Source organism: Oryctolagus cuniculus, chromosome 19 (genome assembly GCF_964237555.1).
Source record: "Oryctolagus cuniculus chromosome 19, mOryCun1.1, whole genome shotgun sequence".
Taxonomy (NCBI): domain Eukaryota; kingdom Metazoa; phylum Chordata; class Mammalia; order Lagomorpha; family Leporidae; genus Oryctolagus; species Oryctolagus cuniculus.
This window is the reverse complement of record NC_091450.1, coordinates 14,802,974-14,867,343: the sequence shown is the minus strand read 5'-3', so window position 1 is coordinate 14,867,343 and position 64,370 is coordinate 14,802,974. Positions and strand designations below refer to the sequence as shown.

Below are 64,370 nucleotides of genomic sequence, written 5' to 3'. Positions count from 1 at the left end.
TTGCGCCAGGTGCTTGACTTTAATCCTTTAAAGTCTCCTGCTACTTTCAGCAGAAAACTGCACCGCCTATGAAGAATCGCTCCAACTGGAGAAGTCACAACACATAAGAACACCTATTTTTGCTGGCCTGCCAAATTGTATTTCCGTATCTTTTACACTGGGCTATTTCATCTGAAATTTTCTTCCTTCTCTGCCTTTCCCGCAATTTCCTGCTCATTCAAGTGTTAAGTCACCTGTTTAGACTTACTTCCTCACAGGTCTGCCTGCCCACCCTGATGGTGGCATCTCTGAATATGCTGCCGCCCTGCTGCAGGTTGTTTGCTGTGGGCTGTGTTTGTCCCCTTCATTGGACTGAGCTTGAGCCTCAGAAGAGTGTCTGGCTTATATTCCAGAAGTCAAGCCATGTCTTCTACATGGTAATAAATTGAAATAAGCTTTTTTAACTTTAAGGTCATGTTTTACCGAGCAAATTAATCTTCATCTGCACAGCAGCTAAAATAAATACATGTAATGGCCAAAGGAGCAAACTTCACAGCCAGCCAGCAGTATGTCCGCTTCCTTTGTGAGTTTTTGAGTTATGTAGTTAGTTTTTGAGTTATGTAGATTTGAAGAATAGTCCCTTTCCATTAACTAGGTCCTTTAGTGTGCCAAGGATATTCCAAAGTGTTAAAAACAGGAGCTTAAAAATAACTAGTGTCAGCTGCCAAAGGAAGGGAGCTAAGCCTCCACAATACTTAAGGTGAGGATTTTCAGACAGGGGGAAAGCTACTAAGTTTATGCAAGTGTCCCTATGTCTGTTGTCCACGTTGCCTAGTCTATAGTTCCTTTCGGTGCATCCATTCAGTCTTTTTCTAATACACATTTTTGCATAAATTTTTGAAGCTCCTGCATGTATATGCATTTCAAAGTTTTTTTGGGGCAAATTAAACTTAGTCCAAAAGTTTTTGAAATTCATTCATTTTTCATAATGCATTTTTCATATACTTTTTGAAGATACTTAATGTCCTTAAAAACTAATAGATATGATGAAAATTGGGAAACTATTGTTGCTAGAAATGTGGGAATCAATGAGGCAGACATAGCAGAATATGAAATTTTTGCTATAGTACTACATCTTTTTAATTTTTTTTTAAGAAGGAGAGACACCCACCCAGTGACAACTCTTTTTCCTTATATAGCAGATAGCTCTTAAGCTTGAGTAGAACATCTTGGGAATTATGAACACTCCATAATTTGGAGGGACAGGGTAAACTGTGGAACAAATGAGGTATATTCCCAGTATTCCCTTTGAAGTTACTTCCTACACGACGAAAAGTTCACAATGGAAACCTGAGGACATAGGCTACATACAGTGTTGATGGGAAAGGAGGATGATTCTACCCAAAAACAGTTACAGCTGGTCTCAGTGCTGGGAAGGAGGCCAGGCCATCCAGATCTAGTTCCCACTGGCCGTTTAGGAGGGAGAGTGGCTTGCGGTTTTCAAAACAATGAGGTTGATGCTCAAATAGACAACTCAGTAGAACTGAGTAGAATGCCAGAAATTGTCTCATATAAAAGTACAGTAACACTTTTGAGCATAAGTAAATATGAAAAGGATAAATTTCTCATTAAGTAGCTTTAGAGAAGTAGATACTATGATAATTTATTTTTTTTAAATGGCATGACCCAAGAATTGAGTAACATTCTCAGGTCTTCTGGGATTACCGTCTCATCTTTAATCGCTTAGGTTTTCGAACTGACTGGTAGATTGGAAACAAGGGTCTACCCCGGTGTTTCTGAAGATTGTTGTGAGAGGTCTGGTTTTCTTCTTTTTTGATTTCTTGATGTCTTTTCCTGGTGAATCTCAATCTTGTAAGTTTTATGTCATTTCTCTCCTATTTCCCCAGAACACATCACACAATCACATTTTTCCAGGGCACTTCATCCTTCTCTGTCCTGTGTTACAGGCTCTTCACCTTTTAAACAAAAACTAATTGGTGAGCTATCTCTTTCTGAACCAAGAAACAATTCCCTTGAGATGAATTGTGCCATTAGAGGGCAGAAGAAGCTACTGTTCTTTAAAAGGCCAATTTTTTCTCTCTACGGTTTTTAAAAATTACAATCTCAATTATTAGAAATACAAATGGCCAATAAACACTTGGAAAAGTTAAATATCACTGCTGATAAAAATGCCAATAAACAAAGTTCCGTTGTCTTCAGCTATTTAGAGTGATGTCCATGTTCAAAACCAACCTAATTCCCCATCCTCCCACCACCTTGACACAAATCTATCCTCCCCCATTCTCCAGTTAAAAGTCTTGGCAAGGGAAGCCCGTTATTCAGGAATGCAAGAACCTCCACGTCATCCTTACTATAAACACCGCGCTCCACCTCTTCAAGCTCATCCACCTTATTCAGACCATCAGCCAGTGCCACGTGAAGCAAGATACAGAGGTAAACAAGCGAGTAGCAACTGCACAAGAAGGCCAAGGAGTGAGGGAACTTCTTAGAATTCTGCAGGTCATTTAAATATAGGAATACCAGATTATGTTGGATAATGGACCATTTTCTATTCTTAAATGTAGTCTGTTTTGGGGTATTTCAAAAATTGTTTTTATTAAAAATACTTGCTCATACATGTTTGGATTATTTAGGTAGACTATGTTCCTTTCTCCAATCAAGCCACAAATTATTTGAAGCAACTCCTACACAAAGTTGAAGCAATTCCTACACAGACAAGTATAACTGTTATGTCCTGGGTAGGTGGTACCTAAGATACTTTTCTTTCTGTTCTAGGATTTTAACAATAGTTAAATAATTAATACTGCAATCGGTATTTTTAAGCTTTTTGTATATTTAACTCAATTTTTACAGGATAAATGGTGTCTATTAAGTTAGTAAGTCTTCTAAACAGAGTACATTAACAGATTTTTCTAAACTCATTAATGTATTACTACCAAATTTTGTTGAAACTAGGAACCAAGAAAGTTGGTACCACCTGTCCTTTACCTCCTTTGGCTATGATAACACTAGCAAGTAACAAGCATACATTAAGAAATGGAAAAGAGGGGCTGGTGTTGTGGTGCAGTAGGTTAAACCTTTCCCTGGTTTAACCCTCATGGGCTCTGGTTCGAGTCCCGGCTGCTCCACTTCCAATCCAGCTCTCTGCTATGGCCTGGAAAAGCAGTAGAAGATGTCACAAGTGCCTGGGCCCCTGTACCCGTGTGGGAGGCCCAGAAGAAGCTCCTGGCTCCTGGCTTCAGATTGGAGCTCAGCTCTGGCCATTGTGGCCATTTGAGAAGTGAACCAGCAGATGAAAGATGGAAGACATTTCTCTCTCTCCTTCTCACTGTCTGTAACTCTACTTCTCAAATAAATAAATAAAAATCTTTTAAAAAAAGAAATGGAAAAGAATAAAAGTAATTGGTTCACATAAATTACTTGATTAATCTGAAAGCCTTTTTGAATCACTTCAAAATGGGATGTGTGAAAGATAGTAGCTAGTCTGAGATCTTTGATTTTTAGTTTATTAAATGCTGCCCAATTTTTTTCTGATAATACTTCTATTTTTTAAAAAAGTAAGACAAACAGATTTTGAGTACTTTTTTTGAGTTAAGAAAGAAATACACAGCCTGTGTATATCTGCACTGAAGAGTTGGGGTGTTTTAAAGCATGCCTTTTATAAATAATCAAGTGATTTTTAAAATAGGAAGTCTTTCTAAGATTCCTTTATTGAAGTGTATTTGTACTTTTAACAAGCTCTAGTTCATGGACTTGTACATAACAACTTTTTGGTTTGTATATGTATATGTATGTTTATGATCATTTATTCATTATTATGAAAGGTAGTATAGAATGGTATTTTTGAATTGTATGTTCTTTACATTTAAGCTGACAGTTTTGTTTTTTGTTTTTTTTTTTTTTCAAAAAAAAATTTATTTATTTGAGAGGCAGAGTTACAGACAGAGGTAGAGACAGAGACAGAGAGAGGTCGGTCTTCCATCCTCTGGGTCACTCCCCAAATGGCTCCAACGGCCGGAGCTGAGCTGATCCAAAGCCAGGAGCCAGGAGCTTCTTCCAGGAATACCACATGGGTACAGGGGCCAAGGTCTTGGGTACAAGGTCTTGGGCCATCTCCCACTGCTTTCCCAGGCCATAGCAGAGAGCTGGATCAGAAGTAGAGCAGCTGGGACTAGAACAACAATGCTGGCACTTTAACTCACTGCAGCACTGTGCTGGTCCCCTAAACTGACTTTTGAAAAGGGACCAAAATCAGTAAAAGCAAGCCGAGAGGTGAGATTGGAAACCTTAAACAGGAGTGGAGTCAAGCTACAGGTAGCCAGTTTACCCTCGTGCCTCATTTTAATGGCTGTCTTGCCCTTCACTGTTCTCTCTTCCCTTTTGTATGGTGTTAACTCTGAAACAGAAGTACGTATTCTCTTAAAATTCCATAAATTGTTAGTAACAGCTATTTAGTTTGAAAGAAAATTCAGAGTGTAAGACTTCCCAATTTCACCTTAAGAGGGCAGAATTTGTTCTGATGAGTACTTGTAGAATTCAAGGGGGGAAAAAATAAGGTTAGCCTGTTGTAGAAAAACATGGGCAGCATGTAGGCATAATACTTGATGCCTAAGATTAGGTGAGTATTTTGTCCACAATCTCGCCAATGCAATCACCTGACGTCATTAAAGCTGAATAGATTTGAGTAAGCGTTCTGTGAACCAGTTCGTTATTGCATTTCTCTAGATTCTTTCTCTCTACCAGTCATAATATAGGAACTTGCAGACTCTTTGGATTTCTGACATGCCTAACCCATTTCTTCCCTGTTCTAGCGTGATTATGATATAAGGGTGGATGAGTTCCTGCATCGCACACGAGCTGTTGTCAGTGGCTGGAGGAGCAGACCCCATGAAAGCAATCGGGAGTGAGAGTGAGATCACTCTAGAAATAACAGAGGAGACATAGAGACAGAGGCCGTGAAGGAGAAAGAGGGTGATTATGTGATCGGGACAGAGACCGAGGGGGAAGAGGTCAATATCAAAGATAATGTGCTTTTGAAAACAATGATTGAAGATAAAAAAAATTGTATTTTTGTGTATGTGTTTACAAGTAGTAAATTTATTTTCAGCTATCTACTTAAAAGTTCATTGTGTAGAAGGATTTATTATGACCCCTTTGCATACAGTATAATATTAATGGAGAAACTCACATTTGCCAAAAATGCACAGTTGACAGTTGAATTGATAGTTGAATTTTCTTGGGACAGAGGAACAGTCCAAGGATGTAGATATTGATTCATTCTTCCTGAATGTTCGTCTGTCTTACAGTGTGTTCATCCTAGAGTTATTGTTTTTGTTTGTTTTCTTTCTTTTGGTTCTTAATGGACAATTGCTATGATATTTTTGCTTTGCTGCTTTTCTACATGTAGTTAGTTGCACATCGTTCAGAAAAAATAATGCTACTATCAAGTATGCAAATATAGAAGGATGATGGTTTGGCCGGATGGCAGTATTGTAGCAGCCTCTTGATTTCTTTCTTTCCCTCGTCTTTTTTAAACTTATGAAGTCACTTCTTATTTTTCTTCAGGTTTGAATGATGAGAGCAATATTAAGAATATATTGCTATCTAATTTTTAACCTTTTTAAATAAAAAACATTTTTCCTATGTTCGGTAGCATGGTTGACGCTATTATTTAGCCTTCTGCTCTAAACTATATACATTGGCTTGGAATGCTCACAACTTGCCTGTGTGCCAATGAAAGATAATTTCCATATTCATTGCTACTGTTTTGTACAAAATAAAGTGGTAAATATTGACACCTAAAAAAAGTCAAAACAATGTTGTGCGTTACTAGATCTATGCACACTGTTCAGAATTGAGTCTTGCTGTAATAGGATTTCTTTCTCATAAAATTGTCTTCACTTTTCCTGGAATTAATAGCAACAATTGTTTCACCTGAAAAAACTTCCTTTCCCTATAATAAAGTGTTCCGTCGGGTTTTTTGGGGTGGCCCGTGAGGGGAAAGTAATCCTCCTAGAACCTTCCTCCTTCTACATAGCCAATGAAATTGGTCTCCCTGTAAGCCTGAAAGTCCCTGGGAACCCCCACGCACCTTTCCTCCAGCCTTGGCTCTTGACGTCTTCCATCCCGTGTTTTTCTCTCTCTAGGTTTGCCCCCTCATTCGGGGTGGACGACCCAGGCTCTAGTGAATTCCTGAGGAAGAGTACTTGCGAGGTAAAATATGTTAAAGCCATCTTGTCACAAATGTGACAATTTAGATTTGGCTAGCAGAGAATTCCAGGCTGGAGATGATTTTCGCTCCTATTTTAGGCACTTCTCTGTCATAATCCTGCTTCTGGTGTTGCTGATCAGGAGTTCAAAGCCATTCAGACTTCTCATTCCCCCCTACCCCAAAATCTTTTGTAAAATTCCTTTTATCCTGATACATTTTAAAAACCCCAATGGTGTATCTTGATATATGACTCTTAAAATGTGTTTCAGGCTGTGCTGTGGTGTAGGGGGTAAAGCAGCAACCTTGGGTGCTGGCATCCCAAGTGGACACCGGTTCAAGACCACTGATTCAAGACTCGACTGCTCCACTTCAGATCCAGCTCCCTGCTAATGCACCTGGGAAAGCAGCAAAAGATGGCCCACGTGCTTGGGCCCTTGCACCTGAGTGGGAGACCTGAGGAGGCTCTGGCCCCTGGCTTTGGATTGGCCTAATTCTGGACATTGCAGCCATCTGAGGAGTGAATCAGCAGGTGGAAGAACTCTGTCTTTTCCTCTCACTGTAACTCTGCTTTTCAAAAAAATAAATCTTTTTAAAAATTTAAAAAATAATAATAAAATATCCTTGGTTCTATTTTTTTCCTACATTCGTTTTCTGGGACTAATTATTTGGATGTTAAGATTTCCTGAATGGATCCTCAAAGGGCTAATTTTCTTATTCCTTTTCTCTTATTTCCCATTTAGGATTTTTTGCTGTGAATTCCTTCAACATTTTCCAGTTTTTAAATTTCTGCTGGCATAGTCACAGTTTCTTTTTAAAAAATATTTATTTATTATTTACTTGAAAGGCAGAGTTGCAGAGAGGAAGAAGCAGAGAGAGAGGTCTTTCATCTGCTGGTTCACTCTCCAAGTAACCACAGCACTAGACCTAGGCTGATCCAAAACCAGGACCCAGGAGCTTCTTCCAGGTCTCCCACATGAGTGCAGGGGCCCAAGGACTTGGACCATCCTCTGCTACTTTCCCAGTCCATAGCAGAGAGCTGGATCAGAAGTGGAGCAGCCGGGACTTGAACTGGAGTACATATGGAATGCTGGCCCTGCAGGTGGTGGCTTTACCCGCTACACCACAGCGCAGGCCCCGATATTTACAGTATCTGAGAGTTGTCTGTTTTTTTGATTGTTTGCTTTTCATAATATTCTGTTCTTTTGTGATACATGTCACAGGGCTTGTGGAGACAGGACAGGTTGTGTTGGGATTTTCTTATTCTCCTTGTATTATAAATTGGTGTGTGAAGCTATGCATTGGGATGCATTGAGATGATCTGGGTGGAGCATTTAATTGGAGATCTTTCAGGTACTTTTCCCAGGCTTGGTCTCCCCAGAGAGGAATCCGCCACTCTTCAGTATGAGGTGTGGAAGATGCGGTATAATTACAAACCTAGCTACCGTGGAGTTTTTGGAGCCAAGCAGGCTCGATTGAGCATATATAGTCTTAGATTGGATTCCCCTGTGTTCACAACAGCCCTTCTCCCCGTATTGCCTGATGGAAAGTCCAGAGCAGGCTTGTTCAGTAATTGTCAAAAGTGCTGCATATGGCCGGCGCCGCAGCTCACTAGGCTAGTCCTCCACCCACGGCGCCGGCACCCCAGGTTCTAGTCCCGGTCGGGGCGCCAGATTCTGTCCCGGTTGCTCCTCTTCCAGTCCAGCTCTCTGCTGTGGCCCGGGAGGGCAGTGGAGGATGGCCCAGGTGCTTGGGCCCTGCACCTGCATGGGAGACCTGGAAGAAGCTCCTGGCTCCAGACTTCAGATCGGAGCAGCTCTGGCTGTTGCAGCCAATTAGAGAGTGAATCAGTGGATGGAAGACCTCTCCCCGCCCCCCGCGCCTGCCGCCTCTCCTCTCTCTGTGTATCTATTTCAGGAGTGCAGTGGAGGATGGCCCAAGTCCTTGGGCCCTGCACCCGTATGGGAGACCAGGAGAAGCACCTGGCTCCTGGCTTCGGATCAGCGCAGTGCACTGGTCGCAGTGGCCATTGGGGGTGAACCAACGGAAAAGGAAAACCTTTCTGTCTCTCTCTCTCACTGTCCATCCTGCCTGTCAAAAAATAAATAAATAAAATTAAAAAAGAAACACAAATAAATAAATCTTTTTTTTTTTTTTTTTTTTTTTTTTGACAGGCAGAGTGGACAGTGAGAGAGAGAGACAGAGAGAAAGGTCTTCCTTTGCCGCTGGTTCACCCTCCAATGGCCGCCGCGGCCGGCGCGCTGCGGCCGGCGCACCGCGCTGATCCGATGGCAGGAGCCAGGAGCCAGGTGCTTTTCCTGGTCTCCCATGGGGTGCAGGGCCCAAGCACCTGGGCCATCCTCCACTGCACTCCCTGGCCACAGCAGAGGGCTGGCCTGGAAGAGGGGCAACCGGGACAGAATCCGGCGCCCCAACCGGGACTAGAACCCGGTGTGCCGGCGCCGCAAGGCGGAGGATTAGCCTAGTGAGCCGCGGCGCCGGCCCACAAATAAATAAATCTTAAAATAAAAGCTGGGCCCAGCGCTGTGGCTCACTTGGCTAATCCTCTGCCTGCAGTGCTGGCATCCCATATGGGCGCCAGGTTCTAGTGCCAGCTGCTCCTCTTCCTGTCCAGCTCTCTGCTGTGGCCTGGGAAGGCAGTGGAGGATGGCCCAGGTCATTTGTCCCTGCACCCGCATGGGAGACCAGGAGGAAGCACCTATCTCCTGGCTTTGGACTTGGGCCATCTTCTGCTTTCCCCGGCCACAGCAGAGAGCTGGATCGGAAGTGGACCAGCCAGGACTCAAACCGGTGCCCAGATGGGATGCTGATGCCACAATGCAAGCCCCAGGGCTATTCTGGTTTTGTGACTCTGGCTCCTCGGTCAGTTATATCAAAACAAATTGTTTCTTTAGATCAAGAACATTTTCATCCACTATTTCATTCTCCTTCCCTCCCCCCCACCACACACCTTCTTTTCTCTCTTTGGTAGCTCTGATAGCTTGTAGGGTGTAGCTAAGAGATTTGTCTTCCACATGTATTTTTTTCCACAAACTTTAAAGACACAACAATTTTTTATCTTTTTTCTTTCTGCCGGGAGCAAGCATAGTTTATCTTCTTAATTCAATAGTCGCCGTGTACAATCTGCCATTCGTGTTCTCTGTAATTTTTAAATTCAAAATCACATTTCTCATCTACCTTCAGTCCTCCTTTGCTGCTCCTTTTCCGTGAAACTTGGTCATTAGATGTAGAAGCCACTTCATTCTCCTACAACATGAAATAGGTTCTAAGTTTTGTTGTTTCTGAGGAATAACTTTCTGAAAGACAAAACAACTCAGTATCCTCACATACTTGTGCTTCAGTTTTGAATTACTGAACTGTTCCTCTTTTTTTTTTAAGATTTATGTAGTTTAAAAGTCAGAGTTAGGGAGGGGGATAGTGATAGATGGTCCATCCACTGGTTTATCCCACAAATGACTGCAATGGGCCAACACTGGACCAGGCCAGAACCAGGAGCTTCATCTTGGTCTCCCATGTGGGTAGCAGGGGCCCAAATGCTTGAACCATTTTCCACTGCTTTCCCAGGCCCTTAGCAGGGAGCTGGACCAGAAGTGGAGCTGCCAGAATGTGAACCGGGGCCCACGTGAGACACCAGCATCCCAGGTGGCCCATATTTTAATTGAGCTATCTGTCTTTTTAATGTTGAGTTGTAGGGGCTGGCGCTGTGGCACAGCGGATTAACACCCTGGCCTGAAGTGCTGGCATCCCATATGGGCGCTGGTTTGAGACCCAGCTGCTCCACTTCCCATCCAGCTCTCTGCTATGGCATGGGAAAGCAGTCCCAAGTCCTTGGGCCCCTGTGCTAGCATGGGAGACCTGGAAGAAGCCCCTGGCTTCGGATCGACGCAGCTCTGGCCATTGCGGCCAATTGGGGAGTGAACCAACGGATGGAAGACCTCTCTCTCTCTGCACCTCTCCTCTCTCTGTGTAACTTTGAGTTTCAAATAAATAAATAAATCTTTCTAAAAAAAATGTTGAGTTGTAGGTGTTTTTATGTAATCTGAATATAAGAGCCTCATCAGATATATGATTTGCAAATATTTGCTGCCATTTTGTGGATTGTCTTTTTACTTTTCACTTTTTATTTCTGTAGTGTCCTTTTTAACAGTTTTTTTTTTTAATTTTTTCAAAGATTTATTTGTTTACTTGAAAAATGGAGTTACAGAGAGAGAGAGAGAGACAGGGAGAGGCAAAGATAATCTTCGATGCACTGTTTCACTCCCCAAAGGCCACAATGGCGGGGGCTGGGCCAGACACAGCCAGGAGCTTCATCTGGGTCTCCCAGATGGGTACAAGGACCAAATATTTGGACCATCTTTCACTGCTTTCCCAAGAGGGGTAACTGGGGTTTGGAGCAGCTGGGACTCAAACCAGCATTCATATGGGATGCCAGCACTGCAGGTGGTGGCTTAATCTGTTGCACCACAACTCTAACCCCAAAACAGAAATTTTTAATTTTAATGATGTCCAACTTATCTTTTTTTCACTTCTGCTTTTGATGTCACATATAAAATACCATTATCTAATCCAAGGTCATAAATATCTCCTTAATTTTCTCCCTAAAATTTTATAGCTTTTAATCTCTTAGATCTATGAAGCATTTTGAGTTAATTTCTGCATATAGTGTGAAATAGAAGTCCAACTGCATTCTTTTTTTTATCACAGATTATTTGTTGAAAGACTGCAATTTGAACCATGGCACCTTCTCTAAAATCAATTCTGGATTCTTAGTTCTATTTTACTGATTTTTTTCTTATGCCAGTATCATGCTATATCTTTATAGTAAGTTTTAAAATCAGGAAGTATGATTCTTTCAACACTATACATTTTTAGAATAGTTTTGACTATTCTGGACCCCTTGTATTTCCATATGAGGTTTAAGATTAGCTTGTCCATTTCTAGAAAAAAAGGCAACTAGGGCTTTGGATAGGTTTTACACTGAATTTGTGGATTGCTTTTGGTAGTATTGTCACTTTAATATTGTCTTTTGTTTTGTTTTGACACGCAGAGTGGACAGTGAGAGAGAGACACAGAAAGAAAGGTCTTCCTTTTCTGTTGGTTCACCCTCCAAATGGCTGCCATGGCCGGCACGCTGTGCCAATCCGAAGCCAGGAGTCAGGTGCTTCTCCTGGTCTCCCATGCAGGTGCAGGGCCCAAGCACTTGGGCCATCCTCCACTGCCTTCCTGGGCCACAGCAGAGAGCTGGACAGGAAGAGGAGCGACCGGGACAGAATCTGGCACCCTGACCGGGACTAGAACCTGCTGTGCCGGCACCGCAGGTGGAGAATTAGCCTAGTGAGCCGCAGCACAGGCCAATATTGTCTTCTAATCCATGAATACACAATGTATTTTCATTTAGTTAAACCTTTTAAAATTTCTTTCAGCAATGTTTTATAGTTTTCAGTGTATACATTTTATGGATCCTTGGATAAATTAATTCCTAAGTATTTTACTTATTATTTATTTTATTATGAATTGAATGACTTCTTAATTATAATTTTGGTTGTTCATTAGTAAGGTATAGAAATAGAGCAAATATTCACATATTGATCTTGTGTTCTGCAGCTTTGTTGAATTTGTTAGTTATGTCTGACAGTTTTGTGTGTGACTGGGATTTTTTTTTTTAAACAATTTCTTTGTTTATTTGAAAGACAAAGTTACAAAGACAGAGAAAGAGAGAGGGGGTGTGTCCATTTGATGGTTCACTCCCCAAATGGCCGCAATGGCCAGAGCCAGGCTGATCTGAAGCCAGGAGCCAGGAGCTTCTTCGAGGTCTTCATACAGGGGCAGGGGATGAAGGACTTGGACCATCTTCTTCTGCTTTTTGATGCCATAGCAGAGAGCTAGATTGGAGGTAGAGCAGCCGGGACTCGAACCAGCACCCACATGAGATGCCTGCACCGCAGGCGGCAGCTTTCCCCGCTATGCCACAGCCATGGCCCTGTGCGTGAGACTTCCATGGGTACAGTCGGGTCATCTGGAAATAGCGGCAGTTGTAATTCTTCCTTTCCAATTAGATGCTTTTTTCCCTTGACCAAATCTTCTGGTCAGAACCCCTAATAAAATGTCGCATAGTGGCAGCAAGAACAGGAGTTCTTGTCTTGCTCCCGGCTCTAGGGGGAAAACAGCCTTTCACAGCCAAGCAGGATGCAGTTTTTCACAAATGACTTTCGTCAGTTTTCCTTCTGTTCTAGTTTGCTGAGTGTTTTTGTCCTGAAAGTGCTCAAATGCTTTTTGTGCATCCAGTGAGATGACCATGAGAATTTTATTCTTTATTTAAAAAGTGTACTATGTTGACTCGTTTTCCTAATATTAAGCCAAATTTACACTTCTGGAATAAATCTCACTTGGTTATTGTGTAAAATTCTTCTTATATACTACTGGATTCAGTTTGCTAGTATTTTATTTAGGATTTTTTCATCTACAGGGGATGTTGGTCTGTAGTGTCATTTTCTTGTAATGTCTTTGTCTAGTTTTAGTATAGAGTAATGTACTTTCATAAGATGAGTTGGGAAGTGTTCCTCTGATCCATTTTGTACTGTTTTGTATATAACACATGGTATGAATTGCACTTCTTTTATTTTTATTTTTTGGCTATGAATGGTCTTCAAAAAGTTCATGAAAAAGCTAGATTGTGAAAAACTATATATGAATTTCAAAAACCTTATTTAATTCTATTTTCCATGAACTTTTTTGAAGTATTCTCACATATATTGTGACTATTTTGGCACCACTTGTTGAAAAGACTGTAACTTCTCCCCTGATGCCTTTGAAATCTTGTTGGAAATCAATTACTGTATTTGTGTGGGTGTGTTGCTGCACTATTTTCTATTCCATTATTTTTGCATCCATCTTTATATCATACCATAATCTCATGATTACTGTAACTTTACCCTCCAATATTGGTCTTATTCAGAAAAATTTTCCCCACTGTTGTACATCTTCTGTATTTCCAGGAATCTTAACTTCTAAAATTTTTTGTTTGGTAAAATACACATAGTATTTAGCATTTCAACCAATTTTTTTAAAAAGATTTGTTTATTTATTTGAAAGAGTGAAAGAGTTATATAGAGAAGGAAAGGTAGAGAGAGAGAGAGAGGTCTTCCATCCGTTGGTTCACTGCACAGATGGCCACAATGGCCAGAACTGTGCCAGTCAGAAGCCAGGAGCTTCTTCCAGGTCTCCCATGTAGGTGCAGGGGCCCAAGAACTTGGGCCATCTTCTACTGCTTTCCTAGGCCATAGCAGAGAGCTGGATTGGAAGTGGAGCAGCTGGGACTTGAACTGGTGCCCATATAGGATGGCTTTACCCGCTATACCACAGCGCCAGCCCCATTCAACCAATTTTAGAAGAGCCATTCAGTGACACTAAGTTCATACACACTGACATACTACCATCACCACCATCCTTGAAAGAACATTTTCATCCTCCATTAAAGAACAACTTCCCTTCTTCCTCATCTCCCAACCCTTAGCCACCACCATCTTGTTTTTTGTCTCTGAATTTGACTATACTTGGCACCTCATGTAAGTGGAATCATGCAAAATTTTCCTTTTGTAACTGACTTCTTTCAGAGGTTCATCAGGCTGAAGCATGTACCAAATTTTCTTTCCTTTTTTTTTAAAAAAATAAATTATTTATTCATTTGAAAGGCAGAGTTACAGGGAAGGAGGAAGAGAAAGAGAGATCTTCCATCTGTTGGTTCCCTCCTCAAATGGCTGCAACGGCTGGGGCTGGGCCTGGTCAAAGCTTCTTTCAGGTCTCCTCCATGGGTACAGGGGCCCAAATACTTGCTCCATCTTTACTGCTTTCCCAGGTGCATCAGCAGGGAGCTGGATTAGAAGTGGAGCCTCCAGAATTTAAACCAGCACCCATCCAGGATTCTGGCATCCCAGGTGGTCACTTAACTTGCTGCACCACCACACTGGCCCCATTTTCTTTCCCTTTTTTTTTTTTTTTTTTTTTTTTTTTTTTGACAGGCAGAGTGGACAGTGAGAGAGAGAGACAGAGAGAAAGGTCTTCCTTTGCCGTTGGGTCACCCTCTAATGGCCGCCGCGGCTGGCGCGCTGCAGCCGGCGCACTGCGCTGATCCAAAGGCAGGAGCCAGGTGCTTCTCCTGGTCTCCCATGGGGTGCAGGGCCCAAGCACTTGGGCCATCCTCCACTGCACTCCCGGGCCACAGCAGAGAGCTGGCCTGGAAGAGGGGCAACCGGGACAGAATCTGGCGCCCCGACCGGGACTAGAACCCAGTGTGCCAGCACCGCAAAGCAAAGGATTAGCCTAGTGAGCCGCGGCGCTGGCCCATTGATTTCTTTTTGTAAAGATTTATTTATTTGAAAGGCAGAGTTATGGGGAGAGGGAGAGACAGATCTTTCATGTGCCAGTCACTCCCCAAATGGATGTAATAGCCGGGACTGGTCCAGGCTGAAGCTTGGAGCCTAGAACTCTACCTGTGTGATCTGGCTCTGGAGTGTTTTTATTTATTTAAAAGATTTAGCTATAATTTATATATATATATATATATATATATATATATATATATATATATATATAAACTATCCAGGTGACCTGTTTATTCTCAAGTGAGATAGAGTAGTTTATGTCTTTCCAGAAATTTGAGTTTTTCATCTAAGTAGTCAAATTTAGTGGAATAAAGTTATTCATAGCATTCTCTTGAGTATCCTGTTCAATATCTATGGAATCTGGAATAACGTCATCTCTGTCAGTTCCGATACTGGTAATATGTCTTCTCTTTTTTCCTGATCAGTACAGGTAGAGGTTTATCAATTTTATTGATCTGAAAATATCAGCCTTTGGTTTCTTTGATTTTACTGTGTTGTGTGTCCATTTTCTATTTCATTGGTTTCTGTTCCAATTTTTTTTAAGATTTATTTATTTATTTGAAAGGCAGGGGCTGGTGCTGTGGCACAGTGGGTTAAAGCCCAGGCCTGAAGTGCCAGCATCCAATATGGGCACCAGTTCTAGTCCTGGATGCTCCTCTTCCGATCCAGCTCTCTGCTATGGCCTGGGAAAGCAGTAGAAGATGGCCCAAGTCCTTGGGCCCCTGCACCCACGAGAGAAACCCAGAAGAAGCTCCTGGCTCCTGGCTTCGGATTGGCCCAGCTCCAGCCGTTGCAGCCATCTGGGGAGTGAACCAACAGATGGAAGACCTCTCTCTCTGTCTCTATGTCTCTGTAACTCTTTCAAATAAATAAAATAAATCTTTAAAAAAAAATAAAGGCAGAGTTGCAGAGAGAGAGGGAAAGACCAGAGGTCTTCCATCCACTGGTTCACACTCCAAAGGGCTGCAGCAACCACGCACGTAGGATGCCAGCATTGCAGGCCTCTCTGATTTTTATTGTTTGCTTTCTTCTGCTTGTCTTGTGTGTTTTGCTCTTCTTTTTCTAGCCATACCGCAATGCTGGCCCCTAGTATAAAATTTTAACTTTCCACAGTTTACTTTCAAAAGATATTCTACTTCAAATGTAGTGGTTTAATAGTCTCCAACCAATGTTTCATTATATGAAGTTCATCAGAGTCTAATGCTGCTCCTTTTGTCCACTAGTGCTTTATAACATGTTTGTAACTTTGGCTTATGAACTCATCTGTGATGGAAATGGAATCTGTGGGAATTCGGAGAGGCCTTGGTTTAGTAAACTTAACACTAGTGAGACTTCCCAGGGCTCCTGTCTTTCTTTGTTATTTCTTATTTTTTGTATTCCTGGGGACATAAAAGTACTATATGTTCAAACAAAAGCCACTTCAGAATAGGCCTTGGTTATTATGGGATACTTTTTTTCTTGACTCAGATGTGAGGTCAAGCCACACAAGCTTCTGTGTTTCTTTGCGATTAAAGGTGGACTTTTTCTGTTCCACCAGGTACTAGTCATTGTTCCCCAGTAGCACCGAATTTGTGAGACGGATGAATGGACGGATGGAGAATGCAGTGTGAGCTCACACCGTTACAAAGCTTGAAAAGTCAGATCAGAGGATCTGCCTACCATCTGCAAGCTGAAGACTCAACTAAGCCAGCGGTGGACACCTCAGTCTAAACACCAGAGATGAAATGGCCCCACTCAGGTGAGCAGGCAGGAAGCAAAAGGGAGAACCCATGTCCTCCTTCCACCTTTTGTTTTACTCAGGCAATCAGTGGGTTACATGATGCCACACTGGGGAGAGCAATGTACTGCACTCAAGTCTACCAATTGAATGTTTTTTTTTTTTTAATATTTTTTATTTGAAAGAGTTACATAGACAGAGGAGATGCAGAGAGAGCAGATGCAGAGAGAGAGAGAGAGAGAGAGAGAGAGAGTGAGTCTTCCATCTGATGGTTTTCACTCCCCAGTTGGCCACAACAGCCGGAGCTGCACCGATCCGAAGCCAAGAGCCAGGAGCTTCCTCTGGGTCTCCCACACGGGTGCAGGGTTCCAAGGACTTGGGCCATCTTCCACTGCTTTCCCAGGGCATAGCAGAGAGCTGGGTCAGAAGTGGAGCAGCAGGGACTAGAACCGGCGCCCATATGGGATGCCAGTGCTTCAGGCCAGGGCGTTAACTCACTGCACCACAGCGCCAGCCCCAATTGAATGTTAATCTCATCTGAAAAACACCTTCACAGACACACCTGCAAATAATGTTTAAATCTGGACACCCCACATTGGTATAGAACAGTAACGTGGCTCAGCATTTCACTGAGGATACAGCACTTTAAGGGTCTTAAACTGATGTGGAGGCCAGCACCGCGGCTCAATAGGCTAATCCTCCACCTGCGGCACCAGCACACCGGGTTCTAGTCCCGGTCGGGGCACCAGATTCTGTCCCGGTTGCCCCTCTTCCAGGCCAGCTCTCTGCTGCGGCCCGGGAGTGCAGTGGAGGATGGCCCAAGTGCTTGGGCCCTGCACCCCATGGGAGACCAGGAGAAGTACCTGGCTCCTGGCTTCGGATCAGCGCAGTGCGCCAGCCGCAGCGGCCATTGGAGGGTGAACCAATGGCAAAGGAAGACCTTTCTCTCTGTCTCTCTCTCTCACTGTCCACTTTGCCTGTCAAAAAAAATTAAAAAAAAAAAACTGATGTGGAATTTGCAACTCCTCGAGCAAAAGGCTTTGTTTTTTTATTTTTTATTTTTTTGACAGGCAGAGTGGACAGTGAGAGAGAGAGACAGAGAGAAAGGTCTTCCTTTGCCGTTGGTTCACCCTCCAATGGCCGCCGCGGCCGGCGCGCTGCGGCCGGCGCACCGCGCTGATCCGATGGCAGGAGCCAGGAGTCAGGTGCTTTTCCTGGTCTCCCATGGGGTGCAGGGCCCAAGCACCTGGGCCATCCTCCACTGCACTCCCTGGCCACAGCAGAGGGCTGGCCTGGAAGAGGGGCAACCGGGACAGAATCCGGCGCCCCGACCGGGACTAGAACCCGGTGTGCCGGTGCCGCTAGGCGGAGGATTAGCCTAGTGAGCCGCGGCGCCGGCGAGCAAAAGGCTTTGTCTCCTATACTTGCTTGAAGTTACAACTCAGCTCCTAAAGGCTGGCGTGTCTCCACCACACACGCAAGCCCCATGTTAGCACTGTGTTACTGCAGTGGAGCACCTGAGGCAGCCAACTCTTTAAAGAGAAAGGCTCTGTTTACGCAGCTTTCGAGGTTCCGGGCCGTGCCGCCTGTCCCGGTGAAGGGACCCGTGTGGCCTCCATCACATCACAGGCAGAGATGCATGTGGGAGAGCTGACATTGCAAAACAGGAAGCCAGGGAAACAGACTGGAATCTCACAATTCCTCAGAGAGTGTACCCCCAACAACCTGAGGGCTTCCCCCTAGGCCCTAGCTCCCCAAGTTTCTGCCCCCTCCTGATGCCATCACCTGGGGACCAAGCCCGCAAGCACAATGAGCCTCTGGGACCCAATAACAAGTCACATCCAAGCCAAGAGATCCCCAAGGCAGACTCCGTCACACTCGCTTGCCTTGCCCTCGGGTTTTCTATGTTTTCTTCCTCATCGGAGAGCCCAGCTGCGCACTCACAAGAATGTTCTTATTCAGAATTTCTCTATGATTATTGGTCCTGCATCTTCTAAGAAACATTTGATTCTTAGTCTGCCTTCATCAGACTTTCACAGCTTCGCTGACGCTGTCCTCCTCAGGGCACTGGTGACCGGGAGACACCTGCCAGATTTTACTGATGTGTTCCAACCACAAGGGACAAGGTACCTGCCCGTCAATGGCTCACTCGAAGTAAGGACGCTTGCTTTTGCTAAGAGAGGTGGCCCTGGCGTCAGGGTGGCAACTCAGCTCCCTCGAGGACCCAAGGTAGCTTCTGTTCTTCTACTCCACCATCCCCAATATGTCGCTGATGTTTGTTGACCTCATTGTCACATGACGGCTGCCTCCCGCGACCACATCACCCAGCGAGACCAGGACCTCCTCACAGGCCTCTGTCTCACCAGGTCAAAAAATCGTTCCAGAAGCTTCGCAGAGAGGAGCCTTTCCCTCCTCTGGCAAGAGCCATGGCGTGCCTCCCCTGGGCGCCATCCCTGCGGCTGGAGGAACAACCACAAGTCCTACTGACAAGGAGCACGAGTCGCAGGTGCACGCCGCAAGGTGTCTGTCCTTGAGGCCCACAGGCTCCGGGAGAGGCAACAGAAACACACACAGGTACACAGATGCGAATGTCACAGTCACGCGCAAGAATACAAATACTGTTTGTATTCTATTTCTCCCCCAAGCCCTCTTTCTGCCCCCCAGGAAACTTAATCACACCCGTCTTATGTTCAGTCAGGGGTAAACACATTCTCTGCTCTTTTTGCATGGGATTGTATAGAACAAAATTGGTTTGGAACAGTCATTTTCCTCTCAGAGGCATCGGGTCTCCCCACTCCCCCCTTTTTATTTGAAAGGCAGAGAGGGAGAAGTTCCATGTGTTTGTTCGCTCACTGAATGCCCACAACAGCCAGGGCTGCACCAGGAGCCTGGAACGCAATTCAGGTCTCCCACGTGAGTCGCAGGGACCCACGTACTGCTGCTTCTCAGGGCACAGATCAGCAGGAAGCTGGAATGGGAAGCAGGATTTGAACACACGCACTCTGATATGGGATGTGGGTGTTCCCCCACCTCCGAAAATCTGTTCTTAAAGCACAATCCCACCAAGCGCCGCCATAGCTCAATAGGCTAATCCTCCGCCTGCGGCACTGGCGCCCCGGGTTCTATTCCCTGTCGGGGCACTGGTTCTGTCCTGGTTGCCCTTCTTCCAGGCCAGCTCTCTGCTGTGGCCCGGGAGTGCAGTGGAGGATGGCCCAAGTGCTTGGGCCCTGCACCTGCATGGGAGACCAGGAGAAGCACCTGGCTCTTGGCTTCGGATTGGCGAAGCGCGCCGGCCATGGCAGCCATTTGGGAGGTGAACCAACCAAAGGAAGACCTTTCTCTCTGTCTCTCTCTCTCACTGTCTAACTCTGCCTGTCCAAAAAAAAAAAAAAAAAAAAAAAAAAAAACAACAACAACAATCCCCCGTTTGCTCAGACAGGGCCCCCAAACTGGAGAGTGACGGCAAGCCGTACTATGTCCTGAGGAAAGGAATCGGCACCATTTGTTTCCCGCTTATTTTGAGTGAGCATTAGAGCTCAATGTCAACCGCGGGGAGGAGAGTGCCGAGAAAAATCCGTGAGCTTCCCTAAATCTGAAGCAAAGGAAAGTCACCCAGACGACCACGTGCACTGGGAGGTAGGCGCCAAGTTCAGGTTGGACAGGACGAGTAGAAAGGTTTCCTGTTTGCACACTGGTGTTTGTGGGCCTCTGAGATTTGCATCTGCCGCATCCATGTGCCTTCCTGTCGTCTAGCAGGCAATACAGAGCTCAAGGACAGGGGTCCTGCTTTCTGAGTTTCTGTCAGATCGCTTCTCTCCCCCTTTCCCCTTGCTCAGAGCCTCCCACAAGACCTGCAGCGTAATAGGGGCTCCACAAAAAAATGTTAATAGAAGATGGAGGGAATGAAGGGGGTTACTACAACGGGAGGAAGAGAGCCCAACCGATTCTTCAACCAAATGATTAAGGGGAAAAACATAGAACGCACACCCACGGGGCAGGGGGGGGGGTGAGGCGGGGGGGGGGGCGGGGGAGGGAGGGAGAGAAACAGAGGAATCTCCGCAGACAGCAGAGCTAAGTGAAAAGGAGACAGCCTAATCAGAGAGCCAGACGGGGCCCCACCTGACTCCTACTGCAGCCGGGGAGGGGGCAGGACTACAAGACTCAGCTGGAGCCCGCTCCCCTTCTAGAACCGGCTGCACAGTCTCCCCACCACACACCTCCTGCCGCTCCCCCTCCCCATCCTCCCACTGCTCTGGGAGGGGGCTTGGAAGCCGTGGGCAGGGGAGCAGCGGAGCTGAGCTTTGCAGAAGGCGGGATGTGGTGAGATCCCGAACGCCCTGCAATTGCTGAGCCGTGGTGGCGGTGGCGACACTGGAGCTATTCACAAAGGCTGCAATTCAAATGAGGCTGGCACCGCTCCAAGTCGCAGGAGCTCCCGACGAAGGAGGAAGGCGGATCGGCTATTCATCACCATCTCAGTCCAGCCCGGGCTCCGGGCTCCGAGGTTCTCCATCTGCACCCCCTCCGTCGCTGGTTTTCTTCTGGGAGGGGGCGCTCGTCCAGAAACACTTTCTCTGCCGGTCCGCGAGCCGGCGTGGGGCGGGGTGGGGGCTGCCGAAGTTAGGCAGATTTGTCCCATCACATGATGGGGGACCTGTATCATGTGATGGCTCCGGTGATGTTGGAGGCAGCATGTGACTCCCGGGGCTACGTGGGCTCAAAAACAATTTAAATACAAAAACACAAGCAGGTTCCCCTCCTCTCCTTTGCCTTTTGGTCTGGCTCTCCCTACCTTTGGGGTGGTGCCTGACTGAATGGAAAACCCGTCGCCTGGCAGCCACTAACCTGTGAGTGCTGCCGGGTACCTGGAGACCAGGCCCCCTCTGCTGGGGGCTCCCCACCAGCCGTGCCCCATCCTTGTGCAGCCCACTGACTTCCAGCCTGGTAAGTTACCGAACACTTGGAGCAATTATCTGTGAAGCTGTCCTCACCAGCCTCATTAGCATGCGCAGGGCACCCTCACTGGGCACGGTGCAGGGTGCAAAGTGCCTGCGGGCTCTGGGGAGCTGCAGTAGCTCCCCGCCCTGCCCTGCAGACGCAGGCCTCCTGGGCAGGGAGGAAGCAGCTCCTGCGGCTCTGCCTCTCTCTATTTCCACGCCTGTCTCTTTCCCAGTCTTGCCTCTTGCTCCTCCAAGTCTCCCACCTCTCTCCTTCTCCACCCCTCCCCCTTATTTCCTCTTTTCGTCCTCTCTCCCCCACCCCTCTCCTTTTTAAAATTATTTTTGGGGGACCCAGACTGAATGTTCTTCCAGCCTAGAACTTGAAGGACCAGCTTCTAAGGACTTGGTGATTGCAAGTGTACTAAATGACCGTTCTTAAAAAAAAAATTTTTTTTGTCCACTAAGACAATGGAGATTGCCCAGTTGCTGTTGTGTGCTTGTGTGTGAGAGTATGTGTAAGGGAGATGGGTACATTTCTTGGGTCCATCAGAACTGTTTCTTAGGAGGTTGGCTGTGGCTCCAGATCTCGGCTCGGCTAGCGGATCCTCAACTGATAGGAGACATGGCTACAGCAGTCAGCAGACAGTGCCGCCTGACCCCAACGGTCTGGCTCTCTGTGGGAGAAATCAGGGCCAAAGGCAGGAACCGAAATCTAGTGCTTGTTGCTGGGGAACTCACTCAGGTGTCACAAGGCATCTGGTAGAGCTGGCTCAGACCTTGAAGCCACACCTCTGCAGAATGAGGCAGGGATACCAGCCAGGAGGGGGAGCTGAATGTGAATTTAATCATGGCAGCATCTGGAGCCACAGAAGAAGGTACGATAGCTGTGTTAGAAGTTCCTGGTGCATGGCTACCCAGGCGTGCTCACAGCTGCTCAGTAAGAAGCAGTCCCCAACTGTGGAGGACAATCCACCCTTCAACTCCAGGAGACGGTGCTATGTTTATCCCCATTTTAGAGGTGGAGGAACTGAGGCACGGAATGGTTTGGTAGATTGCTTGCTTAAGGTCGCTCAGCTAGTAACAGAGCTAGGATTTGGGTCATGGTGGTCTTTCTCTAGAGCCTGCACAGTTAACCACTAGTATGGTAAACTACCTAAAAAAGATAGCTTTCTAATAGTAAATGACAGGTACTGTGCAAGTTTGCAGGCTCCATTTGTGTACAAAACACAAAAAATCCTGTTCTCATGGAGTTTGCCCTCCAGCGGGGAGACAGCTGTAAAATACCACCAAGACAATTTATTATTTTAAATTGGGTATTTGCCTTGATTCTAACTGAAGACAACTTCAGGAGGGAAGCGCTGGTCAAAGGCAGTCTCTCTGACGGTGGCGTGTCCAAGTTGGGATCTGAGAGAGGAGCAGGAGCCAGCCAGGTGAAGAGTCCCAAAGGGACTTCCAGCCAGAGGAAGTCACACAGGCAGCAGCCTGGAGGTGGGGCAGGGCTGGACTCCCTTGGGGGGGCAGCCAGAGTGCTGGTGGGCTAAGCAGAGCATGGGTTGGGGGGGCAGGCAGGGCAAGGCTATCCAGAGGATGCGGGACTGTGTGACTTGGGTTCCATCCCAGGATCCGTGAGCAGCCGTGAAAACATTCTACGTGGGTAAGCAGCAGAAAGGGGCGAGAAGCATGAGAAAAACTTCCTCGAGAGGTAGAGGCATCAGTTTCTGCTGCATTACGAACCACCTCAAAACTTAGTGACTTAGAATCGAGTGACTTGCTGCTCACTATTCTGTGTGTTGGGGACGGCAGCTGGAGTCACGTGAGCAGCACTTGTGGTTCTGCCTGTGTTCGCTCACCCAGCTGGTCAGTTGGCAGGTCAGCTGAGAGCTGGCTGTTCGGAGCTGGTCTCAGTCCGGTGTCTGCTAATGGCAGAAGCAGTTGAAATTGACCTGGTCCTGTGTCTCCTTGTCTAGTAGGCTAGGCTAGTCCTCTCCATAGGACAGCTGGACTCCAAAAGCCGCGAGAGGAGGGGAAACCCCCACCCACAAGCATTTTGCAAGCATCCATTGGCATTGTATTTGCTAGAACCCCATTGGTCCTGACAGGTTACATGGGCAAGCCCAGATTCACAGGGTAGAGAACCATGGATGCCTTTTGACAGAAGAAGCTGCAAAATATGGTGTCCATTTTTTTTTCTAGACTACGGAATGAATTCTAACAGATAAGCTGGATTGTTCCCCTCCAATATTGGGAGGGTTGCAGCCAATGTTGTGATTAGAGATTAACTTACACCTGGTCATATATCAGTTTGTTTTCTGCTTAGAATAAGCAGGGGTCAGAGGATCAGTTTTGGACACGGGCAGCACGGTGTCTAGGATAAGGTGGATGTGGTGTAGTAGGCCCCCTGGCAGGACGATTTGAGAACGACTTAGAGTCCAGGAAAACTTTACAGATTGTTGCCCCATAATTAAATCTGGGCCACAGGGAGCTTGATGGGCTTAAGTGTTCCAGGCAGAGCACCAGGAGAAGTAGAGGCCCAACGGCAAGACACGGGTGGCTTGTTTGGGAAATAGAAGACAGGTAATTTAGTTTAATGTAATTGCAGTTGGGATAGAAGGGGAATGGTCAGGCCTCATCAAAAATTTTTTTCAAAAGGCAGAGTTACAGAGAGAGGGAGAGACAAAGAGAGATCTTCCATCTGCTGGTTCACACCCCGAACGGCCGCAACAGCCAGTGCTGGGCCAGGCCAAAGCCAGGAGCCAGGAGCTTCTTCTTGGTCTCCCACGTGGGTGCAGGGTGCCCAAATCCTTGGGCCATCTTCCACTGCTTTCCCAGGCACGTTAGCAGGGAGCTGGTTCAGAAGTGGGGCAGCCAGAAAACAAATAAAATAAAAAAAATCTGTAGCTCCTCTTCCTGTCCAGCTCTCTGCTAGTGGCCCGGGAGGGCAGTGGAGGATGGCCCAAGTCTTTGGGCCCTGCACCCGCATGGGAGACCAGGAGAAGCACCTGGCTCCTGCCTTCGGATCAGCGCGGTGCACCGGCCGAAGCGGCCATTTTGGGGGGGTGAACCAACGGAAGGAAGACCTTTCTCTCTCTGTCTCTCTCTCTCTCACTGTCCACTCTGCCTGTCAAAAAAATAAAAATAAAAAAATAAAGAAGTGGGGCAGCCGGGACACTAAACGGCGCTCATATGGGATGCCGGTACCGCAGGCAGCAGCTGTACACACTACGCCACAATGGCAGCCCCTCATAAATGTTTAAAGGGTAGAAGCCACAAGCCTTGCTGGTGGCTTAGCTGCAGGGGTTGAAGGAGAGGGACATATTAACAAACCCCGAGGCTGGTGATGCCATTTTCCAAAATGCAGCGACTAGGGGAGGACCAGAGTATTTTGGGGTGAAGGTAGAGGGTGTAGAGAGGGCAGGCCAAGATCAAACATTCCATGTTGGACCCAATTATCTTTCAGTTCCCTCCCGTGAGACCCCTAAGAAGAGATGCCATAGACAGTGGGGTGCACTCACAGAAGCTCGGACTCCAGGTGTACATTTGGAAGATCAGTTGAACTCGCTTAGAGTTAAGGAGAAACCAAAGAAAGGCCAGGCTGGAACCCAGCCTGCTCCAACGTTTAGACACCAGATAAAGGAAGTTCCCACAGAGGAGACTGAAAGAGGGGGCGGGAGATGGGGTGTGGTCTCTGGAGTCAAGAATGGAGAATGTTTCAGGAATAAGGAAGTTAACTGGGTCAGATGTTGCTACCACACTGAGCAACTGGTCATCTTGGAGAAGGGAGAGCGAGCATGCCAGCGCAAGCCATAGGGTGGTGGGGCAAAGCGGAGTGCTTCCTGAGGAGAGAGAGCATGTACTGAAAATTGGGTAATTTTCCTCATCAGCCTTTGAATCCCTGTATTCAAACACCTGGAGGTGCAAGGGTGCAGTGAGGTTGAAGTTTTGCCAAGTGGATTCCAGATTAGAGCAGAGCAAGATGTCAGGGTGGCTGCTTGGCCTATCAGTTAAGACGCCTGCATCTCAGGTCAGAGCGCCTATGTTTCATTCCTGGCTCCAGCTCCTGGCTCCAGTTTCCTGCTGATGCAGACCCCAGGAGGCAACAGTGATGGATCCACGTGGGAGACCTGGACTGGCTGCCCAGATCCTGGCTTTGGCCTCAGTCCAGCCCTGGCCATCGTGTGCTTTTGGGGAAATGAACCAGCAAATGGGAACTCTATTTCTCTATCTGTCTGTTTGTCTCTCTGTCTCTCTGCCTTTGAAATAAATATTTTTTAAAAGATAGGGGCAAGTATTTGGAGCGTTGGTTAAAACTCTACTAGGGACACTCACTTCCCATATCAAAGTGTCTGGGTTTGAGTTCCATTTCTACCCCAGATCCCACTTTCCTGAAAATGCACACCCTGGGAGGCAGCAGGTGATGGTCAAGTACTTGGGTCCCTGCTATCCAAATGGGAGACTGAGATTGAACTCCAGGCTCTTGGCTCTGACCAGACCCAACCTCAGCTTTTGCAGGCATTTGGGGCTTGCACCAACAGATTGGAGAGCTCTCTCTCTCTCTCTGCCTTTCAGGTGATTACAAAGTAAAAATTAATAATAATATAATAATGAAAACTTTTGAATAGAAGAGGGCAAGATGTGAAGGAGTTTCCAAGGGAACAATTGTAAAAGCGTCAGCGTGTAAGCTGGACCAGAATGGGAGTGGAACCCCGAAGGAGTGAGGGAGAGTAAGTGGCGGGCTCCAGGGATAGGGAGCACGATGAAGAGGAAAGAACTGTATGCTTGGAGGTGGAGCAGCACCGGCATCACACGGGAGCTTGTTAGAAAGGCACATTATTGGGCCCTACCCCAAATCTTCTGGCTCCAAATCTGCATTGTGACAAGAATCTCAGGTGATTCGCTACGCTGAAGTCTGATAGAAGTGGTCTTGTGTGGGGGAGGGAATGATGCTATTCTGAGCAAGCTGAGAAAATAATGAAACCCAAAATGTCGTACTCTTTTATTTCTTTCCATTTCAATATAGAACTTGATTTAGCAAAATGTACTTCTTTTTTGCCCCGGTTCCTGGTCTTGATTTTATTTTTCATTATGCAAAATGTCAAGCGTATATAAATATAGACTAATGAAACCCTGTATACCGTCATTGGCTTCAATAATTTTCAGCCCATGGGGATGCTGGCACTGCAGGCAGTGGCCGTTAACCTGTTATGCCACAATGCCAGCCCCAAGGATTCACTTTTCAAACATAACCATTATACTGTCACCACATCCCAAGAATAAACCTCTGTCATCAGATAGCGTTAGTGTTCACATATCTACAATTGTCATGTTATTTAATCTATAATTGAGTATCCAAACAAGATCTGCATTGGCAATTGATTAGTCTGTTTCTTAGGGGTTGGCACTGTGGTACAGTAGGTAAAGCTGCCGCCTGTAGTGCAGGCATCTCACATGGGTGCCAGTTCCAGTCCAAGCTGCTCCACTTCAGTCCAGCTCTCTGTTAATGCACCTGGGAAAGCAGCAGACGAAGGCCCAAGTCTTTGGGCCCCTGCACCCACGTGGGAGACCTGGAAGAAGCTCCTGGCTCCTGGCTTTGGCCTGGCACAGTCATTTGGGGAGTGAACCAGCACATGGAGGATCTTTCTCCTCTCTCTCTCTCTCTCTCTTTTTCCTCTTCTCTCGCTCTCTAACTCTGCCTTTAAAATAATGAATGAAATATTTAAAATATATGTTTCTTAAATATTTTATAATTTATAGGTTCCTTTATATTTTTTTCCTAAAAATTTATATGAAGAAATCAGATTATTTGTCCTCCAGGTTTTTCTGAAGTCTAGACTTTACTGATTACCTGATCATGGAGGCTTTTGATACATTCTTCCATCCTTGTATTTTCTGTAAATTTGTCAATACATCTAAAAGGAACTGCTTTGGAAAAGTGTTTCAAATGTAATATATAACACATAAAACAGGTACAGTTCACACACACACACACACACACACACACACTGCCTGAGAATAAAATGCCCTTCTAACAGCCACACAAAACCTTAGACACCCTTCGTAGCATCTCTTGCCACCTTCACTGGACACAATCTCTATCTTGACCCTTTTTTCTTTTTTTTTTAAGATGTACTTATTTATTTGAAAGGCAAAACAATAGAGAGAGGAAGGGAAGGAGAAAGAAGAAGAGAGAAATCTTCCATTATTCATTCACTTCCCAAATGCCCACAATAGTCAGGACTGGACCAGGCTGAAGCCAGAAGCCGGGAACTCCATCCAGGTCTCCCATGTGGGTGGTAGGGACCCAAATCCTTGGGCCATCACCCGCTGCCTGCCAGGCACGTTAGCAAGAAGTTGGCTTGGAAACACGGGGTAATTCAGACTCCAACCAGGCACTCCAATATGGGATGCAGACATCCCAAGCAGCAGCTTAACCTGTTGTGCCACAATGCCTGCCCCATCACTGTGCTACAATGTCTTCCCCCATCTTGATGTTTTGTAACAATCTCTTTTTTCCATCTTCTTTATGCTTCTATCATACATGTGTGCATTGTACATATTATTTGGTTTTCGGCGACTTTTTAAGTTGTAAGTAGCCATACCGTAGATAGTCTTCTGTGACTTGTTTAGTTTGCTCAGTATTTTATATTTTTGAGATTCATTCATGTTTGTATGTGCAAATATATAGGCAATCCATTTTCACTGATGTAAATCACAAATGTACTACAGTTTGCTTACCCATTCTGTTCCTGATGGGCATTTAGACTCCCCCCTCCCCCCGGTTTCTGGGTACCACACACAATACTCCAATCAACATTCTTGGGCATGTCTTGTTGTGTCTTGTGCAAGGGTTTCTTGAGGTTTCAGATACAGAACTGAAAGTGCTGGAGCATAGACTATGGATAAGTCAGCTTTCCAAGAAAATGTCAAGCTGTTTTCTACAAGTTTCCTTTCAATCCTTGTATCTTGTTATTCCTCTTTTCTTTCCTCATTGTACCACTAAGGCTTTTAAAAACAATATAATACAAATGGTAAAAGTAATTATCCTCGTCTCCTGCTGGAATCAAAGGGAGAGCTCTCAACATTACACAATTAGGTAACACGTTTGGTGAGGGGATTCGTTTTTGCTGTTTTACTTTTTGTCAGGTTACGAAAAGTCCTCTCTCTGTCTCTTTTGCTCAGAGATTGTTGTTCCTTTGGTCATGAATCATTTTGAACTTTAGAAATAGTCGTGTCTTTTGAGACACAAAAGTGAATTTTTTTGTACTTTACTCTTTTGGTGTAGTGAATTCTATTAATTTTTGAATTTTTACCTAACTCCTACATTTCTAGAATAATCCCAATCTAACCATGAGGATATAGTATCCTGTCTATACAGTTGGATTTGTTAGCTTATATTTTTAAATATGTGTTGGCTTACATGTTACTCACATTCTCACATCTGTGTTCATGACAGAAGCATTTCTGTAATTTTCCTTTGCCATGATGTCCTTATCTCATTTTGGCAGTAAGGTTATACTATACTCCTTTTTTTTTTTTTTTTTTTTTTTTTGACAGCAGAGTGAACAGTGAGAGAGAGAGACAGAGAGAAAGGTCTTCCTTTGCCGTTGGTTCACCCTCCAATGGCTGCCGCGGCCAGCGCGGTGCAACTGATCCGAAGCCAGGAGCCAGATGCTTCTCCTGGTCTCTCATGCAGGTGCAGGGCCCAGGGCCATCCTCCATTACATTCCCTGGCCACAGCAGAGAGCTGGCCTGGAAGAGGGGCAACCGGGACAGAATCCAGCACCCCGACCGGGACTAGAACCCGGTGTGCCGGCGCCACAGGCGGAGGATTCGCCTATTGAGCCATGGTGCCGGCCTATATTATACTCTTAAAATGAGCTGGGAAATATTTGTTTTATACTTGCCTTGAAAGATTGTGTTGCCGGTACCGCGGCTCACTAGGCTAATGTGATTAAAGCTACAAATTTCCTTTTAAGCATGGTTTAGCTGTATTCCTTAGTTTTTATGTGTAATATTTTTAAATATCATTCATTTCCAAATATTTTATAGTTTTCATTAGAAAAAGATTGCTTAAGATATATTCCTTAACTCCTAAATACATGGAGGGCAGTTCTAGTTTTCTTATTGATTTCTATTTTAATTTGACTATGGTCAGAGAGCAAACTCTGTATGATTTCATCCTTTGACATTTGGTGAGATTTTCTTAACCAGTACATGTGCTTAAAAAGAATGCATATTATGCATTTGTTGGATGTAGAGTTTCATATATGCAATGCCAAATTTATTAATCATATTGTACAAGTTCTCTACTTTGAAAGAATTGTCTTTTTTTGTTGCTGTTCTCTTATTCTTTCCATAATAGAAATGTACTAAAATCCTTAAGTAGTAGGAGATTTATCTATTAGTGCCCTGAGCATCTTCATTTAGGAGTTCTTCAATATTTTTTGTGCTACAGATCCTGTAAGTAGTCTCCTTAAATCTATGTTTTCTTTCATAGTATAAACTATATGTGTAGAAATATGAAAGAGTACTTAACATTATAAAGGAAACAGCTTTTACTGAAATACATTCACCAACAAATTTTTAAAAACAAATCATATGTGCACTAATACATGTGCTTGTTATTCATGTATTAAAGTTAAAAATCTAGTAGTAGGTCAAGTATTACAGTAGTTTTTGAAGTGCTGTAGGTATAAATGATATTTTTAAATACCTGTGACAGGTGTGATGTGATATAAAAATATCTGTGATTTCTATTGGTGATAAATTCATGGTACTACTGAAATTACCATGGTTTATTGTCTACTTTCATAATTTAAGGTAGTAATAATTTTATTAGCATGTATATAGCTAAACTTATCGTTTTCCTTCCCATCTGAGGTTCACGGGCCACTGTGTCATGTCCAAGAGCGTAGGTTAAGAAACATCACCTGGGGCTGGCGTTATGGCACAGCAGGTTATGCTGCTCCCTGTAATGGTGGCATCCCAAAGGGTGCCAGTTCAAGTCCTGGTGGCTCTAATTCTGATCCAGGCCCCTGCTAATGTGCCTGGGTAGGCAGCAGAAGATGGCCCAGTACTTGGGGACCTGCCACTCATGTAGGAGACCTGGATGGAGCTGCAGGCTCCTGACTTCAACCTGGCCCAATTCCAGCATTTGCGGCCATTTAGGGAGTAAACCAGCAGATAGAAGATCTCTGTAGCTCTTGCTCTCACTCTCTCTCTCTATCTCAATCTGTTACCCTGTCCATCAAGAAAACAAATACATCTTTTTTTTTTTTTTTTTTTTTTTTTTTTTTTTTTTACATGCAGAGTGGACAGTGAGAGAGAGAGAGACAGAGAGAAAGGCCCTCCTTTGTCATTGGTTCACCCTCCAATGGCCACCACGGCTGGCGCACTGCAGCCGGCGCACCGCACTGATCCGATGGCAGGAGCCAGGTACCTATCCTGGTCTCCCATGGGGTGCAGGGCCCAAGCACTTGGGCCATCCTCCACTCCTCTCCCGGGCCACAGCAGAGAGCTGGCCTGGAAGAGGGGCAACTGGGACTAGAACCCGGTGTGCCGGCGCCGCAAGGCGGAGGATTAGCCTACTGAGCCACAGCGCCGGCAACAAATACATCTTTTAAAAAAGAAAGATAGAAAAGAAACACCACTTTTTATTTATTTTTTTATTTCATTTTATTTTATTTTTTTGACAGGCAGAGTGGACAGTGAGAGAGAGAGACAGAGAGAAAGGTCTTCCTTTGCCGTTGGTTCACCCTCCAATGGCCGCCGCGGCCGGCGCGCTGCGGCCGGCGCACCGCGCTGATCCGATGGCAGGAGCCAGGAGCCAGGTGCTTTTCTTGGTCTCCCATGGGGTGCAGGGCCCAAGCACCTGGGCCATCCTCCACTGCACTCCCTGGCCACAGCAGAGAGCTGGCCTGGAAGAGGGGCAACCAGGACAGAATCCGGCACCCCAACCGGGACTAGAACCTGGTGTGCCGGCACCGCTAGGCGGAGGATTAGCCTAGTGAGCCGCAGCGCCGGCCAGAAACACCACTTTAATCCGGTGAGCGAGTATGGGTTTCTGATCCTGTGAGAGATGTCTTGTCTCTCACTCTTTGACCTCATCTACAGGCGTTTAGGGCCTAACTGAAAGACCAAGAACTGAATGGCCCGAATCCCGACTGCTGTTCCAGTCTTGCGAATCTGCTCAAAGCTTTGCTCCCGGCCTTTCTGCCACAGCCTTCATCTAGAAGAGAAAAACTCTAGCAAGTGCCTTCCTTTCTGCCCCCGACCTGAGCTCCCCAGATCACTGCCGCCTTCGTGCACGTGTGTGGGCCTGTTGAGCTTTCTATTGCTTCTCAACTGAAAGTTTATCTGCAAGAATTGAGACTGTGCATTACCTTTAAAAATCTTTAAATAGGGCACATGTGCGGAAAAGTACAAAAGTACACTCGTGACGCAGACACCTAGGTAGATGGGTTTCCAATCTTGTGTAGGTGAGATTGTCCTTCCATGCCTTCCCGCTGCAGGTTTTTTGTTTGTTTGTTTGTTTGTTTGTTTGACAAATAGAGTTAGACAGTGAGAGAAAGAGACAGAGAGAAAGGTCTTCCTTCCATTGGTTCACCCCCCAAAATGGCCGCTACGGCCGGAACTACGCCGATCCGAAGCCAGGAGCCAGGTGCTTCCTCCTGGTCTCCCATGCAGGTGCAGGGCCCAAGCACTTGGGCCATCCTCCACTGCCTTCCCGGGCCACAGCAGAGAGCTGGACTAGCAGCAAGGACAAGAACCCGGTGCCCACATGGGATGCCGGTGCCGCAGGTGGAGGATTAGCCAAGTGAGCCACGGCGCCGGCCCCTGTGTTTTGAAGTAATATTTTAGAGAGTTTTAGGAGCTGGGAGGCATAAGGGGAGTATAACACAGCAGTAAAAAGTGCATCTCCCAGATGTACTGTTGAATAAAAGAAGCCAGATGTGAAAGAAGATATACTGCATTCTGTCTGAGTCTATTCATGTGAAATTCTAGAATAGGAAAAACAAATCTCTCATAATCGAATTCGGAATAGCGGGCCTGTGGGAGCAGGTGCTGACTTGGAGGGCCAAGAAGGAGGATTTTAGGCTGCTGATGGTGTTATACATCCTCCCACGATGTGGTCGCACTGGTAACAGTTGAGTGAAGGCTTCAGATATGTGCAGGTACTCATGTACATTAAACGTCAATGACACGATTAAGAAAAGCACCAGAAGGCACTAGGAGATTTATTGCCATTCTCTCTTCTTCGTATGGAAAAGGGCTGGATTCAGAGAAAGGCAGAGATGCACAAGAGCGACTCAGCTGTGGAGCCTGGAAGCCTGCTGGAGTGGATCAGGAGGCAGTTCTCAGCCACAGAGGCTTTGAAACTAGCCTGTGTCATGGCTTCCGGAAGCCCAGCAGTGTGGGCCCACACTCACCAACATCACCATTAGAGGGAGAACAATCGTATCTCTGGAACCATCTACCTGTGCCGGCTCCTCAGCTCACACTCTGTTAGAAACACATACAGGCACACACAAACACGTGAATGGAAGTTTGGGGAGAATGGAATTTGAACAAGGAAAGCGACGATGATTTAAGCGTGTTAATGGCTGGTGTAATGGAGAAATCCGCCTCTTGGATTAATTTTTTCATACATGTAAAACAAGCCTATGCAACGCTTACTGTCAAGTATCAGGCCTGTGATAACTAAAAGCTCAGGTACTCTAACAGCCCTCAAAGGCAGGCATCAGCTGGCGCCGCGGCTCACTAGGCTAATCCTCCACCTTGCGGCGCCGGCACACCGGGTTCTAGTCCCGGTGGGGGCGCCGGATTCTGTCCCGGTTGTCCCTCTTCCAGGCCAGCTCTCTGCTGTGGCCCGGGAGTGCAGTGGAGGATGGCCCAGGTGCTTGGGCCCTGCACCCCATGGGAGACCAGGAGAAGCACCTGGCTCCTGCCATCGGATCAGCGCGGCAGCGCGCCAGCGGTGGTGGCCATTGGAGGGTGAACCAAGGGCAAAGGAAGACCTTTCTCTCTGTCTCTCTCTCTCACTGTCCACTCTGCCTGTCAAAAAAAAAAAAAAAAAAAAAAAAAAAGGCAGGCATTGCAGAGATGAGGAAGCCGAGGCAGAGAGAGGTGGAACCACTTGCGCAGTCAGTGGTAGAGTCAGCGTGCAGACTGTGGGTGTCTGGCTCGGGGGTCTGTTACATCACACCTATTCTGCAGATAAACCTGCTGAGAAGGTGAAGCCATCCAATCCGTGTCCCTGGAAGAGGAAGGCTTTGTACTCCCCGCACAGTTCTGGAGATGAGCTGAAGGCATTTGATGTGGTCTCTTCTTTGGCCAGGCTCTGCCCGAGCTGCTCTGTGAGGAGTACTCCCAGAAAACCTTCATGAACACGGTGCATGTGCCTGCCACTGAGCAAGCTGTCTCGTCCTCGCATGCATGCCATTTCCTAGGAAATCAACCTTAACATACCCCAGACTAGCAGCCCACTAATACTTATTTGCTAAACAAATGTTGGATGACTCTAATCCCCACCACACGGTGGGGTAGATATAATGATGGTTTCCTGTTTTACTGGTGAGCAAGCTGAGGCTCCAAGGAGTCAGTGAAGGGATCTGCCAACAGCAGCAACGTGCCAACATCCCAGCAGGTCCACGAGATCCGAGTGAGGAGAGACAGTAACGGGGCTTAAATATTCATTCCTTACATCTTTCTTCTGCATCCCCATTTCATGAGGATTTTGTAATACACTCAGGGTTGCCACAGTACTCCACACACACAGGCTGTGAGCAGATGCGCACAGTGGCAGAGGCATGGGCTCAACATGTGTACTGCCGAAGTGAGTTTTCAAAAGAATTTCGAGATCATGGCTCTAAATCACTACTTGGTGTTTTCTTTTCCGAGGGAATAGAACTGCTTCATGTACACCTTTCTTAATTACCATCAGACCCAAAGACACATAACTGTCATCTTCATAGATATTTTCTGAGTATCCACGAGCAATATCCCTACTGTCTCCCAGAGTTAGAATTTAGAAACTATCTATTATCCTGGATTTCACCCTCAGAGAGAAATTGGAAAGTGTGAAATAGAAAACACATTCTCTTTGTCCCATGAAATTCGCTAGCTGCTATTACAGACGCCGTAAGAATTAATTCTGTCCATAGGCCGGCGCCGCGGCTCACTAGGCTAATCCTCCGCCCTGCAGCGCTGGCACACCGGGTTCTAGTCCCGGTCGGGGTGCCGGATTCTGTCCCGGTTGCCCCTCTTCCAGGCCAGCTCTCTGCTGTGGCCAGGGAGTGCAGTGGAGGATGGCCCAAGTGCTTGGGCCCTGCACCCCATGGGAGACCAGGAGAAGCTCCTGGCTCCTGGCTTCAGATCAGCGTGATGCGCCGGACGCAGCGCGCCAGCCATGGTGGCCATTGGAGGGTGAACCAACAGCAAAAAGGAAGACCTTTCTCTCTGTCTCTCTCTCTCACTGTCCACTCTGCCTGTCAAAAAAAAAAAAATCCTGTCCTATCACTGCCTGAAGACGTTGTAGGGTAAGGAGGCGCCTATGCATTGAGGCATCAGTCGATAAGTGGAGTGGACTAATGATAGACGAGGGAGCAATCAGGCCCCGTGCAGGAATTACGTTCTGTCATCTTGTAATTCTTAATAACTTAGCTGTCACTCTAGACGTTTCTGCATTTTTGTCTAGAGAATGACAAGAAATAAAATTCAGGCTGATATTACAGACAAGGTAAAAAAAAAAAAATCCCAGAATGTGGGTGGAAGGGAAGACTTCGTGCATGAAGATTCTTGAATTGGGCGATGAAGGGGGAGTTGACATCTTCGGGGACTATAATGAGAGAGACAACAGACAATTTCCCAGACAGAGGGAGCAAACTGGGCACAGGCACAGACCTGGAAGGGTCAGTTCACTGGGGAAGAGCAGTTTGTGTGACTTGGCTGGGACGTTCCGAGACTGTGCGTGAGAGCGAGCCCAGGGGAAGTCGAAGAGGCAAGGTAGGAAGCCCACTTAGCACAGACAGCAAGAATTAGGTAAGTCCGCACCCCGCCCCGCACCCCTGCTCCTCCTCCTGCTGGATCTGTGCCCCTGAGCAAGCAATTCTGCAAGCCTCACGTTCTCCTATAAATCTGTCATAATAATTATAGTGGCCAGCGCCGCGGCTCACTAGGCTAATCCTCTGCCTTGCGGCACCGGCACCCCAGGTTCTAGTCCCAGTCGGGGCACCAGATTCTGTCCCGGTTGCCCCTCTTCTAGGCCAGCTCTCAGCTATGGCCCGGGAGTGCAGTGGAGGATGGCCCAAGTGCTTGGGCCCTGCACCCCATGGGAGACCAGGAGAAGCACCTGGCTCCTGCCATCGGATCAGCGCAGTGCGCCGGCCGCAGTGGCCATTGGAGGGTGAACCAACGGCAAAGGAAGACCTTTCTCTCTGTCTCTCTCTCTCTCACTGTCCACTCTGCCTGTCAAAAATAAATAAATCAATAAATAAATAACCATAGTAACTAGCTCCCTAGGATTACTTTAAGTTTGAAAGAGAATCCATTCGAAATGCTTAGGATGATAACAGATCACGTGGTTAGGGCTCCGTAAATATTGTTATAGCTGTAAAGGAGTAGGTTAGGGAATGGCTGATAGGGCTATGTCATGCTGAAGAGTTCCAGCTTTTTCCTTTAGGTCAGTGTTTCTAAAATGTGAACAGTTTGTTGGTAAAACAGTCCTCACATAATTCAACAGGTTCTGTAGCATAAACAATGGAAAAAATCAATTTGAAATGGAAGAAAACAGTTACCCAGTACTGTTACAGCCTTAACCATGGTTCAAGGGTGCAGGTGGCACAAATAGGTCCAACTCTAACCAGGGTGAGGTTAAAATTCTGCTACCGGGATGTGGTTTCTCTTAGCGGTTCATTTGCATCTTATTGTTTATGTGGGTAAAATTTGCATTTCTTCGGTTACTATTCTGTTGTGCTATGGCTCTGATGAACAAAAATAGATAAATGACTAAAATGTGGTGGTTCACTGAAGTGTAAAAGCAGTGATATAAATAGTAGTACAAACACTGCGATTCAGAAGCATCATTAGCCAATAGGACTTGAGGACTGTTGGGACACGAGCATCTGTGAGTGTGATGATGTCACCAAGCAGCTGAGACGGAGAAGTGCGAGTGGGAAACGTGGCTGTGCGTACCTGAATTACTGAATGAGAGGTTTCTCCTCCTCTTGTCTCCCATGCGTATTATCTGAGACAACTCTGTCAGGTAGCTTCCTGGGGCTGGCAGAGACTGCGCGTCATTTTCCGTGTCCTCTGGGCAACTGGTAGTTTTTCCTGAACCAAGAACAAAATACTATTTCCTAGCATGAAAGTGATCCATTTTACTTACTAAATGCAGAGAGGACAAAGTAGATGCAAGTCACGATATATTTTTTTAAAGAAATTTTGTTGACTTTTTTGGAAAGGTTTCTTTTTATTTCTTTGGAACATAGCATTACCTAGAGAGAAGGGGGAGAAACAGAGAGAGAGAGAGAGAGAGAGAAAGAGAGAACTTCCATCTGCTGATTTGCTTCCAAAGTGGCCTCAACAGGCAGAAGCCAGGAGCCAGGAGCTTCATCCGGGTCTCCCATGTGGATGCAAGGGCCCAAGGACTTGGGCCATCTTCCATTTGCTTTCCCAGGTGCATTGGCAGGGAGCTGGATTGGAAGTGGAACAGCCTCTAATCAGTGCCCATATGGGATGCTGGCATTACAGATGGTGGCTTAACCTGCTGAGCCACAATGCCAGCCCCAAGAGTCATGGTATATTTTTTTAGAGATTTATTTATTTATTTGCAAGTCAAAGTTACACAGAGAGAGGAGAGACAGAGAGAAAAAGAGGTCTTCCATCCGATGGTTCACTCCCCAATTGGCCGAAATGGCCAGAGCTACGTCGATCCGAAGCCAGGAGCCAAGAGCCAGGAGCCAGGAGCTTCTTCCGGGTCTCCCACATGGGTGCAGGGGCCCAAGGACTTGGGCCATCTTCCACTGCTTTCCCAGGCCACAGCAGAGAGCTGGTTCGAAAGTGGAGCAGCCAGGTCTCCAACCGGTGCCCATACGGGATGCTGGCACTTCAGGCCAGGGCATTAACCAACTGCACCACAGCGCTGGCCCAAAGTCATAGTATTGTCAACATGCTTGTAAAACTCGCCCCACATTTAGGACTAACAGAATGCTGGGAAAGAAGCAAAGCTAATCTTGAACAAACCTAGTGGCAGGGTTGTGTGCTGCATAGCACAAACAGGATACAAGTATGATGGGAGTACTATTATTCTCACAATGCCAGCCAATGTTTTGTTTTATCACTGAGCAAAGCCACTAGGGGAAAGAGTACGGCCCAATTCTTTGCATCTGTGTAACACATATATGAACGAGAAAGACATACTTGATAATTTTGAGGTGTTGTTGCCATTGGAAACCAAAATACAGGGGCTATATCTCATTTAATCTAACACTGTTGTCGGAGACTTGATGCAGATAAAAGTGTGTTGGAGCTAGTGTTGATGGAGAACCAGCTATATATGCAGCATAAAGAGCTTGGGTGCATCAGGATCTATTGCTGTGGCAATGCAAAGCAGCCACAAAACTCAAGACGGTTCAGGAAGAAGAATTTTTTTTTTTTTTTGGACAGGCAGAGTTAGTGTGAGAGAGAGAGAGACAGAGAGAAAGGTCTTCCTTCTGTTGGTTCACCCCCCAAATGGCCGCCACAGCCGGCACGCTGTGCCGATCCGAAGCCAGGAGCCAGGTGCTTCCTCCTGGTCTCCCATGTGGGTGCAGGGTCCAAGGACCTGGGGCATCCTCCACTGCCTTCCCGGGCCACAGAGAGTTGGACTGGAAGAGGAGCAACTGGGACAGACCCGGCGCCCCAACCGGGACTAGAACCCCGGGGTGCTGGCACCGCAGGTGGAGGATTAGCCTATTGAGCCACGGCGCCGGCCAAATTTATTGTTCTCATGAGTCTGTTGACCAACTGGGTGGTTCCTGGAGTCCCAGCCAGGCTGCCCCAGGTGTCAGTGCTCAGACACAGGCAGGACCAACCACATAATTTGTCAAGCCCAGTGTAAAATGAAAATGCAAGCCCCCTTATTTGAAACGTAGCAAGAAATTCAAGACAGCAGCAACAGAGCACTGAAATAAGCATAGGGCCTCTCTTAGCGCAGTGCCCTATCAACTGTAACGGTGACATGGTCATGAAGGTAGCCCTGGTTGTGGGTCAAGTAGGCAGCCCTTGGTTGGCTTCTCTCGAATATCTGGGCATCATTTGGCTGTTAGCTAGTCTGGGATGGAGGTAGCGGTCACTCCGTGTGTAGCCCATGGGTCACATCCTCTGGGCTAGTCACAACATGTGATGGTTCAAAGGAGCAAGAACACAGATGTGCAAACTCTCGCCTGTGTCATATTTCCTAGCGTTGCACCAGGCCACAGCGAGTCCCACAGCCAACTCAGATGAGTGGGAGGGTGCTGCCAGCTTCTATGGCAGAGGGCATAGATGCAAGGGAGGGGGTGAGAAACCAGGGCCAGTTTTGCCATCTACTTCACTTAACTCCCCAGAAATGGTTATACCCGAGGGCTCCCTTGCTAAGGACCAATGCCGTTTGACAGTATGCAGGAAGTACCAAGGAAGTCATGAAAACCATCAGCTCAATCAGGCCCCAGCCACTGGGCGCATGTCTTGTCCGTGTGTTTTATCAAGAAGAGAGTGGGACGTACTGAAAACGTTTCCCCACGCTGAAGTACACTAGCTGTCCGGGCAGAGGTGCTGAAGAAACTGATCAGATTTCTTTCTTTTTTTTTTTTTTTTTTTTTTTTTGACAGGCAGAGTGGACAGTGAGAGAGAGACAGACAGAGAGAAAGGTCTTCCTTTGCCGTTGGTTCACCCCCCAATGGCCACCGCGGCTGGCGCGCTGCGCTGATCCGAAGGCAGGAGCCAGGTGCTTCTCCTGGTCTCCCATGGGGTGCAGGGCCCAAGCACCTGGGCCATCCTCCACTGCACTCCCGGGCCACAGCAGAGAGCTGGCCTGGAAGAGGAGCAACCGGGACAGAATCCGGTGCCCCGACTGGGACTAGAACCCAGTGTGCCGGCGCCGCAAGGCGGAGGATTAGCCTAGTGAGCCGCGGCGCCGGCCTGATCAGATTTCTTTAGGGTATTAATGATGCCATAGAAGACAAGAGCGTGAAGACGCGGTCCTTGTCATTATCAGTGCTGTGAAGACACGCTGTCTCTGGGATGTCGTATGGTGTAGCAACACACTTCGGGCAGTAGCTTGCAAAGCCTGGACCTTTCTTTCCGGCCCAACACAATAAGACAGCCCTGAGGATAAGGCATCAGGAAATTGAACTCTAAGGCAGGAAGCTTCATTGGCAGGCATTGACTCTCTCATAACACCCCGTTTTCCTCATTCTTTGGAGAAATAAATCAAGATGACATTATTGGGTATATTTAAAAACCGTACCTAATGCCAGGACACTTAACAATTCCTTTCAGAGCTAAACCCAATTTAAAAAAAGGCATTAGAAATTCACTTGCAGCCACTGACCAAGTTCAAACATTTAACCTACCAGCCTTTGAAGGAGATATTTTTTTTTTTACTTACCTGGCTGCTGAAAAAGTCTTTAATGCGAAATTTCATCATTGTTTCTAGGTTTTCAAAAAGTTAATAGGAAAATGATGTTAAAAATGCGAGTTTATTTTGATGCCAAAAAACTTTGGTGCAAAAAAGCAAATTTTTTGTAATATATAGGAAATATAGATTATGAAAAACAGGTTTTGCACCTAAATAAACTCAGATTTTTAATTCCATTTTCCTCCATGAATTCATTGAAGCACCCTTGTACCTATTCCATCAAAACATAAAAAACCAACAGTAAGAGCCACCAAGCATTTGCTTCCTTACCTAATAGCCCAGAATTCTTACTTAGTGCTTTCTAGTTTAGCAGGGCAAAAACAACAAGAATTTGTCACTAATCCAGGTGCACACACAGGCACACTTTAATGGTTGACTGCAGATAGCCGTATCCCTCTTGCTGATCCGCTATTTCTCACTTGCCTACTTTGGCTATTTCAACTCTCTCCTCAAATCCAGGATGAGGACATTTTCAAATATTTCTTTTTATAGATTTATTTATTTATTTGTTTACTTGAAAAAAGTGACAGAGACAGAGAGCACACAAGAACACCATCTTCCATTCTCTGGTTCAGTCCCCAGGTGGCCACAAGATATTAAGTCTTAGTTTTATATTTTAAAAATCTGTGAATAGGCCAGCACTGTAACTCAATAGGCTAATCTTCCGCCTGCAGCACCGGCACCCCAGGTTCTAGTCCCAGTCAGGGCGCCAAATTCTGTCCCGGTTGCTCCTCTTCCAGTCCAGCTCTCTGCTGTGGCCCGGGAGTGCAGTGGAGGATGGCCCAAGTGCTTGGGCCCTGCACCCCATGGGAGACCAGGAAAAGCACCTGGCTCCTGGCTCCTGCCATCGGATCAGCGCGGTGCGCCGGCCGCAACGCGCCGGCCGCAGCGGCCATTGGAGGGTGAACCAACGGCAAAGGAAGACCTTTCTCTCTGTCTCTCTCTCTTACTGTCCACTCTGCCTGTCAAAAATAAAAAAAATTAAAAATCTGTGAATAGAGTCTACTTAAGATTGGAGGTCGGTTTGCGCTCCAATCAACCTGAGAGTGATGACTGGAGACTGCTTTGCTTGCGGTGACGGGGAGCCGATGTTTTTCAAAGCCTCCCCAGCTGTGCAAAGGCTGCGGCAAGGCTTAGGAATCACAAATCTAGTGTTCAGTCTTGGTTTGTATTTGTTTTTAAAAATGTTTTATTACAGAATACCATAAGTACAGAAATACAACCCAGGGGGAAAAGAACATGAAGTAACCAAAGTTTAATAGTTTTAGATTGACAAACAGAATATTGCCAGCAACCCAAAAGCTGTCCAAATGACTTATCCCAATTTATATTAAATTTCCTAACACGAATCTTCCTAGCAGTATCTAGACCTGTTTTGCGTCTCCAGCCTCGCTTGGCACAGTTCAGACCACAGCTTCCTGCCAAGACTTCCAAACCCTCCCCTGCTCTAACTACGGTGTTGAAATCAGGTGAAATTCCAGCCCCAGATTTAAAATGTTTTTCAAAATCTACACATTCGCCTCTACGTACAGCATGTATGTCTTACCAGTTTTTTTTACACACTGTGCTTCTTTAAGATTTATTCATTGATTTATGGATATTTATTTATTTGAAAGGGAAAGCGACAGAGAGGGGGAGACAGGGGAAGACGAGACGGAGAGCTTGCATCTGTTTGTTCACTTACCAAATTGCGCACCACAGCCAGGCTTGGACCAGGCTGAAGCCTTGTGCCAGGAACTGCATCTGGGTCTCTCACGTGAGTGGCCTCCAGCAGCCCACTGCGGCCATTCCGAAGTTCCATCCTCAGAGAGCTACACGTGTGGCTGCGACCCCAGGCAGGAAACCAATGACATCATTCCCCTTCTCCTTCCCACCTCAGCCCCCGGGGTTATGGAGGCCCTCCTAACAAGGCCGGCAGCCAAGTCCCGACCTAGCCCAGCAGCCAAGTCCTGAGGCTCCCCTGGGTATATTACATATCCCTTCGTTCAAAAAGTAGTTCTGGGGTCCTTATCTTGGGTGCTGTCCCCTCCTGGAGGCAGCAGAGAGAAGGGCAGTGCCTGACCCAGGCAAGCCAAGTGGTCCCGTCATTAATGAGCTTGACCACTGTCCTGGGCAACCTCTCCTCTTCACACCTGGTTACGCCCACTTGGGGTTTCCCAGGGGATTGCTCGGGAAGAACTGTCCTCCATCCAGCATCTTTAATGTAAAGTTTTTCTACCCCCTACTCCCCACCACCTTTTTTTTTTTTTTCTAAGATTTATGTATTTATTTGAAAGGCAGAGTCAGAGAGAGAGAGAGAGAGAGAGAGATGGAGAGCGCTTCCATCCTCTGGTTCACTCCCCAAATGGCTGCAATGGCCAGGGCAGATCTCCCACATAGGTGCAGGGGCCCAGGCACTTGGGCCATCCTCTGCTGCTTTCCCAGGTGCATTAGCAGGGAGCTGGATTGAAAGTGGGGCAGGCCGGCGCTGTGGCTCACTAGGCTAATCCTCCACCTAGCGGCGCTGGCACACCGTGTTCTAGTCCCGGTCGGGGCGCCGGATTCTGTCCCGGTTGCCCCTCTTCCAGGCCAGCTCTCTGCTGTGGCCCGGGAGAGGAGTGGAGGATGGCCCAAGTGCTTGGGCCCTGCACCCCATGGGAGACCAGGAGAAGTACCTGGCTCCTGCCTTCGGATCAACACAGTGCGCCGGCCGCAGCGCGCCAGCCGCGGCGGCCATTGGAGGGTGAACCAACGGCAAAGGAAGACCTTTCTCTCTGTCTCTCTCTCTCTCACTGTCCACTCTGCCTGTCAAAAAAAAAAAAAAAAAGTGGGGCAGCCAGGACTTGAACCAGACCTCGTATGGGATGCTAGTGTTGCAGGCGGCAGCTTGATTGGCTGCACCACCACACCAGCCCCCTACTCTGGTTTTGCCATTGATTACAACACTTACATCTGTCTTACAGAAATCCTCATGATTTTTCATCTGGAGATAGTTTGAAAAACAAAGTTTTTCAGCCATTATGGATTTACACATATATAAGTCTAAGATACAGGTTTATTTTATGTCATTTTAGTGGGATTTTAGAGAACCATGGGAGGCAGACACTCACACTCAGAAAATAAAATGGTACACCTGGTGTAAGAAGACATTCACAGGAAACAGCTACACTCTTAGCACCTGAAGTTGGGCCTTAGTGCGTAGAAAAGAATGTAGTTGATTCCGGCCTTGTAGCGTAGCCAATTAAGCTGCCACATGCAATGTCAGCATCGATATGGGCACTGGTTCAAGTCCCAGCCACTCTGCTTATGATCCAACTCCCTGCTAATGCTCCTGGAAAAGCAGCAGAAGATGGCCCAAGTCCTTGGACCCCTGCCACCCATATGGGAGAGACTAGGATGGAGTTCCTGGCTCCTGGCTTCAGTTTGGCCCATACCTGGCTGTTGTGACCATTTGGAGAGTGAACCAGCAGATAGAAAATCAATCTCTCTCTCTCTCTCTCTCTCCTCCCTCCCTCTCTCTCTGTCTTCCCCTGTAACCCATAATTCTGCCTTCCAAAAAATAAATAAATCTTTAAAAAGAAAAGAGTGCTGTTTTCCTTGCTCTCAGAGGGAGCTTGGTTCTGGAAACCCCAAGCATACTAGAATGCATGGATACTCAGTTCACTGACATAACATGGTGTGGAATTCGCATCCAACCTGCTCACATGCTCCTGTATGCTTTAAATCACCTCTATACAACTGAAACACCAAACACAGTATAATGCTATGTAGCTAGCTGTTACACTCTATTGCTTAGGAAATTATAACAAGAACATGTTCAGTATAGATTAAAGATATTGAATAAAATTAAAGATATTTTGGGAGTACAGGGTCTAAGATGCCACTTGTATCGTCCTGTTTCTGCTCCCAATCCAGCTTCCTGTTAATGCACACCCTGGGAGGCAACTGGTGATGGCTCAAGTGCTTGAATGTCTTCTACCCACGTAGGAGACCCAGATGGAGTTCGGGCTCCTGGCTTCAGCCTGTCCCAGATCTGACTGTTGCAGCTAGATCCAGTAGATGGAAAATCTTTATGTCTCTTGCTCTCTCTCCCTTTCAAATAAATATAAAATAAGTTGAATTTTAAAATAAATATCTGTTTAGTCCATGATTGGTTGAATTCACTGATGTAGAACCCATAGATACAGAAGGTCAACTGCATCCTTGGAGTTACCTGTGTTAAAGTCGCGGTTCCAGAGCCTGTGTGCAGGACAGCAGGTTAAGCCACCGCCTGTGACACCAGCAGCCCGTATCGGAGCACCTGTTTGAGTCCAAGCTGGCCTGCTTCCAATCCAGCTTCCTGCTGGTACACCTAGGAAAGCTGAAGATGGTTCAAATACCTGGGCCCCTGCTACCCACATGGGAGACCTGGATGGGATTCCTGGCTCCTGGCTTTGGTCTGGCCCAGCCCTACCTGTTGCAACCATTTGGGGAATGAAACAATGGGTGGAAAAGCTCTCTCTCTCTCCCCCTCTCTCTCTCTCTCTCTCTCTCGCTCTCTGCCCCACCTCTCAAATAAACAAAATAAATCTTAAAAGTAAAAATACATAAATTTGTAAATCTAAAAATTTAGTTTTTCCTAGGCCTTCAATATAACTCATAATGCATAATATTTTATTTATAAATCTAGCATATCTTGCCTAAATGGTTAACTTTTATTTGTTCCTGTATCAATGCTAAACTGGCTTATAAATTTGACATAGTAAATTCTCCTGAATATTTAACGTTATTTAAAAGCTTCATAAATGTTTCCTTAGCTCTAGGAATATTTTAAATTACAATTAAAGTTTGAATCTCTTAAGTGCTTCAAATATCTGACAAGGCCAACTTATAAATTCACCAGACATGGGGCCGGCACCATGGCATAGTGAGTAAGGCTGACGCCTGCAGTGCCAGCATCCCATGTGGGCACCAGTTCTAGTCCCGGCTGCTCCACTTCCAATCCAGCTCTCTGCTATGGCCTGGGAAAGCAGTAGAAGATGGCCCAAGTGCTTGGGCCCCTGCACCCACATGGGAGACCTGGAAGAACCACCTGGCTCCTGGTTTCAGATTGGGGCAGCTCTGGCCATTGCAGCCATCTGGGGAGTGAACCAGTGGATGGAAGACCTACCTCTCTCTCTCTCTCTCTCTCTCTGCATCTACCTCTCTGTAACTCGGCCTTTCAAACAAATAAATAAATCTTTAAAAAAATAAATAACTAAATAAATTCACCAAACAGAATTGCTAAGTGCTTAAACAGAATTTACAAACCTAATAAGTCTGAAATTATTTAATAATCCAGAAGTTTCAAAACATTCAGTTTCAGTCTATATCAATCAAATTACTCTTGAATATTTTTAATTAAAGTCATAAATCTTCTTACGTCAATCAAACCCTCTTAACCCAACATTCTGCCTGCTTCACCTGTCTGTACTCAGGCAACTGAAAGTAGCACCAGGCCAGGCGTGCACAACTATACTTGTTGGCTTTGCTTTCAATTTTCACCCACAAATGTCCAGCAAGCCCCTAGGGTTGCCCTCTGATGTTCTACTCCCCTAATAGAGTCACCTTCCCAGTACCCTCCTGTTGCTTTCCCAGATTACCTTCTACTTAGAGAGCAAGAAGAGGAAGACAATGATCTATTGGCCTTTTAAAAACTTAGGATTACTTTTTAAGGATTTATTTTATCTGTTTGAAAGGCAGAGTGACAGAGAGCAGGGGTAAGAGAGAGAGAGAGAGAGAGAGAGAGATCTTCCATCTGCTGGCTTAACCCTCCAAATGGGCACAGTGGTGGAGACTGAGCCAGGCAGAAGCTAGGAGCCTGGAATTCCATCCAGGTCTGCTATGTGGATGGCAGGGGCCCAGCACTTGGGCCATCTTCCAATGCCTTCCCAAGGGCAGGGAGCTGGATTAGAGGTGTAGAAGCCAGGACTCAAACTGGTGCCCACATTGGCCGCTGGTATTGTAGGCTATGGCTTAACCAGCTGTACCTCGACAGTGGTCCCTCAAAATCATCTTTTTAATTACGGCAAAATGCACATGCCATAAAATTTATCATCACAACCATTTTAAGTGGCTCAGTTAACTTTTCGTAAGTTTCCTCTCCCTAGTTCTCATATTTAACTGTGAATATATATATATATATATATATATATTTTGACAGACAGAGTTAGAGACAGAGAGAAAGGGAGAAAGGTCTTCCTTCCATTGGTTCACCCCCCCAAATGGCTGCTATGGCCAGCGCGCTGCACCAATCTGAAGCCAGGAGCCAGGTGCTTCTCCTGGTCTCCCATGCGGGTGCAGGGCCCAAGCACTTGGGCCATCCTCCACTGCACTCCCGGGCCACAGCAGAGAGCTGGCCTGGAAGAGGAACAACCGGGACAGAATCCAGCGCCCTGACCAGGACTAGAACCCGGTGTGTCGGCGCCGCAAGGCGGAGGATTAGCCTAGTGAGCCGCGGCGCTGGCCTTTAACTGTGAATATTACAGACATTGGGAAAACAATGGTGGATTTTCCTTCCCGTCAGATCCATCAAGCTACTGGCTTCTGTGCCCCATCCATCCGCTTTCCCTCCCCTTACGCGGAAGAACGGTCCATGACCTCGCAGGTCAACCCCTCCAGTCAAGTCTTGGGTCAGGCCCCACCCCACCTGCTCCAGAATTCTGCTCCTCATCAGCTTTCCCCTCTCCTGGATCATTTCCTTCAACACCCAGAGTGCTGTCTTTAAAATCACAAGGCAGAGCCAGGCGCTTGGCACAGCAGTAAAGACAGCTGCTCCGGACGCCCACATCCCATATTGGAATGCCTGCATCAGGTCCTGGCTCCTCTGCTTCTGATCCGGTCTCCCGCTAATGCACACTGCGGGAGGCAGCATGTGATGGCTCCACTCTCTGGGTTCACGCCACCCACGTGGGAGACCCAGGCGAAGTTTCAGGATCCTGGCTTCTCCCTGGCCCAGACAGCGCAGTTACAGGCAGTTGACAAGTGAGCCACTGGGTGGAGAACTCTCTGTCTCTGTATTTCAAATAAGAAAGAAAGAGAGGAAAAGAAATAAAAATAAAACAAGAAAAATATGTATATAAGTAACACAGAGCAAGGCTTTCTGTGTCTCTCTTTGCTCCAGGTGCTACCCTGTGACAGGAAAAAATCCCTTCGAAGAACTGTCTACATTGGTTTCTCTGCCCCTTCCCTTCAACACCTTTTTTTTTTTTAAGATTTATTTATTTATTTGAAAGGCAGAGCTATGCAGAGGCAGAGAGAGAGAGAGAGAGAGAGAGAGAGAGAGAGAGAGATTTTCTATCTGCTGGTTCACTCCCCCAAATGGCTGCAACAGCCAGAGCTGCGCCGATTGGAAGCCACAGCACTCACCCCAGGAAAGCATGAGCACCACAGGTCTGACTTCTTTGTCCATCTCCTCTACACTGTGTTCGTGCTTCCCCGTATTTGTAGCATCACTTCCCTACTAAGAAGAGAACAGAATCCTAACCTCAGGTGTGCGGTAGTTTACAAATACAGGAACCCCAGCTGGAAGGTGCAGACTGCGTGCAACAAAGGAGCCACAGCGCTTTCCAGGGTGGGCTGTGTCGGCCCCCATTCTGACGACCTTGACCCTGGGTCGTGGTCAAGCAGCACCTGTCCATGGAAAATATCAAGCCCGTATCTTTCGCTAGGACTTCATGCAAATTTCGGAAAAAAAAAAAAAAAACCTTTATTCTCCATATAGCTTTTTCTTTCCTAATTTATAATGCTGGGATTTTGTCATTGACACTAGATTGCTTTTCTTCTTCTTTGAGGATTTTTATGCCTTCTTAATATTTCACTTTCTCAATTGCCTTATTACCCATCATTCCATAAACATTGCACTAGCTAGCATTTGGGGAAATCTATTGCTCTTTGTGTATTTATTTCCTAAGCCTTCAAGCTCTCATTTTATTTCTGATCATTTCGGGATGATTCTCTTAGGTTTCATGCAAGGAAAGATCATTTTGTCTTCTTGTTGCCAAACGCTAGAGCTTTATATATTGTCTCCGTGGGTTTTTGTTTTGGTTTGGTTTGGTTTGCCTGAGCTTCCAGAAGAACCATCAACTGGCAATGGTAGTCCACATCCTGGTTTTATTTCTGATTTTAAAGAAACAATGTTGAGGTTTTATTGTTAGGGATGATATTGACTATTGATCTGAGATTCTTTCCTCATCCGTTCCTGAATTCATTACATATTTATTGGTCCCCATCCAAGTGCGTTGGATTTGGTGATATGTAGGACACCGATGGCCTTGGGGGAAAGCAGTTTCGATGGCATGGTGCCAGCAAAAGGCAGCTTGCAGAGGTTTGCGGAGCCGTGTGTGACAGAAGCCTCCTTCGTTGCCTGCCAATGATTTCCAGCAGGAATAGGCGCTGGATTCCTTTTCGGTGCCTTTTCACCATGCATTAGTAAAATGTTGTCCGAGGTTTTTGTTTCTTTTCTTATTTGACCAATTGGGATGATTTAGATAGTCATAAATTTTCATTCATTTCCTCCAAGAAATATACAAGTGCCTAGTGTGAGCCATGCACTCTTCCATTATTGTAATGTTAAATTTGTGATTTTTACGAAATGTGATGGGGCTTTGGGATAGTTTCAGTATTGATTTGTAAATATTGACCTGTTTCCCACATACTAGGATACATTTTACTCCACTGTAACATGTTATCCTTTGTTTTTAATTAATCGATGGATGCCTATTGTTAAAAGCCCAAAAGATGTAAAAGCAGAGAAAGCCAGAAACCTCATGTCTGCTTTCCTGTCATCCTAGTAAGGATATTCCCTATGAAGAGACATTTTTAGATCTTTTCCTATTTTTAATTTTCATAAACTTTAAAAATTTTCGCAACGTTTTCTGTGGGATTTTCCTGTCAACATTTCTGTCTGTGGCATAGCTGTCACCGCAGCAGAGTGGCATCTGGTGTCACATTGGGCTGGCATCCTGTGCTAAGTGACAGTTTGTGGCAGTTCCTGACCCTCTGCTCTGTCTGAGCAACATCGCATTCCCGCCAGCCGTGGGCTCGCTGGATGCCACACAGAAGTGGCTCAGGTCCACTTGTTCAAAGAGTGTTTATTGAGCAGGTGTTGGATTCCATGGAAATTAGATTCTAGTCGAGGGACAAATAATAAACAAAGCAAACAAGATAAATGTTTAGCACACGAGGCAGACTGTCCTGCGAGCTAGGGTAAAAAGCAACGAACGTTACTGGGAAGGAGACCTGATTACTCTTAGGCGAGGCCGGTACTGTGGCACAGAGAGTTAAGTTGCCTCCTTTGATGTCGGCATCCCATACCAGAGTGCTGGTTTGAGCCTCAGCTGCTCTACTTCCGATCCAGCTCCCCGCTGATGTGCCTGAAAAGACAGTAGAATATTGCCCAAGTCCTTTTGCCCCTGCACCCACTGTGAGAATCCAGATGAAGCACCTGGCTCTGGGGGCTTTGGCCTGGCTCAGTCCTGACCATTGCAGTCATCTGGGGAGTGAACCAGCAGATGGAAGATCCCTCTCTCTCGCTGTAATTCTGACTTTCAAATAAATAAAATATAAAATCTTAAAAAAAAAAATTCCCATCGGTGGGGGAAGGTCCCATGTGGGCAGAAGCCATTTCTTTATTTTTTTTTTTTTAAGATTTATTTATTTTTACTTGAAAGTCAGAGTTCCACAAAGAGAGAAAAAGAGGCAGAGAGAGAGAGAGGTCTTTCATGCGATGGTTCACTCCCCAATTGGCCATAACAGCCAGAGCTGAGCCGATCCAAAGCCAGGAGCCAGGAGCTTCTTCCAGGTCTCCCACATAGGTGCAGGGTCCCAAGGACTTGGGCCATCCTCTACTGCTTTCCCAGGCCATAGTAGAGAGCTGGATCGGGAGAGGAGCAGCCGGGACTAGAACCGGCGCCCATATGGGATGCCAGCGCTGCAGCCTTACTCACTATGCCATGGTGCCGGCCCCATGTTTGCTCCTGCAGCTGGTGGAAACACACCCGACTGCGTGCGCTTTCTAGACGAATGCCACGTGTCGACAGTGGGTTTTTTATAAATTCATTATCAGCTGTCTTACTGATGGATGGGCTACACCTGAAACCTGCTGTGGTGTCTTACTTACCTGTGCATCCTGGGCACCTGGCTCAGCGCCTGGCATACAGCAGAGATGCACTGTGTATGTCAGTGAAAAAGGAATGTTTGAACAAGTGAATCTCTGTAGTCACCCTTATACTGGTGTATATATATATACACAATATATCCCATATATTGCATCCTCATAGATAGTCTATACACACAATATATTTATATACACAATATATCCCATATATTGTGTCCCCATATATAGTCTATATACCCAATATATTTATATACACAATATATCCCATATATTGCATCCCCGTAGTCTATATACACAATATATTTATATACACAATATATCCCATATATTGTGTCCCCATATATAGTCTATATACACAATATATATACACACAATATATCCCATATATTGCATCCCCATAGTCTATATACACAATATATCCCATATATTGCATCCCCATAGATAGTCTATATACACAATATATTTATATACACAATATATCCCATGTATTGTGTCCCCATATATAGTCTATATACACAATATATATACACACAATATATCCCATATATTGCATCCCCATAGATAGTCTATAGTCTCCTTTGTGCTTTGTCTCCCTTATACTGATCATTCTGGAAAAATGGAAGCAAAGGCTTTTTTTTTTTTTACAATAAAAGATAACTTTATTTTAGTGCAAAAATTCTGGAAATCCATGCATAGTTTTTCCATGAACATTTTTCATGTTTTTTTATAGGTACAATTCTTCTTTTGAAAAAGATTTATTTATTTTATTTGAAAGGCAGAATTACAGAGAGAGAGGGAGAGACAGAGAGAAAGGTCTTCCATCTGCTGGTTTACTCCCCAAATGGCTGCAATAGACAGAGCTGGGCTTGTGTGAAGCCAGGAGCTTCATCCAGGTTTCCCACGTGGGTGGCAGGGGCCTAAGCCACCTTCTACTGGTTTCCCAGGTGCATTAGAGGGAGCTGGATCAGAAGTGGAGCAGCCAGGGATCGAATGGGCACCCATATGGGATGCTGGTGCTACAAGCAGCAGGTTTACCCACTATGCCACAGCACCCGCCAATCATAGGTGCAATTCTGAGAAGGTAACCATACTTCCCTCCCTCCCGTTCTCCCTCCTTCAATCTCCCTCCTTCCTTTTTCTTTTTCTTCAATTTTTGTAGCAATGGCTGTTTTTACTGTCACCTTTCTGTTTTAAACATTTATTTCTGTCCCCTCTCTGCTTGTGTAAGAATAAAAAATTCATTCAAGAGCATTCAAATGCTTTGGAAGTTAGCATCAGGAGATCGAGTAAAACAAAGATAGAGCCTTCGCCCCGTGAATTTGACAAATGTGCGGGTCTCAATGTTGCCGACAGAAGCCGTCTCGCTGGTGTGGAGGCAGCAGGCGCCAGATTGCAGAGGTGTGAGGAGAAATGGAAATACTGAGTGCTGACAGGTTTCTCAAGGATCTTGATCCTGCTAGTTAAGAGAGAATGGATGTAAAAGATGAGAAAGGGGGCAGTCATTTGGCACAACGTTTAGGACACAAGGGAGGAAGCGTGCACCCCACGTCACAGTCCTGGCTCTGCGTCTGATTTCCCGCTAATGCACACCCTGGGAGGCAGCAGGTGATGGCCAAGCGGTTGGATCCCTGCCACCCACATGGGAGATCTGGATTTGGTTCTTGGTTCCCAGGCATTTGGGGAGTAAGCTGGTAAACAGAAACTCTATTTGTCTCTCTGCCTTTCAAATAAGTAGATTTATTTTTTTTATTTGACAGGCAGAGTTAGACAGTGAGAGATAGAGACAGAGAGAAAGGTCTTCCTTCCCTTGGTTCACCCCCAAAATGGCCACAATGGCCGGTGCTGTACCGATCCGAAGGCAGGAGCCAGGTACTTCCTCCCGGTCTCCCATGCTGGTGCAGGGCCCAAGCACTTGGGCCATCCTCCACTGCATTCCCGGGCCACAGCAGACAGCTGGCCTGGAAGAGGAGCAACTGGAACAGAACCGGCGTCCCGACTGGGACTAGAACCCGGTGTGCCGGCGCCGCAGGCGGAGGATTAGCCTAGTGAGCCACGGCGCCAGCCACTTTTATTAACTTATCTATTCAAGAAGCAGAGAGACACACAGAGAGAGGTCTCTTAGCCACTAGTTCACTCCCCAAAATGCCTGCAACAGCTAGGGCTGGTCAAAGCCAGGAAGTAGGATCTCTATTCAGGTCTGCCCCACGGAGCCATCACCCGCTGCCTCCCAGGGTGCCCGTAGGCTTCCTAGCTAGAACTGAAGGCAGAGCAGGACCGAGCCCAGGCACTCCCATGTGGGAGGAGGGCATCCCAACCAGCCTCTTAACCACCAGTCCAAGGTCCAGCCCAGCCATGATTTTTGGCAGTGACAACAGAGCAGTGAACAAACCAGAGCCGGTCTCTGATGTCCTGCAGCCTGCAGTGGATCAGAACAGAGGCATCGGACGCAGGTGACAAAAAGAGGGGCAGCTGAGAGGCAAGTGTTGCATTACAGTGCAAGAGGAGAGTGAGGGCGTGGGCGTGGTCAAGAGGATTCTTTTCTTACAGCGAGGGCCGTTCTTACGAAGGGATAGCAATGGAAAGTTAAGCACAGATGTTGTCGAGACAAGGCGGGGTACAGCACAGTGGAACGCCCCTCTCAAACAGGAGTGAGCAAACACAGCACGAGGTAGAGTGAAGCCAGGCAGGTGAGAGCAGGCTCAAGCCAGGTGGCTTCACAGCAGTTTGATGCCCGGGGAGACCTCCAAGGTAGCCTAATTTCACAGCTATCAACCTTGCTTCGTAAAACAAGAAGCTGTGCAGGGTGACTCGTGGAAGCTGTAAATAAGACCACGCAGAGCTGGTGTGGAGGGCAAATCGGCCAGGAGTCGGTCACCCACGGAAACCTCTCCGGACTCCGGACGCTGGGGGAAGCATGCTTTCTACCAAGTTTTCCTCCAGCAGACCTGTGCGTTTGCTTCTTTAGCTGAATGTGAGGCGACAGGATTGGTTTGTAGTCAGGGGCTTTGTATAAAATGTATCTTTGACTATGAGAATAACACTAAGCTCCGTGAGACCTCACAGGAAGGGAAATTTACAAGGACTAAAAGCAGAGAAATCAGCAGATCCACATTCCCCATCTCACGTTCATGGTGTTCCATTAAAAGGATGGGAGTCTCTCTCTCTCTCTCTCCCTCTCTTTATTTTCTGAAGGTAGAAAAGTAGGTGCTCAACAAATATAACTGTATTGCAGTCAAAATACCGAATTTGAAGATTTTTTTTAAAAAAAAGACTTTATGTATTTGAGAGGTAGAGTTACAGACAGAGAGGGAGATACAGAGAGAGAGCGAGCTTCCATCCGCTGGTTCACTCCCCAAATGGCTGTAATGGCCAGAGCTGGGCTGATCCGAAGCCAGGAGCCAGGAGCTTCCTCCAGTTCTCCCATATGGGTGCAGGGGCCCAAGCGCTTAGGCCACCTTCCTGCTTTCCCAGGCCATTAGCAGGAAGTTGGATCAGAAGAGGAACAGCTGGGACATTAAGCGGTGCCCATATGGGATGCTGGCGCCACAGGTGGAGACCAAGCCTACTACACCACAGCACCAGCCCCAAATATTTTTTTAAATAAATAAATAAAAATACGCTAAAACTTTATCATGCCCTTTCATTCGGATAGACTTTCCTGAGTGGGAAACAAAGGAATAGAATTCAAGCGTGCACCCAGGAGTTGCCTATGAGCATACATAAGGTCAGGATGAGCATGTATCACTGGTCATCTCTGGGAGGGGAAAAAAAAGCGCAGAGTGGAGAATCACTAACCTGATGCAACCCCTTCATTTCTCAGGTGTGAAAACTGAGCCCCACACAGAGGTGATGTGAATTGCCTAAAGTCATGCAACTAGTGGCAGAGCCAGGCCTAGAAGCCAGGTGCCCTGGCTCCCAAGACATTCCGCTGCCCGAGGAATGGAACAGGTAGTATCGCTCACGCCCGGGGGCCGTGGCTCAATTCTTTCAGCCCAGAGCTGCCAGAGTTTCCAACTAAGGAGGCCAGAGGAAGCGTACTTTGAAAAGTTGAAGGGGTGGAAATCAAAGCTGGGCCGGAGAAAGAGGGTAAGATTTGGACCGCACGGTCCAAGACAGATGCAATGCGCCAGGACCCCATGGCGCGGTCACCTTCTGCAGGTGGCCGTATCATGGCCACCTCCAGACCGTGTGGTGGTGAGTCATCATCCGGGCAATCCGATGCCTGTGCTCTCTCGGGGGGTAATGTGCAGCACTGGGAACAGCGATGGCCACTTGCAGAGGATGCGCCGGGTAAGGCAGGAGTCGGAGGAACTAGGAGTCAGGAAGATGAGTTCAAAGGCTTGTGTCAAAATCCAGACAGAAGAGAGGTGGGTCAGTGATATCTCTGGGGTTCGTGGCTGCCAGCAAAGGTGTCAGCAGTGATGGTGGCAAAGGTAGACCAGGAATCCCCATCAGAAAGGGGAAGAAGAGTGTCTCTGCTTCCATGTATGGCCACTTACTATTTATAGTAAGGGCTGCCCTTAAGTCCAGTGTTGGTAAAACAGTATTACCTGTGCTGCCATATTAAAGATAGGTTGCATGCAGGATGTAGGTGGTTTTTTTTTTTATCTTTTTAAAGATTTTACTTATTTATTTGAATGTCAGAATTACAGAAAGAGAGAGAGAGAGATCTTCCATCTGCTAATTCACTCCCCTAGATGACCACAATGACTAGGGCTGAGCCAAACTGAAGCCAGGAGCCAGGAGCTTCATCCAGGTCTCCCACGTGGGTGGCAGGGGCCCAAGGACTTGGGCCGTCTTCTGCTGCTTTTCCTAGGCCATTAACAGGGAGCTGGGTAGGAGGTGGAACAGCTGGGACTCAAATCAATGCCCATATAGGATGCTGGCATCACAAGCAGCGGTTTTACCCTCTGTGCCACAATGCCAGGCCCAGAGTCTAGGTGTTGGTAATGACCTTTCTGAAGGATCTCAGGTATTGTTTCATTTTCAATCATTCAGTGGTTAAGGATCAATTACTTCCTGTGTGCCAGGCACTGTTCTGGGCATTTGGAATGCATCAAAGTGAACTCATACTCTTGTCCTCCGGTAGGTTCAAACAGAGAAGAGTAAGCCAGAGAAGATGGCCTCTTGGGAAAAACAATGGGAGAGAAAGCCAGGGAGAAATTTACTTTACCTAAATAGTATTTTTTTTTAAGATTTATTTTATTTATTTGAAAGACAGAGTTACAGAGAGAGGTAGAGAGAGAGGTCTTCCATTCGCTGGTTCATTCCCCAGGTGGCCACAATGGTCAGAGCTGCACCAATCTGAAGCCAGGAGCCAGGAGCTTCCTCTGGGTCTCCCACGTGGGTGCAGGGGCCCAAGGACTTGGGCCATCTTCTACTGCTTTCCCAGGTCATAGCAAAGAGCTGGATCAGAAGAGGAGCAGCTGGGACTAGAACTGGTGCCCACATGGGATGCCAGCACTTCAGGCCAGGGCTTTAACCTGCTGCACCACAGCACTGACCCCTCTAAATGGTATTAATCAAAATAAAAGTTTGGAAAGAAATATATAGTATTTAAATCTTTGTTTTCTTGAAAGGCAGAGATATAAAGAGAGACACGTAGACGGACAGGTAGTGAGCTCCCACCTGCTAGTTCCAAAATACCCACAACAGCGAGGCCAGACCGGGCTAAAGCCAGGAGCCAGGAACTTCATGGGCGTAGCTGGTGGGGACCCAAGTGCTCAAGCCGTCACTGCTGCCTCCCAGGGCGGACATTAGCAGGGAGCTGATGTTGATGGTTCCAGAGTTCCAGAGAGTCCTTTCTCTTTAATGAATCCAGGCATCCACTCCAGAATGCAAAGCATTATTGGTTTTCTTAGGACTGATGATTAGAGCAGGCACTAAGTCCCAACTTTTTACATCTTAATCTTCTGCTTCTTCTGGCTCCTTTCAGCTCCCACCCCCATCCACCATTCACTCTCAGTTCAGATCTCTTATTACAGCCAGTTCTTCCCACCATGCTCTGTTTGGTTTCTATCTCCCTTGTTGCTTATCCTTGTGTTGGGAGACTCAGCACCATCTTCCCTGCACAGCCCCACCTCTGGAAGGAACATTCTGTTTGCTTCTCCTCTATCCATCCCACACAGCCCCGTTAGCACAATTTGGGGGAACTAAAAGGTCTGGTCCACACACAGACACAGTGTTGAATTTGACTTCCAAATATTCTTTCTGTCTCTGCACTACTCATTCCAGAATCAAAGTCTCAGATCTCGGCTAGGCTGAAGCCAAGAGCCAGGAACTCCATCCTAGTCCCCCAGGTATGCGGCAGAGCCCAAGTGCTTGGGCCATCTTTGGCTTCTTTCCCAGGCAGATGAACAGGAAGCTGGATCTGAAACAGAGCAGCCAGGACTTGAACCAGCACTCTAATAAGGGATGCCAGCGTTGCAAGCAATGGCTTAACCTGCTGCACCGCAACACTGGCCCAAACTCTCAGAACTATTCGCTCAGGTTCCCAGCTAGCTCCCTGGATTTGACTCCTTCAATTTTCATATTGGGAGTCCACAGAGGAGGGAAGTGCCTTTAATTACTTCCAGTCCAGCTCTCTGCTGTGGCCCAGGAGTGCAGTGGAGGATGGCCCAAGTGCTTGGTCCCTGCACCTGCATGGGAGACCAGGAGAAGCACCTGGCCCCTGGCTTCAGATCAGCACGGTGCGCTGACCGCAGCGCGCCAGCCGCAGCGGCCATTGGGGGGTGAACCAACGGAAAAAGGAAGTCCTTTCTGTCTCTCTCTCTCTCACTGTCCACTCTGCCTGTCAAAAAAAAATTACTTGCTTCTCAGACCCAACCTCAGTGGATATGGCTCCTCGAGGGAGAACTGTTGATAATAAGGGATGTGATTCTCGGCCAGCACTGTTGAGTGCAACCATAACATAAGCCACATACATAATTGTATTTGAAAAATTTTAATTGATATAACAACGGTATACACTCACGGGTACAGTGTGATATTTTGACTCATGTATATATATATATATATATACACAATGTATATATATACAATATATATATACAATGATCAAATCAAACTGATTAGCATAGCTATCAAACATTCATCGTGGATGGCTTTGTGTGGAATTCAGAATCTTCTACATAGCCTCAGTATATTATTGTTAACTAATACCATCCTACTGTGTTATAGAACACTAGAACTGAATGCTCCTAACCGTGCATACACACGTAAATTTAAATGTTCTAGCAGCCACACACACACACACACACACAGGTAGGAAGAAAACAGATAAGGGACAGTTATTCTGGCACAGTGGATTAAACTGATGCTTGAGAAATTTGCATCCCATATCGCAGTGCTGGGTCAAGTCTTGGCTCCTCTGCTTACAATCCAGATTCCTGCTAATGCTTCCTGGGAGGTAGCCAATGATGGCCCAAGTAAATGGGTCCCAGCCACCTACAGAGGAGACCTAGATGGAATGGCTGGCTCCTGGCTTCAACCTGGCATAGCCCTGGCTGTTGCAGCCATTTGGAGGTAAACCAGCAGATGAGAGATCGTTCTCTCTGTGTGTCCTTCTCTCTCTCTCTCTCTGTTACTCTGCCTTTCAAATAATTTTTAAAAAGAGAAACTTATGAAATCTATTTTAATATTATATTTTACCTAACCCAATATTTCTAAATATCACCACACCAACATGTAATCAATATAAAAAATTCCTAATGAGATATGTTACTTACTGTTATTATAAATCTTTGAAATCCAAGGTGTATTTTATAACTTGCAGCATGGCTCAATTCAAATGTTAAATTTGTGGTAGAAACATTTGATTTGTGCTGTTCAGCCTCCCCTACCCAGAGGTCAAAATCTGTGGTTTCAACCAAGCATAGATTTAAAAGATTTGGGAAAGGAACCAGCATTTGACACAGCAGTTAAGTCCCAGCTTGGGTACCTGCATCCCATATCAGAGCGCCTGGTTCAATCCAGGCTTCTCTGATTCCAATCCACCTTCGTATAATGTGCACCCTGAGAGGCAATGGGTGATGCCCTAAGCAGTTATATCCCTGGCACCCATGTGGGAGACCCAAATGGAGTTCTAGGCTCCTGGCTTCCACCTGGGTACAGTGTTCCAGAACCAATCCCCCGTGGATACTGAGGAATCCATTGTATTTATATTCGTAGTTGAATAAATAGAATCCCATATTGAATTTACTCTGAACATTCGCCAACATCTTCCAGTTACTGAAGCTAGTACAGGTTGACTATCCCTTATCTGAAATGCTTAGAACCAGATTTAGAATATTTTTGGATTTTGGAAAATTTGCATATTGCATAATGAGATATTACTTAAGGATAAGACTGAAGTCTGCACATAAAATGTATTTATGTTTCATAAACACCTTATACAGGTAGCCTGAACATAATTGTATACAATATTTTTAGTGTGCCTGTATTTTGGTGGCAACCTGTCACACGAGGTCAGGTGTGGGATTTGCCACTTGTGGCATTGTGTTGGCTCCTGAAAAGTTTCAGGTTTCGGGGCAATTCAGATCTTGGGTTCTTGGATTAGGAAAACTCAGCCTGTTAGAAAAAATCATTTTCCTTTACTATGTACTTCACAGGGACTAAACTAGTTCATTTTTATTGGAAGAACTGCTTGACTTGAAGCAAAATCATACCAGTTTCTAAAGTAATCTGTTCATTTATGTCAGTTCACTGATTCTCATTTCAAATCTGCGTTATTAACACAGATCATGAAAAGGTGTTAATTTCATAAATTAAAAAGTAACTCCAAGTTTCTCAATATCAACAATATATTCTTTTAAGTTTTTCTCATAGATTATGCAGAAGCTTATATAATGCTGGTAACAATTTAAAATATTTTACATGTTGATTTGTGCTAGAACATATCTGAAATTATTTTTGTTGGTTTTTATATAACAATGTTAGATGTCAATGTAAGTACTGATACCTTTCTAGCTAGGTCACAAGGAAGTTATTCTTCCCACGGAGCTTCGAATGCATCTCATTCATATACAATTCGACACTGGTGAGAAAACATAAATCACACTGTCATTTCGTCTATTTTTTCTTTATTTACTTGTTCTATTTGAAAGGCAGAGAGACAGATAACAGATACCTTCCACCTACTAGTTCACTGTTCAATTTCCGCTAACAGCCAGAGTTGGGCCAGGCCAAAGCCAGGAGCTGGGAACTTAATCCAGGTCTCCCGTGTGGGTGTCAGGAACCCAGCCAGTTCAGCCATCATCTACTGGTCTCAGGATGTGCATTAGCAGGAAGCTAGAATCAAGAGCAGGGCCAAGATTTGAACCCAGGCCTGCTGATATAGAATGTGGTTCTCCCAACCAGCACCTTAACCCCGTGACGATTGCCCTGCTTGTGTCTCTCAGCATTAAATACTTGGCGAACATTCCTTTTGTTTCTAGAAAATCTTGAGTTGGAATTGATAGTACAGTAAATTTTCATGAAGCTCTTCCACAACTCAACCAGCGAGTGCTGGCGAAGACTCAAGACCATCACGTTAATTGCCTTCTATTCCTTTCAAAACTCCCATGTGCTGGTCATGAGTCACACTGTTTGCACATACACACGGAACAAACTTAACAACTGTATCCTTGACACTTTCCGCGGAGTCTGCTTCTAAACGAGGCCCAAATATTTTCAATATAGAACGTATGGTGGAAGGAAGCTTGGAAACATCAGTCTCTTGTTTTGAAATTCCAATAGATCCAGACTTTTTACCAAACATAGCTGGAGCACCATCTGGCATCATAGAAGCTAATTTTTTCATATTAAACTGAAACTCTTTGTCAGATGTAAAAAAATTCAAAAAAAGCTATTCCACAGTTGGTTTTTTTAAGCCATGAATTGACAATGTTTCCTCATAAATTTGGAAGTTCTTGGAAGCTGACTGGACCCAAACTATTCATTGGGCAATATCTCGTGGCATGCATGACTCAGCTAAAATTTGTACTTTTCCAAAATTGAATTAATTTCTCTTTGAAATGTTCCTTTGTTCTGTGGGCAATTGTTCAGTGGCTTACTTGGAGACTATGCTCTTGCTTCATAATCTCGAACAAAATATTCACAACTAAATTGATCTCATCTACCATATTTTCATTAAAAGTTGTGTATGTGTACATGGAAGACTCCAAGTCATTTTATAGCTGACCAAAATTGCACTCTATAATCCTGATAAAAATCTACTTAAAGTATTGGGTTCAACATTTCATTCAGATTTTTTTAAAAATGATTTATTTCTTATTTTATTTGAAAGGCAGAGTTGCAGAGAGGCAGAGGCAGAGAGAGAGGTCTTCCCTCCACTTGATCACTCCCCAAATGGCCACAATGGCCGGAGCTGTGCCAATCCAAAGCCAGGATCCAGGAGCTTCTCCCAGCTCTCCCATGCAGGTGCAAGGGCCCAAACTCTTGGGCCATCTTCCACTGCTTTCCAAGGCCATCAGCAGAGAGCTGGATCAGAAGTGGAGCAGTCAGGACTCGAATGGCTGCTCATATGGGATGTTGGCACTGCAGGAGGTGGCCTTACCTGCTATGCCACGGGGTTGGCCCGCCTCATTCAGATTTTTTAACTTTATTAGTTCTTTTTTAATGGTAGCGACATATACATAGGATTATTATTTTTAAACGTTTTCTGATTTTAATTTTTTAATTTATTTTAATTTGAAAGACAGACAAATAGAGATCTGCCATCCACTGGGTCATTCCCCAAATACCAGTTAACAGCTAGGGTTGGGCCAGGCCGAAGCCAAGAGCCCAGAACTCCATCTGAGTTTCCCAGGTAGATGGCAGGGACTCAATTACTTGAGCCATCACCTGCTGCCTCCCATGACACACGTTAGCAGGAAGATAGAATTGAGAGCAGAGCTGGGATTCAAACCCAGGCACTCTGACATGGCATCTAGGTATCCTGATTGGCACCATAACTGCTGTGCCAAACACATGCCCGTCACATTTACCACTTGGACTTTATTTATTTAGACAGGTAGAATTATAGACAGTGAAAGAGAGAGACAGAGAGAAAAGTCTTCCTTCGTTGGTTCACTCCCCAAATGGCCACTACAGCCGGCACTGCGCCAATCCGAAGCCAGGAGCCAGGTGTTTCTTCCTGGTCTCCCATGTGGGTGCAGGGACCCAAGCACTTGGGCCATCTTCCACTGCACTCCCGGGCCACAGCAGAGAGCTGGAGTGGAAGAGGAGCAACCGGACTAGAACCCAGCGCCCATATGGAATGCCGGCGCTGCAGGTGGAGGATTAACCAAGTGAGCCACAGCACCGGTCCCACTTGGACCATTTTTAAGTGTACGGTTCTGAGGCATTAAGTACGTCACATTGTTGTACAACCATCACCAGCATCTGTATCCGGAACTTTTTATCTTCCCCAACCAAAACTCTGAGCCCCCTAGTCCACACTCTCACAGCCACTGGAACCACCACCCTGTTTTCTGAGTTTGAACTGAAGTGCACTAGGAACTTCGTGAAGATGAAATCATAAAATAATTATTTTTAAGATGTATTGATTGACGGGAAAGACACAGAGAGAGAGGAGAGTCAGACACAGAGAGAGATTCATCCTCCATCTGCCGATCCCTCCCCAAATGGAGGCAACAGCAAGGACTGGGCTAGGGCTAGGCCAAGGCCATGAGCCAGGAACTCCATCTGGGTCTCCCACACGGGTGACAGGGGCCCAAGCACTTGGGCCATCCTCTGCTGCCTTCCCAGGCACCTTAACAGGGAGATAGGTGAGAAGCACAGTACCTGGGACCCGAACCAGCACTCTGATATGGGATGCTAGGTCCAAGTGGCGGCTTAACCTAGGGCGCCAAAATGCCAGTCCCACAACATTCTTTTATGATGAGCACATTTCACTCAGCACAATGTCTTCAAGTTTCATCTGTGTTGTAGCCTGTGTCAGTTTCCTTCCAGGGAAAAGGGTCTTTGACGTACTGGTTAAGGCTCCCGCATGCTGTATCACAGTGTCTGGTGGTTCAAGACCAGCTCCTCTGCTTCCAATCCAGCTTCCTGCAAATGTGCACCCTGGGAGATGGCAGTGTCGGGTCAAATACTTACGTCCCTGCCACCAATGTGTAAGACTCAGGTTGAGTTCCCTGCTCCTGGCTCCTGGCTCCAGTCTGGCCCAGTCCTGGCTGTTGCAGGTATTTGGGAAGTGAACCAGGGATGGGAGGTCATTGTCCGTCTATCTGTCTCTGTCTCTCTGCCTTTCAGATACATAAAATAAGAACTTTTACAAAAGAATTCCCTTCCTTGTAAAGGCTGCAGACAGTTCCTTGTAAGGGCAGACATCTTGTTGATTCACCCATCTCTAGATGGACATTAGGTTATTTCCATTTTTGGCTATTGCGAATAATGCTCCTGTGAACAGTATACAAACACCTGTTCACGTCTCTGCTTTGCTTCTTTTCGGTGCATACTGAGAAGTGGAATAGCTGTGTCATAGGTTATTTTTGTTTAGTTTTTTTTAAGGAATCCACATACCTTTATCCTTAGCAATTGTACAATTTCACATTCCTGCTAGAGTACTAGGTTCAAGTGCTCTAGTTTGTCTACATCCTCAACAACATTTGTTTTATTATTTTGTCTTCATTTTTGGTAATAGCTTTCCTGATGGTTGTGAAGTGATAGTGTATGGTTTTGATTTGCATTTTCCTAATGACCAATGATGTTCAGAATGTTTTCATTAGTTTTTTTAATTTAAATTTTTTATTTGAAAGGCAGAGAAACAGAAACACAGAGAGGTCTTCTATCTGCTGGTTAACTCCCCAAATGCCCAAACACAGGGCTAGGCTATAGGTGAATCCAGGAGCTAGGAGCTTTATCTGGGCCTCCCACATTGGTAGCAGGGAGCCAACTACTTGGGACTTCACCCACTGCTTCCTAGGGTGCACGTTAGCAGAAAGCTGAATTAGAGGGCCGTCGCTGCGGCTCACTAGGCTAATTCTCCGCCTGCGGCGCCAGAACCCCGGGTTCTAGTCCTGGTTGGGGTGCCGGTTCTGTCCCGGTTGCTCCTCTTCCAGTCCAGCTCACTGCTGTGGCCCGGGAATGCAGTGGAGGATGGCCCAAGTGCTTGGGCCCTGCACCCGCATGGGAGACCAGGAGGAAGCACATGGCTCCTGGCTTCGGATTGGCACAGCACGCTGGCCGCAGCAGCCATTTGAGGGGTGAACCAACGGAAGGCAGACCTTTCTGTCTCTCTCTCACTAACTCTGCCTGTCAAAAAAAAAAAAAAAAAAAAAAAAAAAGCTGAATTAGAAATGGAAAGAATTGAATTCAAGCATTGAAATATGAGATGCTGGCATCTAAAGCAGCATCTTACCTGCTGTGCCAAATGCCTTTTCAAATCTGTCTTTTTTTTTTTTTTTAAGATTTTATTTATTTGAAAGTCAGAGCTACGCAGAGAGAGAAGGAGAGGCAGAGAGAGAGAGAGAGAGAGAGAGAGAGAGAGGTCTTCCATCCACTGGTTCACTCCCCAGTTGGCCGCAACAGCTGGAGCTGTGCTGATCCAAAGCCAGGAGCCAGGAGCTTCTTCCAGGTCTCCCATGTGGGTGCAGGGGCCCAAGCACTTGGGCCATCTTCTACTGCTTTCCCAGGCCACAGCAGAGAGCTGGATCGGAAGTGGAACAGCTGGGTCTAGAACCACCGCCCATATGGGACACCGGCACTGCAGGCAGCGGCTTTACCTGCTACACCACAGCAGCCAGCCCCGCCAAATGTCTTGTCCATTAGTTATTTTTTAAATGTTGAGAGGAAACTTTTTCAAAAGCAATGTGTATTTATTTGAAAAGCATAGAGACAGAGACAGAGGCAGAGAGAGAATTTTTCCATCCATTACTTCCCAGATGCCCACAACAGTCAGGGCTGGGCCAGGCAGGAGCCAGGAGCCTGGAACTCTATCTGAGTCTCCCTATGGGAGGCAGGGTCACACATTCTTCAGCCCCAGGATGCACATTAGCAGGAAGTTGGATTGGAAGCAGAGTAAATAGCTGGGACCCGGGCACTCTGATATGGGATGTAGGTGTCCCACCTGCTGCGTCACAGTGCCTGCCCTGAAAAGGACTTCTCAAAATCACTATGCACGCACTTACTGATATGTCTCGATATTTTTCACCTTACTGTCTTCAACTTTCTCTCACAACAAACACACAGTGTTTCCCATTTGCTCTGCCACAGCAAACTGTGTTTGGAATCCACTGTGAAATCTGTGCTATAGCTTCTCCCAGTCTCTTGGAATTTTTTTTCCCTTTCTTCAATTGACAAGTAAAACGTGTGTATATTTTTGATGAACAACAT

General features: G+C 46.2%; 1 long non-coding RNA gene across 1 annotated transcript; it reads right to left on the bottom strand.

The window, feature by feature from the left end:
* Window positions 1-22,543: 22,543 nt before the first annotated feature.
* On the bottom strand, window positions 22,544-41,773 carry LOC138847035 (uncharacterized). Its single transcript, XR_011384650.1, has 4 exons — window positions 41,607-41,773; window positions 36,457-36,594; window positions 26,109-26,224; window positions 22,544-22,913 (listed from the first exon to the last, which is right to left on the bottom strand). It is a non-coding gene; the product is annotated as an uncharacterized lncRNA (long non-coding RNA).
* Window positions 41,774-64,370: the final 22,597 nt, after the last annotated feature.